At 44.0% G+C, this 72,089-nt stretch overlaps 3 protein-coding genes and 1 long non-coding RNA gene across 4 annotated transcripts; 1 reads left to right on the top strand and 3 right to left on the bottom strand.

The window, feature by feature from the left end:
* Positions 1 to 726: 726 nt before the first annotated feature.
* On the bottom strand, positions 727 to 5,559 carry LOC121546179. Its single transcript, XM_041857249.1, has 6 exons — positions 5,511 to 5,559; positions 4,964 to 5,326; positions 4,450 to 4,809; positions 4,071 to 4,181; positions 1,252 to 1,334; positions 727 to 1,083 (listed from the first exon to the last, which is right to left on the bottom strand). Exons 1-6 carry the CDS (start codon positions 5,551 to 5,553, stop codon positions 1,015 to 1,017), a joined length of 1,029 nt encoding a protein of 342 aa, XP_041713183.1. The 5' UTR covers positions 5,554 to 5,559; the 3' UTR covers positions 727 to 1,014.
* A 14,470-nt stretch (positions 5,560 to 20,029) lies between these two features.
* LOC121546188 lies at positions 20,030 to 24,092 on the top strand. The gene is made up of 6 exons (XM_041857259.1): positions 20,030 to 20,105; positions 20,371 to 20,715; positions 21,233 to 21,574; positions 23,376 to 23,492; positions 23,639 to 23,688; positions 23,826 to 24,092. Exons 1-6 carry the CDS (start codon positions 20,063 to 20,065, stop codon positions 23,955 to 23,957), a joined length of 1,029 nt encoding a protein of 342 aa, XP_041713193.1. The 5' UTR covers positions 20,030 to 20,062; the 3' UTR covers positions 23,958 to 24,092.
* A 22,664-nt stretch (positions 24,093 to 46,756) lies between these two features.
* LOC121546193 lies at positions 46,757 to 48,855 on the bottom strand. The gene is made up of 3 exons (XR_005996342.2): positions 47,256 to 48,855; positions 46,927 to 46,965; positions 46,757 to 46,826 (listed from the first exon to the last, which is right to left on the bottom strand). It is a non-coding gene; the product is annotated as an uncharacterized LOC121546193 (long non-coding RNA).
* A 12,729-nt stretch (positions 48,856 to 61,584) lies between these two features.
* On the bottom strand, positions 61,585 to 63,962 carry LOC121546199 (integrin alpha-6-like). Its single transcript, XM_045206498.1, has 4 exons — positions 63,697 to 63,962; positions 61,963 to 62,084; positions 61,754 to 61,825; positions 61,585 to 61,616 (listed from the first exon to the last, which is right to left on the bottom strand). Exons 1-4 carry the CDS (start codon positions 63,882 to 63,884, stop codon positions 61,585 to 61,587), a joined length of 414 nt encoding a protein of 137 aa, XP_045062433.1. The 5' UTR covers positions 63,885 to 63,962.
* Positions 63,963 to 72,089: the final 8,127 nt, after the last annotated feature.

Genomic DNA, 72,089 nt, shown 5'->3' on the forward strand with positions numbered 1-72,089 from the left:
TTTAGACTTCATTAGTGATTCTGTTTTCCTCTTGTATCGTATCTCAGCCCATTGTTTATAAATACTGATTAACTGTGAGCCAACTCAGTGGCTTTGTGCTTAGTGACCACCCTGAGATTAGAAGGTTGAGGGTTTGATCCCCGGTCGAGTCACACCAATTACTAAAAAAATAGGACCGAATGCCTCTCTGCTTGGCACCCAGCTTAAAGGAGATGGATTTGGTTAAATGTCCTGTCCAGGAGGTGTACTTGAACATCAAGCTGCCTTCTGCTATAGAACCAGGAGATAGGCTTCTGCCCCTATGAGCCGTTCTGACTCAGACAAGGATTGCTTACTTACGTATTGTTCTACTGTAAAGTTTGTTGCAATTTAAATGTTTTTCAACGAAAATTAGAGTTGATCAGCCCCAGTCATTTTTCTCTATTTGCAATAATGTATAATTGTATTATTGTTTTATTTTTCTTGTTTTAATCATTTTTCCTAAATGTATGATTGTTGTGGTATTTACTGTAAGCCATGAAACAAACAATAAGATAGCATAACTTCTTAAACATTCCATATAATGTAGGTTAATTACGTTCTACAGTATTTCTTGAGATTCATCAGCATACTGTATTTATAGCTGTAATGTACCAGCATGTACCAGTAGCGCTGTGTCGAATCATCAAACCAATTTATCATTAAATATTGTCTGATTCATAACATTATTTACAATGGAGCTTTTAATAATGGTACAAAGGGTGATTTACACAACTGTCATCAAAGGACAACTCTTTGAAATTGACTACAAATTAAACATACTGCAAATGTATTCACTCTTGATTTCTGAAATAATCAAGGAAACAAAAAAGCACAAGCCAGACACTGTATATGGGATTGGTTAGGAACTCTGGGAATTATACTCCTTTAAACTGTAGAAAACAAACTGTTATCGCTGTCCATAAAAAAAGATTGCTTGTTTCTGTCAGGTTGCAACTTCCAATGGTGGACCGACTGAATGCTCTCACTGTTCTTTCATTTCTTTCTCCTGGTTCCAGTTGTCTTGTCGGTAAAGGTCACTGCAGTGTATTGTAGCCAGTCACCCTGAGAAGAAACATGGAGAAAAAAACAAAAATTCCTAACATGAGTGAATAATTCCCACAAGGCTTTGTTACAGAACAGTAGAGTGGCATAGCAGGCATCTCAAATTGCTGGTCTCAGTAAAACATATAGCATTGATGTTGATCATTAAGTAAGATAGTAGTCACATACCTTTTTGTAAGCTAGTATTTGCACCTGTTGACCCAACTGGTCAGCATTGTGAATGCCGTCAAAGATTTGTAGAGAAGTGTCATCTGTTTCCATAGCAGAATTAATTGAAATAATTAGAAAATCATTAGAAAAAAATCAACCTTCATAAAATAAAGCAACAACAACATAGTGTGATTTATCCAGATACAGCTGGATTAGTAAAAGTGCATATGAGTGAGAAAAGTACCAAGAATGGTGCCTGCATAACAGTATGGTGCCTGCATAACAGTATGGTGCCTGCATAACAGTATGGTGCCTGCATAACAGTATGGTGCCTGCATAACAGTATGGTGCCTGCATAACAGTATGGTGCCTGCTTAACCGTCACGATCGTTTACGGACGAGACGGACTAAGGCGCAGCGTGATATGCATTCATGTTTATTGACGACTAAACACACGACAAAACAACAACCGAAACGTGACGTCCAAGGTAGACAAATAACATACCTCACACGGAACAAGATCCCACACCCCACTAGTGCCAACAGGCTACCTAAGTATGGTCTCCAATCAGAGACAACAAGCTACAACTGCCTCTGATTGGGAACCACCCTGGCCAACATAGATCTAAACGATCTAGAAACTAACATAGACAAACCCAACACAGAAAAATACACACCCTGACTCAACAAATACCAGTCCCTAGAGTCAGGGCATGACAGTACCCCCCCACCCCCAAAGGTGCGGACTCCGACGCGCCACATAAACCTAACAGGATAGGGGCCGGGTGGGCATTCCGCCTCGGAGGCGGATCCGGCTCCGGGTGTGACCACCACTTACTCTCCACCTCCCCGTTGCGCCCCTGGTCTGGTCTGGACCTTGGCGCGCTGCTTCCTCTCTCCTTCCTCCCACGAAGTACCACGCCCTGTCTGGACCCTGGTGTGGGAGACCCCGAACCTGGAGAGGGGCTGACGTCTGGGTCTGGACTGGAACCGCTGACTGGAGCTGGACCCGATGACGGTGGATCGAACTGCTCTGGCTCCGGAGTGGAGCAGCTGACCGGTGCTGGACCAGGCACCGGTGGAACAGGCACAGGCCGTGCCGGACTGGACACACGCACCACTGGCTTGGTGCAGGGAGCAGGAACGGGTCGGACTGGGCTGACGACGCGCACCACTGGCTTGGTGCGGGGAGCAGGAACGGGCCGTACCGGACTGGCGACGCGCACCACTGGCCTGGAGCGGGGAGCAGGAACGGGCCGGACTGGGCTGACAACGCGCACCACTGGCTTGGTGCGGGGAGCAGGAACGGGCCGTACCGGACTGGCGACGCGCACCACTGGCCTGGTGCGGGGAGCAGGAACAGGCCGGGCCTGGCTGGCGACGCGCACCACTGACTTGGTGCGAGGGACAGGAACAGGCCGGACCGGGCTGGCGATGCGCACCACTGGCTTGATGCGAGGAGCAGGAATGGGCCGAACCATACTGGGAACACCCACCACTGGCTTAGTGTGGGAATCAGGAAAAGGGCGGACCGGAATGGCGACACGCACCACTTGATTGGTGCGAAGAGCGGGACTGGGTTCCTTCATTAACCCCCGCTCCTTCTGCTGCCTATCCAACTCCTCTCGCCGTGCCTCTACACTTTCCTTCTGTTCCCTCTGAACCAATGACCCCCTTAATCTGGCGGCCTCCTCTGCTAAACGGCTGAACCGCTCTATCGCGGCCTCCTACTGCCTCGTCGTCCACGGCGTGAGCCCCCCCCTAAAAAATGTTTTTGCTTGTCTCTCCCCCGTGATCATGGCCTCCATCCCTCTTGCCAGACTCTCGCTCATCTCCTCCCAAGTCCATCCTCTCTCCTCGTCACACTGCTTGATCCAGGATTGGTGGGATGTTCTGTCACGATTGTTTACGGAGGAGACGGACCAAGGCGCAGCGTGATATGCATTCATGTTTATTGATGACTAAACACACGACAAAACAACAAACGAAATGTGACGTCCAAGGTAGACAAATAACATACCTCACACGGAACAAGATCCCACACCCCACTAGTGCCAACAGGCTACCTAAGTATGGTCCCCAATCAGAGACAACGAGCTACAGCTGCCTCTGATTGGGAACCACCCTGGCCAATATAGATCTAAACGATCTAGAAACTAACATAGACAAACCCAACACAGAAAAATACACACCCTGACTCAACAAATACCAGTCCCTAGAGTCAGGGCGTGACAATAACAGCATGGTGCCTGCATAACAGCATGGTGCCTGCATAACATCATTGTCCCTGCATAACAGTATGGTGCCTGCATAACAGTATGGTGCCTGCATAACAGTATGGTGCCTGCATAACAATATGGTGCCTGCATAACAGTATGGTGCCTGCATAACAGCATGTTGGAAATGTGTGAGGAAGTTGACACAATGTCAGAGATATGTAAAGATAAAAGTAACAGGAAATTAGAGCACTTGACTTGTAATCAGCTCACACTCTTTGAATAGCTTCTCTGAGCTTATTTTCTCTAGACAGGTTGCTGAGGACACTAATAAATCAAACAAACATTTATTAGACTACAGGAAAATATTCAAAGAAGTCTTTTTTTTATCGATTTGTGTACATAGGAAATACATTATTTAAAAAATGAAATGGTCGAACTGTGAATAACCTCCTATCATGATGATTTGGATAAATATCATTTAATTAATTAATAGTTTAAAATTCAATGTTTCATGTAGTCAAAAAAAATCAAATTATTGCACCAATTATTCAATTATTGCACCAGTTATTAAATTATAGCACCAGTTATATTAAATTACAGCACCAGTGCAATACTCACCATTTGTTTCCTTTTGACTTGAGTAGATAAAGAACAGTAAAACAGCATTCAATATCAATGCTCCACACAGACCAATACAAACTGGAACCAGGGCATTAGAGTCCATCCCAACTACAAACACATGGGGAAAAATAATAACAATAAACTGAAAACATATTTTTATGATTGGACAAAATAATAATAGTGAACAATGAACAACAGGAACTTCAACCATTTAAAAGGCTGCATTGTAGGTTCCATATAAACCGCTAATATCGTAGTAGGCATTTTAATTGATTGTTGAACTCTATTTATGATAATGCTTCAATGTAAATCAGTTCTAAGGTTACTAGGCTTCTTCCCATCTGATCATTTACATGAATAGTGGTCATAAAAGTACCTTTGACATCCAGTTTTGTTCCGTTGCCAAACAGGATTTCCCCACATGTGGCCACAGCACAGTAGTAAGTCACAGCATCAGAGAGACTGAGGTTGTTGTTGGAGAGGTTGTAGACACAGCTCTTTGTAGGAGAGGGAGTCTCAGGGCTCTTCTCACACTCATCTCTCCTGTTCCCAAGGGTGTAAATGACTCCTGGATGGGATTCTCCTGATCTGGCTCTGAACCAGTACACACTGTGTTCTCCTGTACAGGTCTCAGAGAGCACTGTACACTGCAGAGTCACATTGTCTCCTGGGTGGAATGGGTCAGACATTGGCCGCTGTACCACGGTCTTGTAATCAGACCTCTGGTGATTCTTACCTAAATGGTACATTTATGGTTTCATGTATATCAATCTGAAACAACACTTTCTAAAATGCACATGAATGTATAAAACCACACAGACACATAGAAAACATATGAAGATGTAAGAACACTGAACAAAAAATAAAGGGCATTAATATCTTCTCATTACCTTTTAATACTAAAACAGTCCCATTGATAAAGTTGACTTCATAGTCTATCCTATGGACACAATAGTAAATGGCTTGATCCGTTGGTTCCATCTTTGGGATCGTGAGACGATATATCCCGTCAGCTTGAGCCTTCTCCACACTAAGATGTGAATTGTTAAATTCCTTGTGCAGATCAGGCCTTGACTGATTTTTCTGCATCCTTGCAACAACCTGAGGAATTTCCCCTGTTACGTGCTTGAACCAGAACATGATTCCCTCATTGAATACTTGCTTTGAGAAAACACAGTAGAGAGTCACTGGGTCACCAATTTGAACCCCCTGAATTTGAACATGCTGCTGAACATTGTTGCATTGTGTCACATCTAAAAATGCAAAAAACAATTTAAAAGTTTAGGTTAATGAGAAGAACTAGGACTGAAGGACTGAAGAAAGCTCAACAGTATCAGAAAACCTATAAAGACAATTTCCCCCTCAATTTCTTACATTGTGAACTGAACATAATCACAATATGGATAGATAAGTCAAGGTAGGAATTGCAAAACTTACATATTGTACTGAAAAGTACCACAACAACCCTGATTCTGATCATCGTGGTGTGTAGCTCCAACTTCAGGTTAGTCCTCTGACTGGCGGATAAATGCTTGAAATAAGTATGGACCAATAAGCAGGTCTGATGTCAAAGACCTACCTGATAGGCTGTTGGAAAAAATCTAACACAATACTTCCTGTTACATTTTCCAACTTGCAACAGTGTTTTTGGTTACCCAAACACCTACAGTGTTTCATTTAGGCCACTATTCTGGTATTTGCTAAATTTGCTGCAACTTCTCAATGTATCTATTATATAGAGGCCTGCCACTCTTTCCTGAAGTGCTTTACAAGAGGGTAATGGCAAATAGGCTTCACTGCTATTTGTACAGCTTTCAGATAATGTTATGCCAAAGGTAGTCACTGCCAATAGTTTTGTGAAGGGGAATAGCCAACCAAAAGTTCTCAACTTTGTGAGCTCATTGTCCCTTTATTGTCCAGGTAATATAATAACCATGATGGCACAACAACAACCCTAGTGTTATCTTTTGTCAGAAATTACACCTAGTTAAAGGTAATTGTCTCCCGCCTCATTCTCACAAATGTATCTCACTTTTTACGAAGTTTTTCATTCACCCAGTGACGCTGACCACGGGCGTTGTGCGATTTTTTTCCGAAGTTAGAGATGATTGAGAAAACCTCAAACCCAACTTTTAGAACAACATAATATGCTATAATATTATAACAATTGATTTAAGAGTTTGTAATTTGGGAATATTTTCTTGGGGTGCTCTAAGTTAGTATTATATGCGTTTCTGGCATTGACAAATGAGTGCTACACTCCCTTTAATAAGATGATTCAGGTAAAATATTTTAAAAATATACCTTAAAAAATAAATATATATTTGTATTAAGTCTTTTTTGGGGGTTAAAATAAGCAAAATGATCAGCCCATGACGTTAGATAATTTAGCTTGGTCAGAAAAAACAAGTGAAAAACCAAATTTTAAGGGAATAATCAATATAAGATATTTAGGCTTGCTTAGAGTTCACTTTTTGCAGTGACAACATATGTGTAATTGGCACGTTTCTATGTTTTGCAGTAAAAAAGATAGAGGCGGCGACGATGGAAGTCCCAAATTAGGTTGGGGTCCAGAACGTCCCCAGCCGAAACCCAGCTCCTCTCCTCAGGACCATACCCCTCCCAGTCCACCAGGTAATGGAGCCGTCCCCCACGGAACCTGGAGTCCAGCAGGTGCCTCACAGCATATGCCGGACTCCCGTCAATGTCCAGGGGCGGAGGAGGCGTACACCGGGGGACGGCATCCGCAAGAGGACCAGGAACCACCGGCCTGAGGAGAGACACCTGAAAAGTGGGTGAGACACGGTAGTGAGGGGGAAGGAGCAGCCGGTATGATACCTCATTTATCCGCCGGAGGACCTTAAACGGCCCCACAAACCAGGTGCTCAGTTTCTTGCAGGGCAGGCAGAGAAGGAGTTTTTTTGTGGACAGCCAGACACGATCCCCAGGCTGGAATACAAGGGCCTCACTGCGGTGGCGGTCAGCTTAGTCCTTCTGCCGACGAATGGCCCTCTGGAGATGGACATGGGTGGTGTCCCAGACTTGTCCGGCCCTGTGGAACCACTTGTCGACAGCGGGCGCTTCGGTCTGGCTGGGTGTTCAAGGGGCCAGGGCCGGCTGGTACCCCAGGATACACTGTAAGGGAGTGAGCCCCATGGAGGAGTGAACGATGGAGTTCTGGGCATATTCTGCCCAGGGAAGATACCTCACCCACTCACCCTGCCGGTCCTGACAGTGGCAACTAAGAAACCTCCCCAGATCCTGGTTCATGCGCTCCACCTGCCCATTCGACTGAGCCCTATACCCGAAAGTGAGGCTGGCTGTGGCCCTGATCTTCTCCAGGAAACCTTCCACACTCGGGAGGTGAATTGGGGGCCACAGTCCGAGACGATGTCCTCCGGAAGACCATAATGCCGGAAGACCTGTTGGAGCACGACCTCAGCGACCTGGAGAGCAGAAGGAAGACAGTTAGTGGCAAAAAATTGCATGATTTGGTGAACCGATCTACAACCACCATGACTGTGGTGAAGCCGTCAGAACGTGGAAGGTCGGTGACAAAGTCTATGGACAGGTGTGACCAAGGTCGCTGAGGCACTGGGAAAGGAACTAGTTTGCCTGCCGGGGCGGTCCGAGGTGTCTTCGTTTGGGCACATATGGAACAGGAGTTGAGATAGTGGGAAACATCAGAAGCCAAGGTGGGCCACCAGTATTTTGGGGCTAGAGAATGCAGGGTGCGCGTAATACCAGAGTGCCCTGCCATAAGGGTAGTGTGCGCCCAGATCAGCAGGCGGTCACGGAGACTGGTGGGTACATACACGCACCCCGGAGGGGCGTTGGCAGGCGCTGGGTCCTCCTGAGCCGCCAGGCGGATGTCTTCATCCACATCCCAAATGACAGGTGCAATGATGAGAGACGAGAGCAGGATAGGACCCCCCAGATCCTTCCTTTCTCCGGTATGGAGCATCCTGGAGAGTGCGTCGGCCTTCACATTCTGGGATCCTGGGCGGTAGGATAGAATGAATTGGAAGCGAGTGAGAAATTGGGCCCACCTGGCTTGACGAGAGTTCATCCGTTTCGCTGCCCGTATGTGCTCCAAATTCCGGTGGTCAGTAAGAATCCGGAATGGATGGACTTCGCCCTCCAGCCAGTGTCTCCATTCCTCCAGAGCGAGGACCACCCTCAACAGCTCCCTGTCTCCAACTCCATAGTTCCTCTCTGCGGGGGTAAGCTTTTTAGAGAAAAAGGCACAGGGATACATTTTCTCTGGCTTACCGTGCCGCTGGGAGAGGACCGCACCCACGCCCTCCTCCGATGCGTCCACCTCCAGGATGAAAGGACGAGAAGGATCTGGGTTTTTAGGATGGGCGCTGTGGTGAACCTCTCCTTCAGCCTCTTGAAGGCAGCGTCAGCGTCAGGGTTCCAGGCCAGCTTCTGAGGCCCACGCTTAAGGAGAGAGGTGAGATGGGCGGCTATGGAGCTGAAGGACCTGATGAAACACCAGTAGAAATTAGCAAAGCCCAGGAAGCTCTGTAGGCCCTTGATGGTGGTGAAACTGGCCATGACCTGACGGTGTCCGACTTCACTCCTTCCATGAACACCCCCTGAGAACTGATCCAGTATCCCAGGAAGGAGATGGCCTGTTGGTGGAATTTGCATTTCTCCCCCTTCACCAACAGGCTGTGTTTCCGGAGATGGAGTAGGACAGCTCGGACATCCCTGACGTGCTCCTCGAATGTACCCGAGTAGATCAGGATATCGTCGATGTACACCACCACATGTCTACTTGGCATGTCCCGGAACATATTATTGACAAAGGACTGGAACACAGAAGGTGCATTGGCGAGGCCGTAGGGCATGACGCAGTATTCATAGTGGCCTTAGGTAGTGCTGAATACCGCCTTCCACTCGTCTCCTTCCCGGATTCGGATCAGGTTGTAGGCACTCCTCAGGTCCAACTTGGTAAAGTACCGGGCCCCTCGTAGCTGCTCGATGGCCGACAGAACCAGAGGGAGGGGGTACCGGTACTTGGTGGTGACTGCGTTCAGCCCCCTGTAGTCAATGCATGGTCTCAGTCCTCTGTCTTTTTTGGGCACAAAGAAGAAGCTGGTGGAGGCAGGATAGTTAGAGCATCTCATGAACACCTGTTTCAGGGTCTCCGCCACATACTTCTCCATGGCCTCAGTCTCCACCATGGAAAGGGGGTAAATGCGACTCTTCGGGGGGTGTTGTCCCTCCAGCAGGTCAATGGCGCAGTACCAGGGCCTGTGAGTAGGGAGACACGTAGCCTTTAATGAAGAGAAGACATCGGAGAGATCTGCGTACTCACGTGGAATGTTGGGCTGGAGGGCGGACTCCGGACTCTCCACTGACGTGGAACAACAAACCACCAGCATGCAGGTCTTCCGGGATGAGGTGGACCAGGCTGTGATCCTCTTGGTGCTCCAATTGATGGTGGGGTTGTGTAGTCTGAGCCAGGGCAATCCCAAGACGATCCGGTGAAGGGGTGACGTTACGATGTGGAATGACAGCTCCTCATGGTGCTCCGGTAGTTTGTGAATGGTGATGGTGATGGGGAGAGTGACGTGCGCAATGGTGCCTAATCCTAGGGGTTTACTGTCCGGTGAATTGATGTGTTGCGGAGATAGCAGTGGCACGGTGGGCAACCCCCATTCAGAGACCAGCTCCGTATCTATAAGGTTCCCCGCTGATCCGGAATCTATCATTGCAGTAGAAATGGAAGAGAAGGAATAACCAGTCACCGTTATGGGAACTAAAAACAATGGTTTTGTGATAGGAGCTGACGTAACACTTACGGAGCGGTGAAAGGAGTCATATCGCCTAGATAGGGAGCCACCAGGAGATCTGTTGTCCATGGTGGTGATGGGGGTGCTGCTCACCTCCATGGGTGATGACTCGGATGCAGGGCGGCTTCCATAGCTCAGATAGGGGTGAGCGTCGAGGCTCCGGAAGGTGTTGGGAATGCCGTCTCCCTCTCAACATGTCGTCAAGACGGATGGACGTGGTGATGACGGTATCAAGGTCCATCTCGTCGTCCCGACATGCAAGTTCCATCTTGATGTCCTCCCGTAAGCCTCTCCTGAAGACCGTGCGCAGAGCACGCTCATTCCAGCCGGAAGACGCCGCCACCGTGCGAAAGCTCAGAGCGTACTCGGACGAGGGCCCCTCTCTCTGTGGTAGATGGAGGAGATGCTCACCCCCATCCTTTCCCTCCGTGGGATGATCAAACATCGCCCTAAACCGAGAGAGGAAGATGGGGTAGGGAAGCGCCACTGCCTCCTCTCCTTCCCAGACTGCCGTGGTCCAATCCAGCGCCTTTCCTTTAAGGAGCGAAATCACCAGCGCCATCCTGGCTTGGTCAGATGGATAAGCCCCAGGCTGACGCGCCAGATAAAGTGAAACCTGTAGCAGGAAGCCGCAACATATAGTAGTTTTACCGTCAAAGCGCTCCGGTAGGGCGAGGGTTCCCGCAGAAGTGGGTGATAGCACGGGAACAGGTGGATTGGGGGCACTCACCGCTCCCTGAGGTGGAACCGGAGCGCTGGGCAGATTTTGCAGAGTTTGGAGCACTTCCTGCATGGCGGCGATCAACTGGGAAGCTGCTGCTGGTGCTGGTCGAGGCACAGGGAAACTCCTGCTGCATCCATTTTCGTTTGGTGAGTATACGAAGAGGCAGACGCAGGAATTAACAAGGTCAAGGTTTATTTAACAATGATAAAGAGAAATAACAAAGATAGAGTAAACGACACAAAGCTTAACAATCACACACAACATAATACAGAACAGTCCAGGGCTAAATAGGGGTGGTGATGAGATGATGGTGCAAGTTCGCTGGAGGTGATTAGGGTGCGTTGGGTTTCCATTCCGGTGTTGCAGAGGTGGTGTGCTCTGACCGGTGGCTCAATAGATAGGCGAATCAGAGCGCCGGAGGGGAGCAACGGGAGGAGACGTGACAGTAGGCAATTACAGGCAATTCCTACTCAACCTTGGTTAAAAATCACACAATGCACACTGATGATGTCATTGGAAACACTTATCTTCCTCTGTCTTTTTTACTACAAAACAAGGAAAAGAGCAATTTTCACATATGTTGATGTTGGGGTGGTGCTGGATATGAACCATAGGAAGTTGAACATTTTGAAATGTTCCTTTAATCCTGTTATGCCTTCAGGCACATACAGTAAGGCATCCACAAGAGAGAACCACTGCTTCCAGTCTGAGGGCCTTCTAAGTGAGGGTTCCTCAGGTCAGGCCACACTTTGTTACTGAAGGGTGCATGTATACTGAACAGAAATATAAACACAACATGCAACAATTTCAAATATTTTCAGTAACATAGTTACAGTTCATATAAGGAAATCAGTCAATTGAAATAAATTCATTAGGCCCTAATCCATGGATTTCAAATGACTAGGAATGCAGATTTGCATCTGTTGGTCACAGATAACTTTAAAAAAAGGTAGGGGCATGGATCAGAAACCAGTCAGGATCTGGTGTGACCACCATTTGCCTCATGCAGCCCGACACATATTTTTCGCATAGAGTTGATCAGGCTGTTGATTGTGGCCTGTTGAAGGTTGTCCCATTCCTCTTCAATGGCTGTGCAAAGTTGCTGGATATGGGCGGGAACTGGAACACGCTGTCGTACACGTCAATCTAGAGCATCCCAAACATCCTCAATAGGTGACATGTCTGTTGAGTATGCAGGCCATGGAAGAACTTGATCATTTTCATTATCATGCTGAAACATGAGGTGATGGCGGCAGATGAATGGTACGACAATGGGCCTCAGGATCGTCACAGCATCTCTGTGCATTCAAATTGCCATCGGTAAATGCAATTGTGTTCGTTGTCCGTAGCTTATGCCTGCCCATACCATAACCCCACCTCCACCACGTGTTACTCTTTTCACAACGTTGACATCAGCAAACCGCTCGCCCACACGATGCCATACACTCTGTCTGCCATCTGCCTGGTAGAGTTGAAACCGGGATACATCTGTGAAGAGCACACTTCTACAGCATGCCAGTGGCAATGGAAGGTGAGCATTTCCCCACTGAAGTCGGTTACGATGCCGAACTGCTGTCAGGTCAAAACCCTAGTGAGGACTATGAGCATGCAGATGAGCTTCTTTGAGACGGTTTCTGACAGTTTGTACCAAACTCACAGTTTCATCAGCTGCCCGGGTGGCTGGTCTCAGACGATCCCGCAGGTGAAGAAGCCTGATGTGGAGGTCCTGCGCTTGCGTGGTTACACGTGGTCTGCGGTTGTGAGGCCGGTTGGCCTTAATGCCAAATTCTCAAAAACGACGTTGGAGGTGGCTTATTGTAGAGAAATTATCTGGCAACAGCTCTGGTGGACATTGCTGCAGTGAGCATGCCAATTGCACATTCCCTCAAAACTTGTGTGACAAAACTGCACATTTTAGAGTGGCCATTTATTGTCCCAAGCACAAGGTGCACCTGTGTAACGATCATGCTGTTTAATCAGCTTCTTTATATGCCAGACCTGTCAGGTGGATGGATTATCTTGGCAAAGGAGATATATTGTGACACTCTGGCTCCATGGACTTTGATATTTGAGCCAGGGTGTATTTTGTTTTGTTGGGTATTTTGGGTGTATTTCGATGTTGGTAGTTCTGTTGTGTGTATTTCTAGGTTTGCCTTTCTGTTGGGTTCATTTCTAGGTTTGGTCTATGACTCCCAATCGGAGGTAACGAGTGTCAGCTGTCGGCTCGTTATCTCTGATTGGGAGCCATATTTAATCTGTATGTTTTCTTGTTGGTTTTGTGGGTTTTTGTTCCTTTTGGTCAGTGTACCGTAGGACTTCACATTCGTCATTTGTTTGTTGTTTTCGTGGTTGCTTTTATTTAAATAAAGTCATCATGTTCACTCCACGCGCTGCGTATTGGTCCGTTTCCTCAGACGATCGTGACAGAAAAACCCACCATAAAAGGACCAAGCGGGCGTGTCAAGCGGCAACAGGATCCACCTACACAGGATTTATATCCACCCATAAAGGATTCATGGACATGGGAGGAGATTCTGGATGGTAAGGGGCCTTGGGCACAACCGGGAGAATATCGCCGTCCTCGTGAAGAGCTGGAGGCAGCTAAAGCCGAGAGGCGGCGATATGAGGAGGCAGCACGGAGGCAAGACTGGAAGCCTGTGGGTACTACCCAAGAATTTCTTGGGGGGCTAAGAGGGAGTGTGGCGAAGTCAGGTAGGAGACCTGCGCCTACTCCCTGGACTGACCGTGGAGAGCGAGGAGTACGGGCAGACACCGTGTTACGCAGTTGAGCGCATGGTGTCTCCTGTACGCAGGCATAGCCCGGTTCGGTACAGTCCAGCTCCACGTATCGGCCGGGCTAGATTGAGTGTTGAGCCGGATGTCATGAAGCCGGTCCCACGCAGCTGGTCACCAGTGCGTCTCCTCGGGCCGGCGTACATGGCACCAGCCTTGCGCATGGTGTTCCAGGTTCGCCCACATAGGCCGGGTGCGGGTTATTACACCTCCCCGTACTGGTCGGGCGACGGGAGCATCAACCCAGGGAAGGTTGGGCAGGCTCAGTGCTCAAGGGAGCCAGTACGCCTGCACGGTCCGGTATTTCCGGTACCACCTCCTCGCTCCAGCCCAGTACCACCAGTGCCTACACCACGCACCAAGCCTCCTGTGTGTTCCCCGAGTCCTGTGCGTCCTGTTGCTGCTCTCCGCACTAGGCGTTATGTGAGTCCCCAGGGTCCAGCATGCCCTGTTCCGGCTCTCCGCACTAGGCGTTATGTGAGTCCCCAGGGTCCAGCATGCCCTGTTCCGGCTCTCCGCACTAGGCCTTATGTGCGTCCCCAGGGTCCAGCATGCCCTGTTCCTTCTCCCCGCACTAGGCGTTATGTGAGTCCCCAGGGTCCAGCATGCCCTGTTCCGGCTCTCCGCACTAGGGCGTTATGTGAGTCCCCAGGGTCCAGCATGCCCTGTTCCGGCTCTCCGCACTAGGCGTTATGTGCGTTCCCAGGGTCCAGCATGCCCTGTTGCTTCTCTCCGCACTAGCCCTGAGATGCGTGTCCTCAGCCCGGTACCTCCTGTTCCGGCACCACGCACCAGGCCTACGATGCGCCTCAGACGGCCAGAGTCTGCCGTCTGCCCAACGGGGCCTGAACTGTCCGTCTGCCCAACGCCGTCTGAACTGCCCGTCTGCCCAACGGCGCCTGAACTGCCCGTCTGCCCAACGCCGTCTGAACTGTCCGTCTGCCAAGCGCCGCAGGAACTGCCCGTCTGTACTGAGCCTGCAAAGCCGCCCGTCTGCCATGAGCCTTCAGAGCCGTCCGCCAGACCGGAGCCGCTAGAGCTCTCCGCCAGACAGGAGCAGCCAGAGCCTTCCGCCAGACAGGAGCAGCCAGAGCCTTCCGCCAGACAGGATCAGCCAGAGCCTTCCGCCAGACAGGATCAGCCAGAGCCTTCCGCCAGACAGGATCAGCCAGAGCCTTCCGCCAGACAGGATCAGCCAGAGCCTTCCGCCAGACAGGATCAGCCAGAGCCTTCCGCCAGACAGGATCAGCCAGAGCCTTCCGCCAGACAGGATCAGCCAGAGCCTTCCGCCAGACAGGATCAGCCAGAGCCTTCCGCCAGACAGGATCAGCCAGAGCCTTCCGCCAGACAGGATCAGCCAGAGCCTTCTGCCAGACAGGATCAGCCAGAGCCTTCCGCCAGCCAGGATCCGCCAGAGCCGTCCAGCCAGGATCCGCCAGAGCCGTCCAGCCAGGATCCGCCAGAGCCAGCCAGCCAGGATCCGCCATTCAGTCCCGGTGCTGCCCCTCAGGCCGGTGCTGCCCCTTAGTCAGGTACTGTCCCTTAGTCCGGTGCTGCCCCTTAGTCCGGTGCTGCCCCTTAGTCCGGTGCCGCCCCTTAATCCAGTGGGGTTTAGTTGGGGGTGGTCATGTGGAGGGGGCTACGGAAGCGGATAGTGACTAAGGTGGGGTGGGGACCACGACCTGGGCCAGAGCCGCCACCATGGACAGACGCCCACCCAGACCCTCCTAGACTGTATGCTGGTGCGCCCGGAGTTCGCACCTTTAGGGGTACTGTGACACTCTGGCTCCATGGACTTTGATATTTGAGCCAGGGTGTATTTTGTTTTGTTGGGTATTTTGGGTGTATTTCGATGTTGGTAGTTCTGTTGTGTGTATTTCTAGGTTTGCCTTTCTGTTGGGTTCATTTCTAGGTTTGGTCTATGACTCCCAATCGGAGGTAACGAGTGTCAGCTGTCGGCTCGTTATCTCTGATTGGGAGCCATATTTAATCTGTATGTTTTCTTGTTGGTTTTGTGGGTTTTTGTTCCTTTTGGTCAGTGTACCGTAGGACTTCACATTCGTCATTTGTTTGTTGTTTTCGTGGTTGCTTTTATTTAAATAAAGTCATCATGTTCACTCCACGCGCTGCGTATTGGTCCGTTTCCTCAGACGATCGTGACATATATTTTATTTCAGCTCATGAAACATAGGACCAACATGTTACATTTTGCATTTATATTTTTGTTCATTGTCATTACGTCATCTTAAAAACAAATGTAGTGCCTTCAATAGAGACTTTAGAATAGAATTCAGGTGTAGCAGAGATGATTTGGAATCTTGTCCCGTGATGAGGTAACCCTGCCTGAGACTTGTAAGCCTGACTGTCACACTTGGCCCAATAGAGTGTAATGGTTAAGATGTTGGGTTCCAGAGCAAGACAACTGTGTTACGAGTCAGACCAGTTACATTTTTGCCCAAAAGCAGGACGATCTCTTGTTGAGGAGGAGATCAAAGGGGGGTGAATATATCCAAGGTGATTTGGAATCACACTCTTGTGATGAGGTAGCCCTGCCTGCATCTTTTAAACCCAATGTCACCCTCAGACCAGGAGGGAATTTCCTCTTGGTCAAATGCAGGGTTTCTTAAACTATAGGTCGGGACCAAAAGTGGGCCCCGGGCATGTGAGAGGTGGGTCGCAAGTTATGAGAATACATCTATAATCACACACTATTTCTTCTAGATTTGGGTCGTTGGAGGACAATTTGGGTCACGATAGTACGATCAATTTCTAATTTGGGTCTCGAGCTGAAAAAGTTTAAGAAATGGTCTCGACGTTGGTTTCCTGAGCGGTCCCCTGGTTACTGCCTGTTTAGCCTGGCACTTGTGAGCTTTAAGGAAATCAACCCAGTCTACGTAAATGATCCCAGACCTCGCTTGTATCCTCTATGACCGATGGCATTTGATCTGAACCACGTAACAAAAAAACCCTAAGATCAATGTCCGCGCCCCCGCGGAAATCTAATTAACATAATACAAATATTCCCATAAAAATCTGTCAATTTAAGCTACAGATATCCACCGCATCCGCCTATGTAACACTTCTGCTTCTGCGGTGAAAGGTGACAGAGCTAGAGAAGTGTTTGTCAGACCATGAGACATCCTGAAAATTGGTCTTCTCACAATAACGTCTGTGCCATCCGAACGGTTTGGCCTACATTAACTATTATGACCTCTTTATGGAAAGATGAGAATCTCACAAACACTGTGGTGTTACACGTTTTGCTCTACTACCCCCACAAGCGTCTTGGGACTCGTCTGAAGTCGGTACAGCCGATCTGACAACTTCTGTCTGTAGTTTGCTATGACCCCTCTATGGAAAGATGAGATTCTCACAAACACTATGGTATTCTCCGTTTTGCTCTACTACCCCCACAAGCGTCTTGTGACTCATCTGAAGTCGGTACAGCCGATCTGACAACTTCTGTCTGTAGTTTGGGCTACATACTGCTATGACCCCTCTTTGTAAAGATGAGACTCTCACGTACATTCCGGTTGTTTTTCTCTAGGATGCCCACAGGCCTCACAAGACTTGTCTGAATGTACCCCGGTACCAGTTGGAAAAATGCATTGAAGTATATATGGAGACCGGTGGAGGCTGCTGAAGTCAGGATGGCTCATGTAACTGGCTGAAAATGAGTGAATGGAATGGCATTAAACACATGGACCCATGTGTTTGATATATTTGATACCATTCCACTCATTCCTCTCCTGCCATTACCACGAGTCCGTCCTCCTGTATTGGAGACTGTTTAGTGACAAATACATGTAAAGATCTTTCTGATATCTCTCAGATGTAGGTAAGACACTTAAGAACAAACTTTAGCATTTGGTGGGACTATCTGTTGTACCATTTAGTGAATCTGTTATTCAATGTGTTCATATGGGCTAGTAGCAGTAAGGCCAAAAATAATTTGGTAGTTTCTGAATATTATATTGTGAGTTGTTATATTCAAATAAATAAATAAATAAATAAATAAATAAAATAATGGTGGCTCATGTAGGAGAGTGCTTGTAGTTTACGGAAGTGCATTATGTTAAAGGGACAGTCTGGGATTCAATTCAAGTTAATGATATATAGAAATTGATTCTTAAATAATATACTGTAGCTTATAGATGTCACATGAGCTTGTTTTACTCCATTGTTTGTAAATAATGTTATTGTAAACAAACACTGTATAGCATCAAAACATGGTTAAACTATAATTGTGTTATCATGGAAGGTCAGTCTGTGTTACATTTCGTCAGCACTATCCCTTAGCTGTTTATCAACATAAGTGGTGGGGGGGTTCACTTTGTTTTTTTTTCTCATCTTGGATTCACCCCTTCAAACGATATTATCAATATTGTATTATTTTATTTTCTATTGTATAAAGCATCAATGCCGGCCCGTCCTGTAGTCATTGCACTGGGAGTGACATGTTTGTGTGTCTGTGTGATTGTAGTCATTATCATCTGCAACAGAAATACAAAGCCAGAACGTGAACATTGTAAAGGTGAGCTCTAAAATATTGCCAATTGTTGGGCACCAATTTTCTGATGAATGTGGTGTATAGTGAGACATTTCTAGTCAATCATCTTGCATCTAAGTGAGATCTGCTTCATTTGGACTTTTGTTATTTTAATCCATGGAAACAGTGAGTACCTCTCAGCGAATCAGATGTGACTCCATGTTTCTTATGGTCTGAGAGTCCTTTAGGTGCCTTTTGGCAAACTCCAAGCGGGCTGTCTTGTGCCTTTTACAGAGGAGTGGCTTCTTTCTGGTCACTCTACCATAAATGCCTGATTGGTGGAGTGCTGCAGAGATGGTTTTCCTTCTGGAAGGTTCTCCCATCTCCAGAGAGGAACTCTGGAGCTCTGTCAGAGTGACCATCGGGTTCGTGGTCACCTCCCTGACCAAGGCCCTTCTCCCCCGATTGCTCAGTTTGGCCGTGTGGCCAGTTCTCGGAAGAGTCTTGGTGGTTCCAAAATTCTTCCATTTACGAATAATGGCCACTGTGTTCTTGGGGTCCTTCAATGCTGCAGAAATGTTATGGTACCCTTCCCCAGATCTGTGCCTCGACACAATTCTGTCTCGGAGCTCTACAGACAATTACATCGACCTCAAGGCTTGGTTTTTGCTCTGACATGCACTGTCAACTGTGGGACCTTATATAGACAGGTGTGTATCTTTCCAAATCATGTCCAATCAATTGAATTTACCACAGGTGGACTCCAGTCAAGTTGTAGAAACATCTCAAGGATGATAAATGGAAACAGGATGCACCTGAGCTCAATTTCGAGTCTCATAGCAAAGGGTCTGAATTATTTATTTATTATACATTTGCAACATTTCTCAACCTTTTTTTGCTTTGTCATCATGGGGTATTGTGTGTAGATTGGAGAGGGGAAAACATGATTTAATCCATTTTAGAATAAGGCTGTAAAGTAACAAAATGTGGAAAAAGTGAAGGGGTCTGAATACTTTCCAAATGCACTGTATGTGTCAGTACTGTTAAGAAGAATTTAATGATCTAGTTCAGTCATCTCTTTTTATAATACTTTGTTTATATACCATTTATAACAATGTATATATATATTTCAAATGTCGTTTTTGACGAAAAAATAGAGATTTATAACCCTAATTCATGAAGTTTCATTTGAACTTGTATCATAGAATGAACTCAAACTTCATACATCTGTGAATATGTATATTTGGTAATATATTTGGTATTTCTCTTTGCATCCAATATATATATATATATATATATATATATATATATATATATATATATATATATATATATATATATATATATATATATATTTATTTTTTATTTTTTTATTGAATATGTTAAGAGTCTCACACGTGTCAGTAAATGTAAACAATCTGCATTTGTAGTTGACCCTATAATGTTACAAAATATAAAAATTCATATTAAAACCTTTTTATTTTTTTGAGTCACACTCAGCATTAAAGGGGATTTTCAGGATTTTACAACTTCATGTTAGATGGTTCCTCACCGTGAAAGTAGTCTATGTGTCAATACAAAATGTAATCCATTGGTCGGTTTTCTCTAAACAGGAAATACAGACTTCAGCTAACTTTAGCCACAGCTAGCTAAACATCTATGGGAATGATAGGGGCAATTTTCATGCAATTTTCATGGCCAAATACACTCCATATTTGGTTTGATGCTCTTAAAGGTGATTGTTCCATAAAAGAACACTGCACAATTGCCCTATCACTTCCATTGATTGTTAGCTATCGGTGGCTAAAGTTAGCGTGAATTTGTAGTGGCTGTTTCCCAGACACAGATTAAGCCTAGTCCTGGACTAAATAGCTCTTTCAATGGAAAATATTTTTAGTCGTGATCTAGGTTTAATCTGTGTCTGGGATATATGGCATCACTAGGCACTATCTTGCTGTAAAGTAGGCCAACAAATTAGTGCACACCATAAATCTTTAGATTGTATTCAGTACATGGCTGAAAAAGGGTGGAAACGTTACACAGGAAGTGATGCATGTCTTTCCCCTAACCAATCAAGTCATTCTTAGATTTTAAACAGCCCACAATTATTTTCATTTAGTCAGTCATTCACAGTAACAAAGAAAAACAGTTGTTAAAGCTACAGTCAGTCCATATCAAGATGATCAGAATCTACCTTCTTTGGGGACTTCTCTCTCAAATGTGTAAGTGCATGTCCTAATCTCAACTAGTATTTTACTGAACAGTAAAATAGAAAATCAGTAAAGAATAACACTATCTTACTGGAAAGTCATATCTAAAGGTAATGAAATATATTCCGTTTGGACAGCAATGTGACCGATATAGCATCAGGCAATTTGAATTGCAGTAGTTTGATGACTTAATAAAAAAAATACTATGTTATTCATAGGCTGAAAATTGTCAATTCCCATTTCAAATTGACATCTGATAACATTCACATTTTGGCAGACCTGATTCAGACTGAAGATGCTCCTCAACCAATACCAGTGACTACACGTCTATTTGGAGACACTGTATCTTTGCCATGTCCCAAAGCGGAATCTCAACAATTGCTGTACTGGTACAGACAAACTGTTGGCCAACTGCCCAATCTTGTCGCATCTGTATCCTATGGATCAGAACCTGTACTTAAAGGAGAGTTTAAGAACCCACGTTTCAAAGTGGAGGAATCTGAATATGTGTACAATCTCATTATCAGAAATATCAGCACATTAGATGAGGCAACATACTTTTGTGGAATGGGGACAATATTTGGGATGAACTATGGAAATGCAACATTTTTGGCTGTGAAAGGTAATTTAATTTAAATTGTGTATTTCAATGTTCACCAAGTGTTTTTGTATATTGCTATACATACAGTAGATGCACACTGCCATGTGTTGTAGATGTTCAGAAAAATTATAGACAATCTGGCTGCAGTATGCACAGAAAGTGGATATTCATGGATAAGTGTCATAATGATCAAATGTAAAGACAACACGTCATTTTTGTAGACAGGTTTTTGAAATGACAACGTTACGGTATAGCTAGCAAAAGAGTGTAGAAACGGTAGCTAACTAACTAAACAACTCTTCAGCTGGCTAGCTAAGCATCTTGGCTGACTGTGGGGCAAATAAATTAGAATAATTACTGACAAATAAAGAAAACGTTTACAGTTAATTAGCTACCGCACCACTATTTTCTAGCAAACAAAACCCTGTATCCAAAACCGCCATGTGCCTAAAGGAATGTATACTATTTAAAATTCTATGACGTCTCAACTTTACAAGCTTATGAATAATTATTTTCTCAATACAATTACACAATATAGGACACAATCACCTTTCATTGGTGCAGCGACCAGTTTCTGACCCAGTCCATCCAGGAGACTCTGTGACTCTACAGTGTACAGTACTCTCTGAGACCTGTACAGGAGAACACAGTGTGTACTGGTTCAGAGCCGGATCAGGGGAATCCCATCCAGGAGTCATTTACACCCCTGGGAACAGGAGAGATGTGTGTAAGAAGAGCCCTGAGACTCCCTCTCCTACAAAGAGCTGTGTCTACAGCCTCTCCAAGAACAACCTCAGTCTCTCTGATGCTGGGACTTACTACTGTGCTGTGGCCACATGTGGGGAGATCCTGTTTGGCAACGGAACAAACCTAAGAATTGGTAGGTAATGAAAATTATGAGTTATAGTGTCGAAATGAGAGGATAATGTTTAGCAATATTTAAGTGGTGAATATACACTGAGTGTACAACTCATTAAGAACATCTTCCTAATATTGAGTTGCACCGCCTTTTGACCTCAGAACAGCCTCAATTCATCGGGGCATGGACTCTACAAGGTGTCGAAAGCATTCCAAAGGGATGCTGGCCCATGTGGACTCTGATGCTTTCCACATTTGTGTCAAGTTGGCTGGATGTCATTGGTGTGGTGGATAATTCTTGATACACACGTGAAACTGTTGAGCGTGAAAAACCCAGCAGCGTTGCAGATCTTGACACACTCAAACCGGTGCGCCTACCCCATTCAATGGCAATAATTTTAAAAAATCACCCTCTGAATGGCACACAAACACAATCCATGTCTCAATTGTATCAAGGCTAAACAATCGTTATTAACCTGTCTCCTCCCCTTCATCTACACTGATTTGAAGTTGATTTAACAAGTGACATCAATACGGGATCATAGCTTTCACCTGGATTCACGTGGTCAGTTTGTCATGGAAAGATCAGGTGTTCATAATGTTTTGTACAGTCATTGTATAGCACAGTGGTTGAGGTCTATGTGCCTTTTGCTATAACAGTATTCTCATCATTGACCAGAAATGAATGTTCAGCTGTAAATTCTTAGATGCTGTTAACAAAATACAACTTGCTGATAGTTATGAATAACTAATTTAAAGAAATATAAACTAAATATTTTAACAAATCTCTCCTTCAATCAATGTCTTTTATATGATAATGATAACAATTGTATTTAATGTGTATAGCACTTTTTAATAGAAAAATAATCTCAAAGCGTTAAAAAGCAAAACAAAATGACAAACACAACAAATATAAATTGAGATGATGGAGATGGAGATTGAATGTCCCTAGTCAGATTAGGATGATGTAGATGGAGAATGAATGTCTTAAAACAGATTAGGATGATGGAGATGGAGATTGAATGTCCTTAGTCAGATTAGAATGTGGATATGGAGATTGAATGTCCCTAGATAGATCAGAATGATGGAGATGGAGATTGAATGTCCTTAGACAGATTAGGGAAAGGGAGTTGAGGAAGTTTGGGTTGGAAAGGCAGGATATAGATGAAGAGAGAGCCCCTCATCAGAGCACCACACCTGCTTCTCCTGCATTCACTTCCTCCATAGAAGCCGATCCTTTACGTAGGTACTGGTCCTCCATTACCAAAAAGGTAGCAACCACCTGGGTGATGCCACGGCTGTTGAAAAGCGCTTGAAAAGTCACTGCAAATAAACACTTATTAGGAACAGTCCCTGATCCTCCTCTACCATCTCCAGAAGGGTGATATATATCTCTCTTACTATTTTATTTTAATATAAAGGTGATATATATCACTCATACTATTTTATTTGAATATAAGGATTGTATATATGTCAATTACTATTTTATGTTAATATAAGGGTGATATATATCTCTCTTACTATTTTATTTTAATATAAGGGTGATATATATCACTCATACTATTTTATTTGAATATAAGGGTTGTATATATGTCAATTACTATATTATTTGAATATAAGGGTTGTATAGATCTCTCTTACTATTTTATTTAAATACAAAGGTGGTATATATCTCTCTTACTCTATTAATTTAATTTAAGGTTGTATATCTCTCTTGCTATTTCATTTTAATATTAGGGTGGTATATATCTCTCTTATTATTTTATTTGAATATAAGGGTGGTATATATTGACTCTCATTATTAAATGTTTTCTTCCTTTTAGAAAGATCTCTGGATAATGTAGTCATTGGACTGGGAGTGACATCAGTTTTCTTTGTGATTGTGATCATTATGCTCGTCTTCAGCAGAAATACAAAGCCAATTTGTAAACATTATGAAGGTGAGCTCTTTGGTATTACAAACTGTAGTTGAACACCTAATACATGTTACGATTAATACACAATACTTGTCACCATGTATGTTATCTCTGACTTTTACCTGTCTTGACTTTTGTCATGTTGATGCGTGTTTTATTCATGTTAACAGTGACTGTTGCACAGCATGGACATGACAACTCAACCACCGAACGTGATCAGGTAAATAAATACTATTGTTATAATCTTGGCCTGTTGGTAGATGATTTGTAATATGATACTGAATACTCCAATTACCTGACTACTATTATTATTATGACTACATTTATTTATTTTTAAAAAATGCTGATGATTCACAGGATCAAGATGGAGTTACGTTGAATTATGCTGCATTGAATTTCTCTGAGAGGAAAATTAAAAGAGGAAGAAAGAAGAGAGAGACACCACAGGAGAGTGTGTACTCTGATGTCAGGTACTCAGACTGGGAGTGAACTTTGTTTCAGATAGAGCATGGACAAAATTATCTCAGTCAAGCATCTCTATTTAAACAAAATGTAAGCATTTTGGTTTAAAAAATCTCAGGACATTGCTTTCGTATCAACTTTTACAATTTTACAACACAATATCCGAAAACTATACATTAGACAATGGCTCTGGGGACTCTTGTATGTTGAGCCAGGGTGTTAGTTTCTTTGTGTAGTGTCTATGTTTCGTTTTCTATGTTCTGTTCTAGGTTATGTGGTTCTATGTTGGCCGGGGTGGTTCTCAATCAGAGGCAACGAGAATCAGCTGTTGCTTGTTGTCTCTGATTGGGAACCATACTTAGGCAGCCTGTTGTGCACTTGTGTTTGGTGGGATCTTGTTCCGTGTTGGTTTGTGTTCATGACCGAGGACTTCACGTTTCGTTTTGTTGTTTTGTATTTTGTATCGTGTTGCTAGTACACTATTAAAGAGATGTACGCATATCACGCTGCGCCTTGGTCCAATCATTATGACGAGCATGACAGAAGATCCCACCAATACAGGACCAAGCAGCATGTCCAGGAGCAAACGCCGGAGGTAACGTTAGTGGATGTCCTCCTCGGTTGGGGGCAGATCACGGAGGAGGAGGCCGTCCGTTACCGGAGGGCGATGAAGTGGGAGACCCAGGCAGGAGAGGAGAAGCGGCGCCAACCGGGCCGTCGTCGGACAGGGGCTGCTGGAGGCAGATAAAGGGCGAGTTTGTGGACGAGGAGAGAAGGCCACCAGGTTACGGGGGCCATTGGTCAGTAGAGGGAAGGAGAGTGTAGAGGCACGGCGAGAGGTACTGAGGTGTGTTACCAGTCCGGTCCTGCCCGTTCCTGATCCCCACACAAGGCCAGTGGTGTGTGTTCCCAGTACGGTCCGGCCTGTTCCTGCCCCTCGCACCAAGCCGGTTTTGTATCGTGTTGCTAGTACACTATTAAAGAGATGTACGCATATCACGCTGCGCCTTGGTCCAATCATTATGACGAGCGTGACAGCTACATCCCTGCCGGCCATTCCCTCCCATACACTGGACGACGCTGGGCCAATTGTGCGCCGCCCCATTGGTCTCCCGGTCGCGGCCGGCTACGACAGAGCCTGGATTCGAACCAGGATATCTAGTGGCACAGCTAGCACTGCGATGCAGTGCCTTAGACAACTGCACCACTCGGGAGACCAACTACTTGAATGGCCTACTCCATGAAGTATGCATTTGTGTCTAAAAAATGGTTACCCATAAGTGTGTTTACATTACTGTATTTATATGTGGGATATTGTAAAAAATAAGAAAAGTTAACAAATAGTTGGAGTGTGTCTTTAAGGGACTCAGACTCCTGTCTTTACTCCACCATCTGAGCACACAGTCCTCTTCGTCACAGTCCATGGCTCGTCAGCAGGAAGGCCCAGATAAAGCAAGCTTGGGAGGATGGTAGTGGGGGCGGTCTTGGGTCAGGAAGACAGGTCTGGAGCTGTTGATAAGGAATCACTCCTTGCCAGCCTCTCTGTAGGCTCTGTGGTAAACGACACTCTTAGAAAAAAAAGTGCTATCTAGAACCTAAAAGGTTTCTCTTGAACATGCCATACTAATAAAGGCATTTTAATTAATTATATGAGGAGTGCCTTGGTCCTCCTTTCTTTTTGATGACCAATTCACCCCCTTGACCAAAGAGCACCTTCTGTCTACCAACATTTACTATTGTGTACCTTAGTAGCGCTTCCCTTCCTCCTCTTTCTACTAGGTAAGCATAGCACTTGGGTGGTGCTTAGAGGAAGCTGCTCCACAGTCATTTTTTCTGTGTTTTTGGGGACATTTAACAACTCTAACTATGGATTTTATCCAAGAGGCTACAAGATTTTCCTATTCCCATGAAGAGGGTCAACGGATTATTACCACTACCTCATTGCTAGATGAGATGACAGCCACAGAGAATACTGGATTGGATTTAAACAAGGCTTACAGAGACTTGCAACACCTTATGGAGAAAGACACCAAACTTGACCTCAATTCTATCACCTTGTCTGACTATTGGAGGAAAGGCCTAATCCCTAGAGGACTGCGTATTATGAAGTTTCCAGCTACTGGAGCACAACGTAAAACTGAATTTAGAGATAAATGGGAGGCTATTCTCAACAAGTGTTCTTTTGACCTAATGCTACATCTAATAGAATAATCTAAAAAGGACAGACAAGTAGTCCAAACAGAAATTGAAGAAGTAAAAAGGAAAATCACAGAACACAGTGACAATTCCAACAAAGCACAATGTGATGAGATCTTGAAAGGGAAAGTAGACACATTCACTCTGACATTAAAGCAAGATAAGCTAAGAAAATTTTGAAGAGATGAAGTAGACTATAGAGATGGTAAGGTCTTTGCCTGGAGAAAACCAACGCGCAAGAATTCAGAATGGAGGAGGAAGCCTAGATCTGTTTCTTTCAGCTTTACAAGCAGTGACGATGAGGATCACCCCAGACACTCAGAGGCCAGCTCCTCCCAAGATTTTTAAGATCAGGAAGAGGAGTCACGCAGGTACCTCAACAAGAGAGGGAGAGGACGCAGAAGAGGCCAACACGGAGGGGGAGGAAGAAATCAAGACTATCCAACCACACGGAGCAGGACCAGAACAAGGCTGTGATCAACCTTTCTGGAGAACCCCCTTTCTGATGATTGCGTGAGGGTATTGTCTAAAGGACTGTCCTTTGCCCCCACATACTCAACTAATGAATTTAATACAAAGATTGACCTATTTAGTTTCTACAGGAATCTACATCTGAAGGCCTGGTACAAGCAAAACATCTCTCCAACTACAGACGCCAGTGTCTCAGGTCAGGCAGTTTTTGTCCCTCAAAAACACCTTTTAAGCCCAAGTCCACCTTTTGTCCCATCGTCCAGAATGCCACACTAAATACATTTGCCAAGAAGGTGAATTTTGATGTGGAGAATCTGTTTAAGGGTAAAATTGACTCCAACCAAACACGACATAACCTTTCTAAGACAGAGAGGGATGCAGTTGAATCATTGTCCAAAAATGAACGGATAGTGGTTAAAAAAGCAGACAAAGGTGGCGCTACAGTAGTGTGGGGTAAAGACAAATATGTGACAGAAGCCTACCGTCAATTAGACAATGAAGAATTCTACCAATCTCTTACCTTCAACCCTACAGAGGACCTAAATACTGAATTGAAAGGGATCCTCACAGAAGCTAAGGAGAATGGCTACATTTCAGACAATGAGTTCAAATGTATTTTCAATGGCAGTCCGCGTATGGCTTCTTTTTACATTCTTCCAAAAGTACACAAAAATCTTGAAAATCCCCCAGGCAGGCCAGCCATTAGTGGTAATGAAAGTCTGACAGAACCCATCTCTAAGTACATTGATTACTTTATTAAGCCTTTTCTGACATCACTCCCAGCCTATCTTCAAGATACCACAGATGTGTTGAACAAAATTAAGGAATTGAATAATATAGGTACAGCTTCCTTTTTAGTCACCATGGATGTGGGGTCTCTATACACCACCATTGAACATGAACAAGGTTTGGCAGCTATGCACCATTTCTTGAGTCCCGACCTGAAACTGAGATGCCTCCTACAGAATTCATTGTCTCACTGACTGAATGGACTCTTAATCATAACATTATCTTTCAGGACCGTATTTTTAAACAGGTCAAAGGATGTGCCATGGGAGCTTGCTACAGCCCTTCCTACGCTGGTTTGTACTTGGGTAAATGGGAAAATGACTTCATTTTGGATCCTTCTAATAACCATTTCTTTGACCGGATTATATGGTGGGGACGCTATATTGATGATGTTTGCCTGTTTTGGTCTGGCTCAGAAGATGAACTTATTTCCTTCCACCAATACCTTAACAGCATTAATCCTAACATCAAACTAACTATGGAGTACAGCAAGGATAACATTCATTTTTTGGACCTCGACATTAGTAAAAATGACAAAGGTTGTTTGCACACATCAATCTTTAGGAAGCCCACAGATGGTAATACCATTCTGAGGGCAGACAGCTTTCACCCCAAAAGGCTAAAAGAGAATATTCCATATGGCCAATTCCAAAGAGTCCGCATAATTTGTGATCAGGAAACAGACTACAGTGTCAAATCTGCTGAATTGGAGAATTGCTTCTTGAATTGGGGTTACAGCGTTCAGGTCCTGAAAGATGCAGGTATAAGGGCTGGATTACTTGACAGAGAGAACTTGTTCCAAAGGGGAGTGCCTCGTAATACATCAGAGAGAGTGTATTTTGTTACAAAATACAGCATTGAAGCAGAGAACATTAAAATAATCATTAAAAATAATTGGGGAATCATCCAAAGTGATACGCTACTACGCCAAGTCTTTCCTGAGCCACCAGTCATAAGCTTTAAGAGATGTCCTACCCTAAATGACAACTTAGTCCACAGTTATCTTCCGGGTGACTCTCAAAAAACTTGGCTTGACCACAAACCCAAGGGCTCTTTTAAATGTAACCAGTGCAACCATTGCAGAAATATTGCACAGAAAAAGTATTTTGTTGACACAGCTTCCAAAATGGAGTATTACGTCAAGCATTTAATTAACTGCAAAACCACTCATGTCATCTATAGATTGGAATGTCCACAGTGCAAGGTGTTCTACATTGGAAAGAAGAGAGACGCCTTCAAGACCGCTTAGCGGCACACAAGTACGCCATACGGGTAGGCAATGAAGACTACCCCATGGCAAGGCACTACAAGTCCTTACACCATGGTAACCCTGCCTCCCTACAAGCTATGGGTATTGATCATATTCCGACCTCTATTAGAAAAGGGGACCGTCTGAAACAGTTAAACCAAAGGGAAAGTTTTTTGGATTTACAAACTACAAGCCACTAAATACCCTGGTTTAAATGAAGATATGGATTTCTCACCCTTCCTGTAGGGTTGTGATAGGTCCATTTGCTGTCATCTAGTGGACATTGTGCTCATTTGCCCTCAGCTATGTTTAGACTGTTGTTCATGTTTTGCTGGTTTCTAGTGTACTATGGAATATATTGTTTCTTATTTTTGACACTTTTCCTAGTCATATTTAAGGTTAGAACTACCTTTCTAAGTGTTCTGATACTTCTAACTTGGAGTTGTATTTGTATGATAACATAGTTACAGTATTTCACTTGTTAATGTGTATATTATTGCTTACTAGGTGTGTCCAATCAACTTTGTAACCAATCCCTCTTCAAATTAGGGCTAATTGGAAAAGCTGTTCAAAAGAGGACATTGTATTATTTCTTTGTACTCCCTGACAAAGGCCATGCAGCCGAAACGCGTCGGATAAAAAAAAAAAAATCTTGTTTCTATTGAACATGCCATACTAATAAAGGCATTTTAATTAATTATATGAGGAGTGCCTTGGTCCTCCTTTCTTTTTGATGACCAATTCACCCCCTTTACCAAAGAGCACCTTCTGTCTACCAACATTTACTATTGTGTACCTTAGTAGCGCTTCCCTTCCTCCTCTTTCTACTAGGTTTTTTCGGCTGTCCCCATAGGAGAACCCTTTTAAGATCCCTTTCTGGTTCCAGGTAGACTGTTTTGGTTCCAGGTAGAACTTTTTAGGGTTCCATGTAAAACCCTTTCCACAGAGGGTTCTACATGGAACCCAAATGGGTTCTACCTGGAACCAAGAAGGGTTATCCTATAGGGATAGCCAAAGAACCCTTTTGGAACCCTTTTTTCTAAGAGTGTACTCCGTAAACACATAGTGTAGTGCCCAACTGGGTGATGCCAGGCGCCGCTAGGGTAATTGAGACTTATACAGTTGTAGCTGCAAAGAAAAGAAATGGAACTACAGGTATATTGAACTATCAATGTTGCTATAGTCCTTTCAAATACTTGTATTAGTTCTAACACAGAAATTGATGACCATCCAGAAGAAATTCCCATCATGATGGATAAATTCACTACTCTACTTTTTTAATCTTGCCATTACTACAAATTTGCAGTGACCAGTGGCGATTTTAGCATGTAAATCTTTGTGGGGCAAACTCCATTTTTTTTTCTTTTTCTGAATACCAGCAAAGCCACTACACAACACAACACAACACTAAACAATACAATAATTGCACTATAACGGTGACAAACGGTGCCCACAAACTGTTAGGGCCTACATAAAGCTGTCCCAACAGCAGAGCTTTCTTTTCAGCACCATGGAGTGAATCCTTACCACTGCTACACCTGGCTATCAGCAGAGTCTTGTCTGGCAGCAAAACAGTTCATTCAGCCTCATTTACTGCCTTTTAAAAAACATAGCTGATTTGGCTGACTTGCTTAAACCCAGACTTGGACCACACATCCACTCCACTGAATAGCAGGCTAGTGATTGCTTTGCAACGCTTGCAGTTAGCCACTGATTCCTTCCAAACCACTCATTGTTGAATTTGCGATTTCCAAATAGTTGTGTCATGTTTATGTCCAATGGCCGATGAGTACCGATACGTTTTATCTATCATTTCTCTTCATAGATTGTCCACGTGATTCATGATGACGACTGCTTGTCTAGCTTGCTAGCTAACATTTTGAAAGTATGATGTTGACATGATCAGTCCAATCAATGCTACAGTAGATATAATGTGATTTGACGTCATTTTATCTGTGGCCAATGACCTTGAGCCTTCTTGGATGGGCAGTTCTAATGTAACTCTATGGCAGCACCCAAGGGGCTTTAATTTTCAAGCTCTCCCCATAGATTTTGCGGTGACATAGTGTTCCCATCAGTGACAGAACACTGAGCCAATCACTGCGCAACTAGAGAACATTACCAACCCTTACACTGCATATTATCAGCTGGCTGCCCCACCACCACAGAAAGCACTGAGCTAGGCTCAAACAACTGCATTTTGGAGCTGCCTTACTCAAGAAAGAAAAAAGAGACCATGTTTGTATGCGGCTTTATTAACTCAATTATTATTATTATTTTACATTGTTTGCAAACTGATATGTGTCACGTATTAATGCCAAAATAACATGAGAAATATAGCCCTATTTGGTAAAAGACCAAGTCCATATAATAATATGCCATTTAGCAGACGCTTTTATCCAAAGCGACTTACAGTCATGCGTGCATACAATTTTTTTGTGTATGGGTGGTCCCGGGGATCGAACCCACTACCTTGGCGTTACAAGCGCCGTGCTCTACCAGCTGAGCTACAGAGGACCACATATTATGGCAAGAACAGCTCAAATAAGCAAAGGGAAATGACAGTCCATCATTACTTTAAGACATAAATGTCAGTTAAGAGCTATGATGAAGCTGGCTCTCATGAGGACCGCCACAAGAAAGGAAGACCCAGAGTTACCTCTGCTGCAGAGGATAAGTTCATTAGAGTTACCAGCCTCAGAAATTGCAGCCCAAATAAATGCTTCACAGAGTTCAAGTAATAGACACATCTCAACATCAGCTGTTCAGAGGAGACTGGACACCAATAATAAGAAAAGACTTGCTTGGGCCAAGAAACACAAGCAATGGACATTAGACCTGTGGAAATCTGTCTTTGGTCTGATGAGTCCAAATTTGAGATTTTTGTTTCCAACCGCCTTGTCTTTGTGAGATGCAGAATAGGTGAATGGATGATGTCCGCATGTATAGTTCCCACCGTGAAACATGGAAGAGGAGGTGTGATGGTGTGGGGGTGCTTTGCTGGTGACACTGTCAGTGATTTATTTAGGATTCAAGGTACACTTAACCAGTAAGACTACCTCAGAATTCTGCAGCGATACGCCATCCCATCTAGTTTGCGCTTAGTGGGACTATCATTTGTTTTTCAACAGGACAATGACCCAACACACCTCCAGGCTGTGTAAGGGCTATTTGACCAAGAAGGAGAGTGATGGAGTGCTGTATCAGATGATCTGGTCTCCACAATCACCCGACCTCAACCCAATTGAGATGATTTGGGATGAGTTGGAGAGCAGTGTAAGCAGTGTGAAGAAAAAGCAGCCAACAATTGCTCAGCATATGTGGGAACACCTTCAAGACTGTTGGAAAAGCATTCCAGGTGAAGCTGGTTGAGAGAATGCCAAGAGTGAGCAAAGCTGTCATCAAGGCAAAGGGTGGTTACTTTGAAGAATCTAAAATCTAAAATATATTTTGATTTGTTGAACACGTTTTTGGTTACTACACGATTCCATATGTGTTATTTCATAGTTTTGATTTCTTCAATATTATTCTACAATGTAGAAAATAGTAAAAATAAAGAAAAATCCTTGAATGAGTAGGTGTGTCCAAACCTTTGACTGGTATTTTATATTTTTTAGCTAAACATGTTGGGCTCAACACAGGTGGGGCTCTGCCTTACCTGCCCTGAATGATGGGTCGCCACTGGCGCTGACTGATCAAAAATCCTCAAGTACCCATCCACATGTAAAATGTAGCCAGGGGAGTGCCAGGGGAGTGCCAAGGGAGTGCCAGGGGAGTGCCAAGGGAGTGCCAGGGGAGTGCCAGGGGAGTGCCAAGGGAGTGCCAGGGGAGTGCCAAGGGAGTGCCATGGGAGTGCCATGGGAGTGCCAGGAGAGTGAAAAAAATAACTGAACACTTGAGCGTGCATAACTATTCATCCCCCCCCCAAAGTAAATACTTTGTAGAGCCAGCTTTTGCAGCAATTACAGCTGCAAGTCTCTTGGGGTATGTCTCTATAAGCTTGGCACATCTAGCCACTAGGATTTTTGCCCATTCTTCAAGGCAAAACTGCTCCAGCTCCTTCAAGTTGGATGGGTTCCGCTGGTGTACAGCAATTTTTAAGTCATACCACAGATTCTCAATTGGATTGAGGTCTGGGCTTTGACTAGGCCATTCCAAGATATTGAAATGTTTCCCCTTAAACCACTCAAGTGTTGTTTTAGCAGTATGCTTAGGGTCATTGTCCTGCTGGAAGGTGAACCTCCGTCCCAGTCTCAAATCTCTGGAAGACTGAAACAGGTTTCCCTCAAGACTTTCCCTGTATTTAGCGCCATCCATTATTCCTTCAATTCTGACCAGTTTCCCAGTCCCTGCTGATTAAAAACATCCCCACCGCATGATGCTGCCACCACCATGCTTCACTGTAGGGATGGTGTTCTCGGTGTGATGAGAGGTGTTGGGTTTTCGCCAGACATAGTGTTTTCCTTGATGGCCAAAAAAATCAATTTTAGTCTCGTCTGACCAGAGTACCTTCTTCCATATGTGTGGGGAGTCTCCCACATGCCTTTTGGCGAACACCAAATGTGTTTGCTTATTTTTGTCTTTAAGCAACAGCTTTTTCTGGCCACTCTTCCGTAAAGCCCAGCTCTGTGGAGTGTATGGCTTAAAGTGGTCCTATGGACAGATATTCCAATCTCTGCTGTGGAGATTTGCAGCTCCTTCATGGTTATTTTTGGTCTCTTTGTTGCCTCTCTGATTAATGCCCTCCTTGCCTGGTCTGTGAGTTTTGGTGGGCGGCCCTCTCTTGGCAGGTTTGGTGTGGTGCCATATTCTTTCAATTTTTTAAATAATGGATTTAATGGTGCTCCGTGGGATGTTCAAAATTGTGGATATTATTTTATAACCTAACCCTGATCTGTACTTCTCCACAACTTTGTCCCTGACCTGTTTGGAGAGCTCCTTGGTCTTCATGGTGCCGCTTGCTTGGTGGTGTCCCTTGCTTAGTGGTGTTGCAGACTCTGGGGCCTTTCAGAACAGGTGTATACAGGTAAAAGTCAGTAAATTAGAATATTTTGAAAAACTTGATTTATTTCAGTAATTGCATTCAAAAGGTGTAACTTGTACATTATATTTATTCATTGCACACAGACTGATGCATTCAAATGTTTATTTCATTTAATTTTGATGATTTGAAGTGGCAACAAATGAAAATCCAAAATTCCGTGTGTCACAAAATTAGAATATTGTGTAAGGGTTACATTTTGAAGACACCTGGTGCCACAAACTAATCAGCTGATTAACTCAAAACACCTGCAAAGGGCTTTAAATGGTCTCTCAGTCCAGTTCTGAAGCCTACACAAACATGGGGAAGACTTCAGATTTGACAGCTGTCCAAAAGGCGACCATCGACACATTGCACAAGGAGGGAAAGACACAAAGGTTATTGCAGAAGAGGCTGGCTGTTCTCAGAGCTCTGTGTCCAAACACATTAATAGAGAGGCAAAGGGAAGGAAAAACTGTGGTCAGAAAAAAGTGTACAAGCGATAGGGATCACCGCGCCCTAGTCAAGATTGTGAAAAAAACCCATTCAAAAATGTGGGGGAGATTCACAAGGAGTGGACAGCTGCTGGAGTCAGGGCTTCAAGATCCACCACCAAGAGACGCTTGAAAGACATGGGTTTCAACTGCCGCATACCTCGTGTCAAGCCACTGTTGACCAAGAAACAGCGCGAAAAGCGTCTCACCTGGGCTAAGGAAAAAAAAGAGCTGGACTGCTGCTGAGTGGTCTAAAGTCATGTTTTCTGACGAAAAGCAAATTTTGCATTTCCTTTGGAAATCGAGGTCCCAGAGTCTGGAGGAAGACAGGAGAGGCACAGGATCCACGTTGCCTGAAGTCTAGTGTAAAGTTTCCACCATCAGTGATGGTTTGGGGTGCCATGTCATCTGCTGGTGTCGGTCCACTCTGTTTCCTGAGATCCAGGGTCAACGCAGCCGTCTACCAGCAAGTTTTAGAGCACTTCATGCTTCCTGCTGCTGACCTGCTCTATGGAGATGGAGATTTCAGGTTCCAACAGGACTTGGCGCCTGCACACAGCGCAAAATCTACCCGTGCCTGGTTTACGGACCATGGTATTTCTGTTCTAAATTGGCCAGCCAACTCCCTGACCTTAGCCCCATAGAAAATCTGTGGGGTATTGTGAAAAAGGAAGATGCAGAATGCCAGACCCAACAACGCAGAAGAGTTGAAGGCCACTATCAGAGCAACCTGGGCTCTCATAACACCTGAGCAGTGCCAGAAACTCATCGACTCCATGCCACGCCGCATTAATGCAGTAATTGAGGCAAAAGGAGCTCCAACCAAGTATTGAGTATTGTACATGCTCATATTTTTCATTTTCATACTTTTCAGTTGGCCAACATTTCTAAAAAATCCCTTTTTTGTATTAGCCTTAAGTAATATTCTAATTTTGTGACACACGGAATTTTGGATTTTCATTTGTTGCCACTTCAAATCATCAAAATTAAATGAAATAAACATTTGAATGCATCAGTCTGTGTGCAATGAATAAATATAATGTACAAGTTACACCTTTTGAATGCAATTACTGAAATAAATCAAGTTTTTCAAAATATTCTAATTTACTGACTTTTACCTGTATATACTGAGATCATGTGACAGATCACGTGACACTTAGATTGCACACAGGTGGACTTTATTTAACTAATTATGTGACATCTGAAGGTAATTGGTTGCACCAGATCTTATTTAGGGTCTTCATAGCAAAGGAGGTGAATATATATGCACGCACCACTTTTCCGTTATTGATTTTTTTAGAATTTGTTTTAACAAGTTATTTTTTTCATTTCACTTCACCAATTTGGACTATTTGTCCGTGTATGTCATTACATGAAATCCAAATAAAAATCCATTTAAATTACAGGTTGTAATGCAACAAAATAGGAAAAACGCCAAGCGGATGAATACTTTTGCAAGGCACTGTTAATATTTAACTAAGGCATATCTAAATATTTATATAGTATGTCAATATGTAAATAGAACATTAAACAATTATTTTTGCATCATACCCGTGGTCTGTTATCTGATATACACATGACTGAAATGCTGTTACAGCCAATCAGCATCCAGGACCCAAACTACTGTCACGACCGTCTATGAAATAGGACCAAAGCGCAGCGTTGGGAGTGAACATGATGATTTTAATTAAATGCTCACAACAACAAAAACAATAAACAACGAAAGCGTGACGTCTAGTGTACAACACGCACACACACGAACAAAATCCCACAACCCGAAAGAAAAACAGACAGATTAAATATGGCTCCCAATCAGAGACAACCAGCCGACAGCTGACACTTGTTGCCCCTGATTGGGAGTCACACCGGCAAACATAGACAATAGACAACCTAGAACACCCACCAAAGAAATAGAAAACATAGACTGAACACACCCTGGCTCAACATAAAGAGTCCCCGAACCAGGGTGTGACAGTACCCCCCCCTAAAGGCGCGGACTGCGACCGCGCCTAAATACGAGCAAACAGGGGAGGGCTGGGTGGGCATTCTTCCTCGGCGGCGGCTCCGGCTCCGGGCTTGATCCCCACTCCCTCTCCAACCCCCCAAAGTACTCCTGGTCCTGTCTAGCCCCGCTGGCCGGAGCCGGACTGACGACACGCGCCCCTGGCTTGGTGCGTGGAGCAGGAATGGACCGGAATGGGCTGGCGACGCACACCACTGACTTGGTGCGGAGAGCAGGGACGAGCCGGACAGGGCTGACGAGACGCCCCACAGACTTGGTGCGGGAAGCTTGGATGGGCCGGACTGGGCTGGCGACGCGCACCGTATCCCTGGTGCGAGTGGCCGGAACAGGCCGGGTCGGGCTGGCGACGCGCACCGTATCCTTGGTGCGAGTGGCCGGAACAGGCCGGGTCGGGCTGGCGACGCGCACCGTATCCCTGGTGCGAGTGGCCGGAACAGGCCGAGTCGGGCTGGCGACGCGCACCGTATCCCTGGTGCGAGTGGCCGGAACAGGCCGGTCGGGCTGGCGACGCGCACCGTATCCCTGGTGCGAGTGGCCGGAACAGGCCGGACCGGGCTGGCGACGCGCACCACCGGCACGATGCGAGGAACAGGAACAGGCCGGCCCGTACTGGAGACACACACCACTGGCCCTACGCAGAGATCAGGAACGGGCCGGACCGGACTGGACACACACCCCAGTACCTCTCGCCGTGCCTCCACACTATCCCTCTCCTCTGTGACCAGTGGCCCCCTTAACCTGGCGGCCTCCTCTTCACACCCGCTGGACCGCTCCATCGCGGCCTCCTGCTGCCCCGTCGTCCACGCGTGAGCCCCCTAAAAATTTTCTGGGGGTCTTCCCAGGCCTCCAACATTCTCTCCCATCTCTCGCTCCTCTGTCTCCAACCCTCTTCACTCAGCTCCTCCATGGGCTTGACCCAATCGAAGCTGCCACGGAGACTTATTCGCGATGGCTCTTCGACACGCTGCTTGGTCTGGTCTTGGTGGGATTTTCTGTCCCGACCGTCTATGAAATAGGACCAAAGCGCAGCGTTGGGAGTGAACATGATGATTTTAATTAAATGCTCACAACAACAAAAACAATAAACAACGAAAGCGTGACGTCTAGTGTACAACACGCACACACACGAACAAAATCCCACAACCCGAAAGAAAAACAGACAGATTAAATATGGCTCCCAATCAGAGACAACCAGCCGACAGCTGACACTTGTTGCCCCTGATTGGGAGTCACACCGGCAAACATAGACAATAGACAACCTAGAACACCCACCAAAGAAATAGAAAACATAGACTGAACACACCCTGGCTCAACATAAAGAGTCCCCGAACCAGGGTGTGACAACTACACAGTATATAATGTTGTATAACCATCTTTCAGTTTAAAAAACATGGAAATTAAACACAAAGACTGAATCCGAAAAAGAAAGGAAATTCACATGAGAAACAACATGTAGACAGGTTGCTCAGGATTCAAACCTTTTCAAACAGCCTAAAACAGAGGCATGAGTTTAGCAGTGTGGTTAAGTTTAGGGTTAGGTTTGAAATCAGATTTTAAGAAAATTAATTGTAGAAATAGGCGGGGGTTATGACTTTGTGGCTGTGGTAACTAGTAACGACCCAGAAAAAGGGTTCAAGCATATGAGAAATGATATTGGCCTGCAATCAAAGCAACCTCTTATTTTACCAGGTAAGTTGACTGAGAACACATTCTCATTTACAGCAAAGACCTGGGGAATAGTTACAGGGGAGAGCTTTTGAAGTTAATAAAATAAAACAATTGTGAAACATATTTTTTGGGGAATTCATCCAAGTTTGTTTACTGTCTAGTTGAGCATTACTGTAACAAGAATTCAGCCTGTAAATAATAGCAAAGTCATAGAAGTAGTAGTAGTAGTAGAATTAGTAGTAGTAGTAGTAGTAGTAGTAGTAGTAGTAGAATTAGTAGTAGTAGTAGTAGTAGTAGTAGTAGTAGTAGTAGTAGTAGTAGTAGTAGTAGTAGTAGTAGAAGTAGTAGTAGTATCAGTTGCAGTAGTAGTAGTAGTAGTAGTAGTAGTAGTAGTGGGAGTACTAGTAGTAGCAGTAGTAGTAGTAGTAGTAGTTGCAGTAGTAGTAATAGTAGTAGTAGTAATAGTAGTAGTAGTAGTGGTAGTAGTAGTAGTGGTAGTAGTAGCAGTAGTAGTAGTAGTAGTAGTAGTAGATTATATATATATTGTGATGTCACGAGAGGCTACACAGCTTTCAGCGGGATTGCTCAAGTAGTGCAAGGAGACCAGGTTCAACCAAAACAAGGATTTTATTAAAGGTCTTGGGAAACTAACGAAAGTATAACACAATTCTGTTCTCTGGTGGCTCTTTAAGGGTTAACAGTTCAGGGATGTCTCTTCCACATCCAAAGTCATAATTCTCACTCGCTCAAATAACTTTTCCCCAGTCTTACTGTATTCCACGTTGCAGCTAGTGGCCAACCCAGCAAAACGTCCTTCCAAATGTCTCTCACGTATTTCCACAGGTGCATATATCCAAAGGTGAGTATTTCCCAAAGGTAAGTATCTCCAAATCCTTATATTCCTCATGGAAGTGGACGTGCAGCACTCTTGTCCTCCAGAGAGCCCAGGTTGGAGACTGTCTCTTCACCCCCCACACACTCCCTCAGTGTGTCTCTTCCCTTCCCAAACCTTCAGCTCATCAGCTCCTCATTTGTTTCAGCTGCGTGGGAAGATTGGCCATAGAGGGGTGGAGTTCCCGACCATACCAGCAGATGGAGCCATAGCTGTCTGGGTTTGCAGCCACCTCAGGGGGATGTAACGTCCCTCCAGGACACAGCCTCTCGTGACATCACACATCCCCCTCCTCGGGACCGACGTCCTCGTCGGGTAAAGGCAGCCGAAGAAGGCATCACGCCGGGAGAGGGCGTCCGCATTGCCGTGGTGCTTGCCAGCCTGCTCTCTCTTCAACTCCTCCACCTCTAGGACCAGGGACTCAGCCTCCTGTTGTCTCTCCTTGAGTTTCTTACTGAACGCATCAGCCTTGGTTTTAGCAGAGTTTAGCTTCTGTTGAGCAGCTTTCAGTTCCTTCTCTCTCTCTGCCTCCGCATTCTTCATCTTGTTCTCCAACACCTTGTACTTCTCCTCTGCCTTCTTCTGGACCTCCTTACTACTGCGCAGGGTCTCCTCACACTCCTCGATGGTCCTGCGCAGCCTCTCCAGCTCCTCCTGCTGCTTAGGGAAGGAGCTCTGTTGGAGTTTAGCCTGGAGGATATCTAACTCTTCTGTCTTCATGTCTAACTGTTGCTTTAACAAACGATACCTCTCAGCGGTCCCCTTCAGACCAGACAGTTCTTTGTCCAGATTCTGTAGCTCCGTCTCTGTGTCGGTCTGGGCACCTGCCATCCCTATCAGAGCCCGGGGCGGGAGTGAGTAACTCGGAGGATTGCACCGGAGCCTTCCCAGGATGAGTCTTGCCTCTCCGTTTCGAGGTACTCGGGTTATCCTCTCCTGAGACTCTCTCCAGAGTGGGTAAAAGGCTGGGCAGTCTCGTCCAATTAGGACAGGGACGGGGAGGGGAATCAACCACCCCCGCCGTCGTGTGTATGGTTCCCCGTGTGCTGGTCATTGTAAGTTCAGTAATGGGGTATTCTCTGGTGTCCCCATGGACACAGGAAACTGGGAGGACTTTCCCGGGGTCAGACACGTTGGGCCCACCAAATCCTTACGCACCAGGGTGGCCCGGCTACCAGAATCCAGTAAGGCCTCCACATCATGGTGATTCACAGTTACCGGGCAGGTGGGGGTCGATCTGGGCCGCCATCTACGACTCCCAAGAGCGAGGCAAAACGGTGTGTGGGGGGCTGAGCTGGAGGACTCCGCAGTGGGCATAGGTTCATCGGCTGGTTTCCCACACTGCCAGGAGATATGTCCCATCTCCCCACACCGGTAACACTGTCGAGTTTCCCCCTCCTGGTGTACTCTTCTTGGACCCGCCTGGTTTCTGGCTCCCCCTGGAGCCGGGATAAGTCCTGACGTGGCTGGGTTCGAGACCTTGGGGTCCTTTGGACGGGTTCTTCCCATTTGTGGTGGGGCCGCACTCCTGGGGTCTTTTCGGGAAGCATTCAGCATCTCCGCTGTGGCCTGGTACTTTTCCACAGCTTCCACGGTCAGATCAGCCGTGGTCAAGGCCTGTTGACTGATGAACCGTTTTGCCTCATAAGGCAGGGGCGCGTAGGTAACGATCCACCACAACGGCCTCCACCACCGCCGCTGCTGTATTCCTCTGCGGATCCAGCCATTTCCTTGCGATTTGGACAAGTTCATGCATCTGCGCCCGAGGAGGTTGGTCTGGTTGGAAGGTCCAGCTGTGAAAGCGCTGGGCCATACCAAACTTTGTGAGTCCATATCTGCTGAGGATCTCAGACTTCAGGGCATCATAGTCAGTAACCTGGTCAGGGCCCAGGTCCCGGACAGCATTCAGTGATTCCCCGGTTAGAAAGGGGGCTAACAGACCAACCCACTGTTGCCTGGGCCAGGCTTCCCTAGTGGCCGTGGCCTCAAATGCATGCAGGTATGCCTCAATGTCATCGGTAGCTCCCATCTTAGATATAAAGTCACTTGCCTTTATTGGGCGGGTATTTTGGACAACCCTCTGTCTCTGCAACTGCAATTCCTCTGCCTTCAGAAGGTTGGCTTTCTTTTGCTCCTCCAAGAGAGCCACGTTTGCTTGCATCTGGGCTTGCTGGCCAGCAACAAGGGCTTTCAATATGTCCTCCATTTCAGTCGGGCGGGGAGCCTACGGCCAACTTGGAAAACTGGGTGATCAAACCTTCGGTATCCTCCTCTGACATGCACTATTAACGCTTGAGCGTGCCCGTATTCTCCACCATCTGTGATGTCACGAGAGGCTACACAGCTTTCAGCGGGATTGCTCAAGTAGTGCAAGGAGACCAGGTTCAACCAAAACAAGGATTTTATTAAAGGTCTTGGGAAACTAACGAAAGTATAACACAATTCTGTTCTCTGGTGGCTCTTTAAGGGTTAACAGTTCAGGGATGTCTCTTCCACATCCAAAGTCATAATTCTCACTCGCTCAAATAACTTTTCCCCAGTCTTACTGTATTCCACGTTGCAGCTAGTGGCCAACCCAGCAAAACGTCCTTCCAAATGTCTCTCACGTATTTCCACAGGTGCATATATCCAAAGGTGAGTATTTCCCAAAGGTAAGTATCTCCAAATCCTTATATTCCTCATGGAAGTGGACGTGCAGCACTCTTGTCCTCCAGAGAGCCCAGGTTGGAGACTGTCTCTTCACCCCCCACACACTCCCTCAGTGTGTCTCTTCCCTTCCCAAACCTTCAGCTCATCAGCTCCTCATTTGTTTCAGCTGCGTGGGAAGATTGGCCATAGAGGGGTGGAGTTCCCGACCATACCAGCAGATGGAGCCATAGCTGTCTGGGTTTGCAGCCACCTCAGGGGGATGTAACGTCCCTCCAGGACACAGCCTCTCGTGACATCACAATATATACACTGCTCAAAAAATAAAGGGAACACTTAAACAACACATCCTAGATCTGAATGAATGAAATAATCTTATTAAATACTTTTTTTTTACATAGTTGAATGTGCTGACAACAAAATCACACAAAAATGATCAATGGAAATCAAATTTATCAACCCATGGAGGTCTGGATTTGGAGTGGAAAAGCACACTACAGGCTGATCCAACTTTGATGTAATGTCCTTAAAACAAGTCAAAATTAGGCTCAGTAGTGTGTGTGGCCTCCACGTGCCTGTATGACCTCCCTACAATGCCTGGGCATGCTCCTGATGAGGTGGCGGATGGTCTCCTGAGGATCTCCTCCCAGACCTGGACTAAAGCATCCGCCAACTCCTGGACAGTCTGTGGTGCAACGTGGCGTTGGTGGATGGAGAGCGAGACATGATGTCCCAGATGTGCTCAATTGGATTCAGGTCTGGGAAAGCGGGCGGGCCAGTCCATAGCATCAATGCCTTCCTCTTGCAGGAACTGCTGACACACTCCAGCCACATGAGGTCTAGCATTGTCTTGCATTAGGAGGAACCCAGGGCCAACCGCACCAGCATATGGTCTCACAAGGGGTCTGAGGATCTCATCTCGGTACCTAATGGCAGTCAGGCTACCTCTGGCGAGCACATGGAGGGCTGTGCGGCCCCCCAAAGAAATGCCACCCCACACCATGACTGACCCACCGCCAAACTGGTCATGCTGGAGGATGTTGCAGGCAGCAGAACGTTCTCCACGGCGTCTCCAGAATCTGTAATGTCTGTCACATGTGCTCAGTGTGAACCTGCTTTCATCTGTGAAGAGCACAGGGCGCCAGTGGCGAATTTGCCAATCTTGGTTTTCTCTGGCAAATGCCAAACGTCCTGCACGGTGTTGGGTTGTAAGCACAACCCCCACCTGTGGACGTCGGGCCCTCATACCACCCTCATGGAGTCTGTTTCTGACCTTTTGAGCAGACACATGCACATTTGTGGCATGCTGGAGGTCATTTTGCAGGGCTCTGGCAGTGCTCCTCCTGCTCCTCCTTGCACAAAGGCGGAGGTAGCAGTCCTGCTGCTGGGTTGTTGCCCTCCTACGGCCTCCTCCACGTCTCCTGATATACTGGCCTGTCTCCTGGTAGCGCCTCCATGCTCTGGACACTACGCTGAAAGACACAGCAAACCTTCTTGCCACAACTCGCATTGATGTGCCATCCTGGATGAGCTGCACTACCTGAGCCACTTGTGTGGGTTGTAGACTCCGTCTCATGCTACCACTATAGTGAAAGCACCACCAGCATTCAAAAGTGACCAAAACATCAGCCAGGAAGCATAGGAACTGAGAAGTGGTCTGTGGTCACCACCTGCAGAACCACTTCTTTATTGGGGGTGTCTTGCTAATTGCCTATAATTTCAACCTGTTGTCTATTCCATTTGCACAACAGCATATGAAATGTAATGTCAATCAGTGTTGCTTCCTAAGTGGACAGTTTGATTTCACAGAAGTGTGATTGACTTGGAGTTACATTGTGTTGTTTAAGTGTTCTCATAATTTTTTTGAGCAGTGTATTTTCTGTCATAGGCTGAATTGCACACCAATTTACAATCAAAGAATATAATCCAAAGTAAAATCTTAAACTATCACAATACTTTAAATATAAGACAATGTTAAAATATGTAATATATACAAAAAATAATATTACAACTCTAAGGTGTGGAGCGACAGCCTTAGAAAATACATCATTAGGGTTCTTAGGTACGATAGGCCTTAGGCACCTGGACTGTATGGTGTGTGCATTGATGAGTTTAGTGAAGTATGGAATGGGAGCGTTCTGAAAGCGGCCATACAGATATCATACAATGTCATACAATCATGTTTGCCAATCATGCAGCGGCGGCTTGACCATTAGGGAATTAGGGGCGGCACCCACTTGTGACTTGTCACAAATTAAGTTACAAACTTGTGATTGGTCAAAACTAAAAGTAGAAATATTTTGATTACAAAAAAATATATGATATAAATCATGGATTATGTTTCAAATGCTCATGAAAGTGTGCATGTTCAAGTTTCAAAAATATATTGCTTAAAACAAGCTGTTCAGTTACTTACTACTCTGCCCCTCAGTAACTGCCAGCAGCGGCAGCTCCGCCTCCGTGGGCGCACAGGCCGTGCGAACATTGCTTGGATTGTCTTGTCAGCTACACTGAACAAACATGTAGTGTTGGTCCCATGTTTCATGAGCTGAAATAAAAGATACCAGACATTTTCCATACACACAAAAATATTATTTATCTCAAATTTTGTGCAAAATGTGTTTATATCCATGTTAGTGTGCATATCTCCTTTGCCAAGATGATCCATCCACCTGACAGGTGTGGCATATCAATAAGATGATTAAACAGCATGATCATTACACAGGTGCACCTTGTGCTGGGGACAATATCAGGCCACTTTAAAATGTGCAGTTTTGTCACATAGCACGATGCCACAGATGTCTCATGTTTTGAGGGAGCATGGAATTGGCATGCTGACTGCAGGAATGTCCACCAGAGCTGTTTCCATATAATTTAATGTTAATTTCTCCACCATAACTGCCTCCAACGTTGTTTTAGAGATTTTGGCAGTACGTCCAACCGGCCTCACAACCACAGACCATGTGTATGGCGTTGTGTGGGCAAGCTGTTTACTGATGTCAACATTGTGAACAGAGTGCCCCATGGTGGCAGTGGGGTTATGATATGGGCAAGTATAAGCTACGGACAACAAACACAATTGCATTTTATCAATGGCAATTCGAATGCACAAAAATGATAATGCCCTTTTACTGTTGTTAAAAAAAAGCCTGATATTTCTGCCTGTTTTGGTGGGATGTAGATTTGGCTTTCAATGGTGACATCAACATGTGGTAAATTAGTTAATAGACCAATAAGAAAGACACTTCCTAAACTCTCTGCCAATAACAGCCAGTTTTCAGTTGCCCCCTCCCCACTCAGACCACTCACAGACAGTCCTAGCAAAATTCTTGCTTGAGAATATGTCCTTTGCTAGGAAGCTATTTTTGTTTATTTCTGACCATTTTAATTGAAAACAATCACAGTAAAATACTTAAATGTTACACAGAAATTATTTGATATTGAGATAAAAACGGCTGCATTGGACCTTTAAGCACTGTGAGGGTAGGCTTTTATTTGATGGCAAAGTGTCAGTCAGAGACATTTGTTAATAAGATGGTTATAAATTAATTCACAAATATTTCATGAATTTGATGATATAATCTTGAAGCCCGTTCAAAAACAGTATGGAACTTGATCCATTAAGTATGCAGAACTTTCCTAGCATATATTGTTTCAGAGATGTCCATGGTTGCAGATCAATGCATACTTATCAACTAATCAATATAGGATGATTGGTGCAAAATCACCATACCAAAAACATAAACAGGACACAATTAATTCAAGTGATAAATTAGTTATGTTATTTCAGAAAGCCAATTATTTGAGTTACGCTTGGAAAGTAGATTCACATATGTCAGAAAAGTTTTGGAGACAGTGTTGCAATTGTTAGAAGAGATTTTTTTGCAGTAGCTAATAAATAGTAAATAAGTTAATTATGTTGCACCACTGTTAGCAAAGATGATTAGTTAGCCAGCTAAAATTATTTACAGTTGTTAGCAATCACTCATACACTCATTTGCTAGCTACAGTAGCGCTGCCTTGTTGATAACGTTTCCAGTTTTGTTTACAGTTAGTGATGTGACACAACTTTCATATGTATTCACTGTCCAGCCGTAGGAAAAATATCACCGTCATAGTGCACTGGCCATCCTCGATCACAAGCAATGACAACCTTCTTAGTGGGCTTAGAACCCTTGTATGTACAATTGGGATGGTAATCCCCACCTGTACGTTGACATATGACTACAGGGAAGGGATTGTTGCTTTCAAACAGATTGAGGTTCCTATGCGTGCCACCAAGACCACAGATGGCCTTGACCTGATTTGAATTGGCCTCGATGAAGGTGTTCTTCCATTTGCATTTTCCATCAGGCTCTGTCAAATTCAAGTTGCTCATCACATGCTGACAATTCTGGATCGTCATACCGTCCGTGACGTGCTGTAGGAGAAAGCGTTGATAACGAGGGCTAACATCGGCCGGTTGACCGTGTACCATCACTGTGGCACACAGCAACACCAGGAACAGGAAAGCCCTCTGGAACACCATGACTTCACCTAAATGGAGAGACAGGAGGGGTAAGTTAGACTATTACTAGTATATTTATATTACTATACAGTAGATTACTATATCTTTCACTAAATGGAGAAACAGGAGAGATGAGTCAGACAGAGTAGAAGACTTATACTGAGTGTACAAAAAATTAAGAACACTTTCTAATGTTGAGTTGCACCCTCAATTCGTAGGTACATGGACTCCACAAGATGTTGAAAGTGCTCCACAGGGATGATGGCCCATGTTGACTCCAATACTTCCCACAGTTGTGTCAAGCGGGCTGGATGTCCTTTGGTGGTAGACCATTCTTGATACACACAGGAAACTGGTGTGCATGAAAACCCCAGCAGCGTTACAGTTCTTGACACAAACAGTACTACCATACCCCATTTATAGGCACTTCAATCTTTTGTCTTGCCCATTCACCCTCTGAAAGGCACACATACATAATCTATGTCTCAATTGTCTCAAGGATTAAAAATTATTCTTTAACCTGTCTCCTCCCCTTCCTCTACCCTGCTTGAAGTGGATTTAACAAGTGACATCAATAAGAGATCATAGCTTTCACCTGAATTAATCTGGTCAGTCTATGTCATGGAAAGAGCAGGTGTTCCTAATTGTTATACTGTATGTTCTGGTTCAAAACTGTCAAAAATGTTTTCTCTAAGGGGAAAGGTAACTGTGATTAACAGCAATGCACTGTGTTAGAAGTTATATACTAAGGTAGAGTCATCATACTCTAAAACCATTATATATAGGTTACACAAACATTAACTACATTATATCATTCAAATCATATTTTGGTTATGAAAATGTGGCAATATTGCACTTGAGAGAGAAGGCATTTACCTCTGGCAACTGGTTTCAATGGTCTTTGATGTGACTGGTTAGTTGTTTTCTGTCCTCTCAGATATCTACAGATACAATACAGCATTAACCAAAGACAATAATCTTCAGATACGGAGCTATTCTTTAATGCTCTAGTACTGTAATGCTCAGGCAATTATATCTTACCTGTTTGTGATGAACTTAGATGTTGGTTACCCTGGGCACCTGTGGTGCAACATTGTATGGGGAGAAAGGGTTTTAAATGAGCAATTAGCTTATTAACTATTAACAGTCAAATCTTCCCCAGATATCTGGCACAGTCAATCAAGAGAGATTTCATATTAGGGTGCCTTCAAATCAAAACTCATAAAATGCATGTCTGACAGCGGTGGGGTGGGGAGAAATGATTCGGTAGAAATGCTTTTCCACGTTTTCAATTGGTTGACCGATACCTCTTTTAGACTTTTCTGACGGACAACGCAACACAACTCTAGAAACAATCAAGTCAATCTTACCTGTCTGGAGTGAGCCTTCTTGTGTGGTCTTATCTTGATGGTTATGGCCTCTGTCTCCCAGAGTATGGTAGAAGGTACCAAACCTGCTTGATTTTATAACATATGCTGAAGAGGGAAGTTCTCATTTCAAATAGTAAAATTCAAATTAGAGCTAATAAATAGTTTCCAGAGAATTGGCATCATCACAAAGTAAATACAGCACACAATGTTCCCAGTGGCGATTTGAACATGTAGATGTTGGTGAGACAAACTCTATCAAAAAGTTGATTTGCATTGAAACCACTACATTACACTACATATTGAATGCAGAATAATAACCAACGGCAGAAATGAGTTTTGAGCTACACACACAAACATTTTAACTTTGGGTGATGATGAAGTTTATAGGCTTCTTCCCATGTCCTTACCTGTTATTGCACCACTGTGGAACACGGGAGTCGAGCATATACTTTTACAGAGTAAAGTTGATTTGACTTTAGATAATAAAATCCAGCGTAGCCTATCACGCGCAACCAGGGAAGATGGAGGGTAGCCCCTGTCTAGCCCTGCCGCTACAGAGAGCACTAAGTGAGGCTGAAACAGTTGCATTACGGCAGCTACAGAGAGCACTAAGTGAGGCTGAAACAGTTGCATTAGGGCAGCTACAGAGAGCACTAAGTGAGGCTGAAACAGTTGCATTAGGGCAGCTACAGAGAGCACTAAGTGAGGCTGAAACAGTTGCATTAGGGCCGCTACAGAGAGCACTACGTGAGGCTGAAACAGTTGCCTTAGGGCAGCTACAGAGAGCACTAAGTGAGGCTGAAACAGTTGCATTAGCGCAGCTACAGAGAGCACTAAGTGAGGCTGAAACAGTTGCATTAGGGCAGCTACAGAGAGTTGCATTAGGGCAGCTACAGAGAGCACTAAGTGAGGCTGAAACAGTTGCATTAGGGCAGCTACAGAGAGCACTAAGTGAGGCTGAAACAGTTGCATTAGGGCCGCTACAGAGAGCACTATGTGAGGCTGAAACAGTTGCATTAGGAAAGCTGCCTTCCTCTAAGAAAATTAAAACAACAATACAACAGGAATTGACCACGTAATGTTAATTACCAACTTAAAATCCTTCCGTTTATAATTCTCTACTGGTCCTGTAGGACTTTTTTCCCTTCAAAAAACACACACATCCCACTGTAAATAAGCCAGCTAGATACTGCTCACAGAGACGGCTCGGGGGCAGAAGGACAGGGAGGGGGAATCTTCCAAGACAAGAGCTTATGAGAAATGGCCTAGTTTGATGGGCAATTCTGATGGGTAACAAGAGATCGGTAACAAAAAGAGAGAACTAAAGTAAAATAAATATGTATTGATTAAAAAATGTGTGGAATCTGAAAGGGCATGTTACTCATAGGAGGGCAAAGGTGTAGGTACTCAGGCACCCCTAGACCCATATGTGTCCATGTGCCCATGCAGATACACTTCCAGAGAATTGGCATCATGTCAAAGAAAATATAGCAGTCAAAGTTCTATGGAATCAAAGAAGTGACATCATCGCAAACAACATTAATGAGGACAGAGTTCCAGAGAATTAGCATCATCGTACATAAAATATAGCAGAACCAGTTTCAGAGAATTTGGATCATCGCAAACAACATACAGCAGATACACTTAAAAAAAATTGGAATTACATTTACATTTACGTCATTTAGCAGACGCTCTTATCCAGAGCGACTTACAAATTGGTGCATTCACCTTATAGCCAGTGGGATAACCACTTTACAATATGTTTTTCTTTCTTTGGGGTGGGGTAATGGGGGGTAGAAGGATTACTTTATCCTATCCCAGGTATTCCTTAAAGAGGTGGGGTTTCAAGTGTCTCCGGAAGGTGGTGAGTGACTCCGCTGTCCTGGCGTCGTGAGGGAGCTTGTTCCACCATTGGGGTGCCAGAGCAGCGAACTGTTTTGACTGGGCTGAGCGGGAACTGTGCTTCTGCAGAGGTAGTGGGGCCAGCAGGCCAGAGGTGGATGAACGCAATGCCCTCGTTTGGGTGTAGGGACTGATCAGAGCCTGAAGGTACGGAGGTGCCGTTCCCCTCACAGCTCCGTAGGCAAGCACCATGGTCTTGTAGCAGATGCGAGCTTCAACTGGAAGCCAGTGGAGTGTGTGGAGGAGCGGGGTGACGTGAGAGAACTTGGGAAGGTTGAACACCAGACGGGCTGGTGTTCAACATTATACTGTAATATGGTTATGATGTGCTAAGAGAATACGCTGGGACAGCGTGACATAATTTGAATACCCAGAATCCACTTTTTTATCATCCAATTCACCAAACGCAGTTAAATTTAGGTAATATGAAATATAACTGTTTTTTACATTTATTTTATTTTTTACAAATTGGCAATTTAAAAAAATACATATTCACAGCACCCCACAAATAATACCAAACATAAACAAAACGGCCACTATACAACACATTACCCACGGTGATCAACATATGGTTTCCAAAGTTAGTCAAACACTTCTGTTTTTTGTTGAATTTTATAATACACAAAATCAGGGTCATTCATGCTCATTATGACAAATGTTTTAAAGGTCGACTTTGGGATGAATAAGATATTTGGCTACAGTAGTACAATTTCTTACCGATCTCTACAGCTTCAATCCAAAAACAGATCCGTCAACACATACTGGAGGAGTTACTGGCTAACTAAAGTGGCTAGCATAGCTAACCAACAAGCTACGTCGGTCGAGGTAAGCATGACCAGAATGACACATCAACGAACCACCAAAGGCACACCCCATTCTGTTTGAAAATTTAGAAAGGGGCGGAGTTCGACCGTTTTTCGTGCCCAATATATATATTTTTTTAATCGTTTTTTAAATTAATTTTTTATTATTATTATTATTTTATTTTTTAGTCATTTAGCAGATGCTCTTATCCAGAGCGACTTACAGGAGCAATTAGGGTTAAGTGCCTTGCTCAAGGGCACATGGACAGATTTTTCACCTAGTCGGCTAGAGGATTAGAACGAGCGACCTTTCGGTTACTGGCACAACGCTCTTAATCACTAAGCTACCTGCTGAAGTTGACCTTCAAAACATTTTGAAATGGAAAACAAAAGTATTTCTTATTGAATAACTCCAGCTAATCGTATTGAACATGACCCAGCTGAGGTTTGTTGTTGTGGTTGGGTTGAGGAGAGATTTAGTGTTCCTATTTGATCATCAGCACAATGACAGTGAATGTGTTTGGTTATTCTAGAGGAGAAAGAGAGACATGTAATCTTAAATGTGGTTGAAATCAGCACAAAATACTCTAAATGATCTTGTTGTCGAAAATGTATTCAAGCATAAGGGAAGTCACATTTTCTATGATTGGCTATCCCATATAAAGGTCCTTGCATATTGTCCAATCACAATCAACCCAGCAGGTTCACCAACACCTCAGATCCCAAAAATCATGCCCACAAGTCTTTAACTTTTGTTTTATATAACATCATAAACATAATTGACTCTCAATTTCATTGAAAATATATTTCATATCAGTGCCAGTATTTTTTTAAACTTTAATGTTCAATGTTAAAACTTCACATATTTTAGTCAGATGTGGATGGTATAACAGAAGTTGTGAATGAAAAGGTCAACAGTAAGGCCAGGGTCTTATTAGGAATGTATTTGGAGCAGGCAACCATTTTGTGGAGCCTGCCTTGACATGTGATTGCTCATAAAAGGATGCCTTCAATTTATTTGTATTTTTTTGCATTATTTGATTGTATTTATTGATGTAAAGTGTTGTTTTATGTCGATGCAGGAAGTGATTGGAAGTGTTAGGGGCAGTGTTTCCTCCAAAACCTAGTCCTGGAGGTCCCCTATGTCTGCTGGTTTCTATGGAATGTGCATCTCAGAGGACAACCTCCTTGTAACATTGGTGTGTTGTAAAGTTAATGTCCATTTCATTATTCATCAGTTGCCAGTCCATTGTTGAGTCATTTGCTTATCACCAACTTCGGGCTCCTTCAAACCAGACAAACTGATTTGTAAAAAACACTGAAAGAAACTGAATGTTTTTTTTTTTATGGGAGCAGTGATTTAGGGAGAGGATTGTGTTGAGCGGTCTGTCAGAAAGCTAACAATGACGTGTCCTTGAAACAATTGAAAAAGTAGAATAGCATTTTTACTGAATAATTTCTCCTCACCACATCGCTGCCTTTGACATGCATTTCATGCGTCTTGGTTTGAATGTGCGGATATTAACCAGGGATGTTTGAGGACCACTGGACCAGCCTTCATACAAAGTTTCCCCTGAGATCTCCCGTGGAGAGATTGTTCCTGGGACTCATGATAGGTTGGGAGCAGCGTGTGTGTGTGTGTGTGTGGTTTTGTATCCTTTGAGTAAGGCTTAGTAAAAAAAAGGAATGGGGTGTTGATAGGGGAGGTTACAAAATGGTGCTCAAAACAGTATTTAAACTTTTGTATTTACTTTTCTGAAAAGCAACAAAATCCCAATGGCAGCTTGGTTGAATGAGCTCTGAATAGAGGAGATTGAGTGTTAAAGAAATGTGAAAGAGTGAAAATAGAGGTGTGGTGAGTGTTGTCTTAACCCTACAGTAAAGCCACGTTAAATGTGGCTTTACACAGCCACAATACAAATACTCACTAAAACAATACAAAATACAAATACATTACATCCAATAATATATCATTCTAACAACAACAACAAAACTATCACCAACTGTCGTCTTACATATGAGGAACCACAGATAACTCATGTGTACAGGTTTGGAAAGATTTGAGGCATGTTTTCAATTGAAATTTAAAAGTGCAATAATCAGTGCAGCTTCTCAAGTCCATTCCAGTATATTGTAGCTCTAACAGAGAAGGCCGATTGACTGAATTTACTGTGACGAAAAGGGACAACGCAATCCCCTCTAGTTACTGCCCTTGTTATCCTGGAGGTGCTTTCCTTGAGCATGATATGCCGGCATAGGGGTGGAGGGGCAAGACCATGCAGGATCTTAAAGACAAGGCTTACATCTACATTCTGCTTAAAGCTATCCAGACTGAACAAATTATGTTTGTGAATGATGTGACAATGGTGGTAACTGTTTGGTTTGTTATCAAAAATCTTAAGTGTTTGTTTGTAGAGTGATTCAATTGGTTTCAGAATAGTAGCTCCTGCTTGTGACCAGCATGTGAGGCAATATCTCAGACGTGAGAAGATCATAGCATGCATATATAGTATGGCGGCCTCCACAGGAAAGTAAGGTCTTATAAACCTAAAGTTGGATAATCCAAACTTGACCGTGTTAGCCACCTTCTTCACATGTTTCTTAAATGTCAAGTTGGAGTCCAAAATGATGCCGAGATACCTGAAGTTAGACACAGCTTTCAGATTCTCCCTATTAATAAGAACAGCTCGTTGAGAATAATCAATGGATTTCTTAGAGAAGTACATACAAATTGTCTTGTCGATATTTAAATGCAGGCAAGGATCAGTCATCCATTTAGAAACGTGTACCATGGCTTCAGTTAACCTGTTAACAACTTGTTGTCTATTTTTTGAGTGTACATACAGGACTGTATCGTCTGCATACATCTGCATGTGAACTTGTGGGTAAGCAAGTGGGAGATCATTTATATAGATGGTAAACAGAAGGGGGCCTAATATTGACCCTTGTGGGACCCCAATGTTATAGCAAAGAGCGTCTGACTGAGTGTCCCCCAAATGAACCCTTTGACTTCTGTTTGTCAGATAGGAATACATCCAATTTATGGCTTCAGTGGACACATTAAGGGAGAATAGTTATGATAGGAGGACCTCATGATTCACTGTATCATAGGCCTTTTTAAGATCCAAAAAGATTGCGCCGAAAAAATAGCAATTGGCTGTTTCGGTAGAATGGTTAGTTCTGAATCCAATTTGCATTTGATGAATGGAGTTGCCCTGATTGAGGTGATCAGTCAGATGATCAGCCACCCATCGTTCAGCTACTTTTGATAGCACTAGAAGAATGCTTATAGGTCGGTAATTTTACACCAGTGTTGGGTGACCAGATTTTAAACAGGTATACAGTTGAAGTCGGAGGTTTATATAGACCTTAGCCAAATACCTTTAAACTGAATTTTGGCCCATTCCTCCTGACAGAGCTGGTGTAACTGAGTCAGGTTTGTAGGCCTTTTTGCTCGCACACACTTTTCAGTTCTGCCCACAAATTTTCTATAGGATTGAGGTCAGGGCTTTGTGATGGCCACTCCAATAAGTTGACTTTGTTGTCCTTAAGCCATTGTGCCACAACTTTGGAAGTATGCTTGGGGTCATTGTCCATTTGGAAGGGAACAAGACAGCGCCGGAGAAGATGGCTGCCGTTTTACAGCCCTCTAACCAATTGTACTATTATAATGTTTCTGCCATCGTCTCTTATAACCAAAAAGAGCTTCTGGATATCAGGACAGCGATTACTCACCTCGTATTGGACGAAGATTTTTTCTTCAACGAGGCGGCCGCGAAGGATATCATACAGACACCCGACAAGGCCCAAATCCCCGTCATTCGCGTGAGGAAGAGACGGAGATATCGTGGACGTAGATCGGGGTGCCTTGTAAGGATCCGACGGCGAGCGAGTAAACTGCCACTTCCATCAATCCTATTAGCCAACGTTCAATCTTTTGAAAATAAAGTGGACGACTTAAGATTACGGTTATCCTACCAACGGGACATTAAAAACGGTAATATCTTATGTTTCACCGAGTCGTGGCTGAACGACGACAATGATAACATTCAGCTAGCAGGCTATACGCTACATCGGCAGGACAGAACGGCTGACTCCGGTAAGACAAGGGGTGGCGGTCTGTGTATATTTGTAAACAACAGCTGGTGCACAAAATCAAATACTAAGGAAGTCTCGAGGTTTTGCTCGCCTGAGGTAGAGTATCTTATGATAAGCTGTAGACCATACTATTTACCAAGAGAGTTTTCATCTATATTTTTCATAGCTGTCTATTTACCACCACAAACCAATGCTGGCATTAAGATTGCACTGAATGAGTTGTACAAGGCCATTAATCAACAGGAAAACGCTCATCCAGATGCAGCGCTCCTAGTGGCCGGGGACTTTAATGCAGGGAAACTTAAATCCGTTCTACCTAATTTCTACCAGCATGTTAAATGTGCAACCAGAGGGAAAAAAAAACTCTAGACCACCTTTACTCCACACACAGAGACGCATACAAAGCTCTCCCTCGCCCTCCATTTGGCAAGTCTGACCATAACTCTATACTCCTGATTCCTGCTTATAAGCAAAAACTAAAGCAGGAAGCACCAGTGACTCGGTTAATAAAAAAGTGGTCAGATGACGCAGATGCTAAGCTACAGGACTGTTTTGCTAGCACAGACTGGAACATGTTCCGGGATTCTTCAGACAGCATTGAGGAGTACACCACATCAGTCACTGGCTTCATCAATAAGTGCATCGATGATGTCGTCCCCACAGTGACCGTACGTACATACCCCAACCAGAAGCCATGGATTACAGGAAACATCCGCACTGAGCTAAAGGGTAGAGCTGCCGCTTTCAAGGAACGGGACTCTAACCCGGACGCTTATAAGAAATCCCGCTATGGCCTCCGACGAACCATCAAACAGGCAAAGAGTCAATACAGGACTAAGATTGAATCGTACTACACTGGCTCTGACGCTCGTCGGATGTGGCAGGGCTTGAAAACTATTACAGACTACAAAGGGAAGCACAGCCGCGAGCTGCCCAGTGACACAAGCCTACCAGACGAGCTAAACCACTTCTATGCTCGCTTCGAGGCAAGCAACACTGAAGCATGCATGAGAGCACCAGCTGTTCCGGATGACTATGTGATCACGCTCTCCGTAGCCGATGTGAGTAAGACTTTTAAGCAGGTCAACATTCACAAGGCCGCAGGGCCAGACGGATTACCAGGACGTGTACTCCGAGCATGTGCTGACCAACTGGCAAGTGTCTTCACTGACATTTTCAACATGTCCCTGACTGAGTCTGTAATACCAACATGTTTCAAGCAGACCACCATAGTCCCCGTGCCCAAGGACTCTAAGATAACCTGCCTAAATGACTACCGACCCGTAGCACTGACGTCTGTAGCCATGAAGTGCTTTGAAAGGCTGGTCATGGCTCACATCAACAGCATTATCCCAGAAACCCTAGACCCACTCCAATTTGCATACCGCCCCAACAGATCCACAGATGATGCAATCTCTATTGCACTCCACACTGCCCTTTCCCACCTGGACAAGAGGAACACCTACGTGAGAATGCTATTCATTGACTACAGCTCAGTATTCAACACCATAGTGCCCTCTAAGCTCATCACTAAGCTAAGGATCCTGGGACTAAACACCTCCCTCTGCAACTGGATCCTGGACTTCCTGACGGGCCGCCCCCAGGTGGTAAGGGTAGGTAACAACACATCTGCCACACTGATCCTCAACACGGGGGGCCCCTCAGGGGTGCGTGCTCAGTCCCCCTCCTGTCCTCTCTGTTCACCCATGACTGCATGGCCAGGCACGACTCCAACACCATCATTAAGTTTGCCGACGACACAACAGTGGTAGGCCTGATCACCGACAACGATGAGACAGCCTATAGGGAGGAGGTCAGAGATCTGGCCGTGTGGTGCCAGGACAACAACCTCTCCCTCAACGTGACCAAGACAAAGGAGATGATTGTGGACTACAGGAAAAAAAAGAGGACTGAGCACGCCCCCATTCTCATCGACGGGGCTGTAGTGGAACAGGTTGAGAGCTTCAAGTTCCTTGGTGTCCACATCACCAACGAACTATCATGGTCCAAACACACCAAGACAGTCGTGATGAGGGCATGACAAAGCCTATTCCCCCTCAGGAGACTAAAAAGATTTGGCATGTGTCCTCAGATCCTCAAAAAATTCTACAGCTGCACCATCGAGAGCATCCTGACTGGTTGCATCACCGCCTGGTATGGCAACTGCTTGGCCTCCGACCGCAAGGCACTACAGAGGGTAGTGCGTACGGCCCAGTACATCACTGGGGCAAAGCTTCCTGCCATCCAGGACCTCTTTACCAGGCGGTGTCAGAGGAAGGTCCTCAAAATTGTCAAAGACTCCAGCCACCCTAGTCATAGACTGTTCTCTCTGCTACCGCACGGCAAGCGGTACCGGAGTGCCAAGTCTAGGTCCAAAAGACTTATCAACAGCTTCTACCCCCAAGCCATAAGACTCCTGAACAGCTAATCATGGCTACCCGGACTATTTGCACTGCCCCCCCACCCCATCCTTTTTACGCTGCTGCTACTCTGTTAAGTATTTATGCATAGTCACTTTAACTCTACCCACATGTACATATTACCTCAACTACCTCAACTAGCCGGTGCCCCCGCACATTGACTCTGCAACGGTACCCCCCTGTATATATAGCCTCCCTACTGTCACTTTATTTTACTTCTGCTCTTTTTTTCTCAACACTTTTTTTGTTGTTGTTTTATTTTACTTTTTTTGTTTAAAATAAATGCACTGTTGGTTAAGGGCTGTAAGTAAGCATTTCACTGTAATGTCTGCACCTGTTGTATTCGGCGCAAGTGACCAATAAAATTTGATTTGATTTGATTTGATTTGCGACCAAGCTTTATCTTCCTGACTGATGTCTTGAGAGGAGGATGAGTGTTAAAGAAATGTGAAAGAGTGAAAATAGAGGTGTGGTGAGTGTTGTCTTAACCCTACAGTAAAGCCACGTTAAATGTACCTCTCAGACAGGGTTGGGTAGGTTACTTTCTAAATGTAATCCGTAAGAGTTGCTAGTTACCTGTCCAAAAGTGTATTCAGTAATGTAACTTTTGGATTACCCAAACTCAGTAACATAATCTGATCACTTTCCCATTAAGAGGTGCAGGTTAACGTTTTTTGTCATGAATCTTGTTCTGGAGGCAGCTCTACAGAGTGGTCACTATAGCTGGCACAGCCACAAAGTCATAAATTCATATTTTAAACCTAACCCTAAGCTTAGCCTTAACCCCACTGCTAACCATAATGCCTAATCCTAACCTTAAATTGAGACCAAAAAGTAAATTTTAGTTTTCATTCATTTTTAAAGTATAGCCAATTTTGATTTTGCAGCTGTACCATCTATGGAAATCCCTCAGTTCTGCCTCAAGGACAAGACTCATCCCAATAAACGTGAACGTGTTTAACCCTCCCGTTGTCCTAGGGTCAAAATGACCCGCCACTGTGTTGAACCAACTTTATTTAAGCAATCCACCCTCTCTGCCCTTTCCCCTGTCCCTCCTGAATATGGAATATCCAGGGACATTAAAGGCAGAAACAGGAGAAGATTTATTCAGCCATGTCTCAGAGAAACAGAAAAAATCTAGATTAATCATTCAATAAATGTTCTATCTGTTCACTCTTAGAAATAATGCTACAAATATTCAGATGACCTCCTAATATTCCTCTAGGCTTGGAACGAGGGTCCCAGAGCATTTTAGCCTGATTAACGGCTTGAAAAGGTTTAATGGTACAATGTTTTCTAATAGCTGGGTTTAGGGAACTGAGTTTCTGTCTCGAAGGCAGGTTTAGTTTGGGACCTTTATCAAGAGTTTGCACTAAAATGAGATTATCTGCAGAGTGCTCATTCTCATGAAAAGCCATGTTAGTGACAGAGGTTATGCTCACATACACAGAATGTCCTCTGAATCAGATAATATAGGCTACTCAAATATAGATTATTTCAATCATTCATATTCCACCGTTCATCAATGATTTCGGTCTGGATGGCTAATTAGGGGGACTTTTCTCCACTTCTCCCAGAATGACATCCTCCAAATATCAGCCTTTGTTTCTGTAGGTGACCTGTCTCCAGACTCTGATGGGGAGCTTGGTATCCTTGGCTGCTTAGGTGTTTTGTTGATTCCAGATTGTTTGAATGAAGGCCAACATTGATGTTTGGCTGCCTTCTTTTATATTCCCCAGAGAGTTGCACTGCCTTCATGGTCCCTGATTATCCTCAGAGTTTCTATTAGCTTTTGATTGTCACTGGTCTCAGTAGCTACTTTCCCAGCTTCATTTTTAGCATTTTTCCTTCAATTCTTATTTTTCTTGGAATGAGAGGTCATTGTTGTAGACTCTGGCTTATCAAATACCAACTCCAATGTTTCATTCATTCGGTCTTTGTCCTTGGGAGCCGAGAAATTATGCTCTTCAACCTTAATCTCACTTTCTGTCTTTTCAGCTGAGATATGTGATTCGTCTGCCCTACTCATGGGGACAGGATTGTTGTCCTGCACATAGTGTGAAAAGGTTTCCTCTATGCATCTTATGTTGTCCAGTGTAGTAGGACTGTCGTCTACCATCTCCTGACCCCCTCTAGCGTGGGATTGTGTCTGCCAGTCCTGTCTACGCGCAGGGCCCTGTCCATCATAAAATACTTTGATCCAGTGAGGGCCCATCTTTACAGGGCCTTGTCCATCATAAAATACTGTGATCCAGTGAGGGCCCATCTTTACAGGGCCTTGTCCATCATAAAATACTTTGATCCAGTGAGGGCCCAATCTTTACAGGGCCTTGTCCATCATAAAATACTTTGATCCAGTGAGGGCCCATCTTTACAGAGCCTTGTCCATCATAAAATACTTTGATCCAGTGAGGGCCAATCTTTACAGAGCCTTGTCCATCATAAAATACTTTGATCCAGTGAGGGCCCATCTTTACAGAGCCTTGTCCATCAGAAAATACTTTGATCCAGTGAGGGCCCATCTTTACAGGGCCTTGTCCATCATAAAATACTTTGATCCAGTGAGGGCCCATCTTTACATGGCCTTGTCCATCATAAAATACTTTGATCCAGTGAGGGCCCATCTTTACAGGGCCTTGTCCATCATAAAATACTTTGATCCAGTGAGGTGCCATCTTTACAGGGCCTTGTCCATCATAAAATACTTTGATCCAGTGAGGGGTCATCTTTAGAGACCGTGTTATGGGAGTGATGGATGCTGCTTCAACATATACAAAACAATCTCCATTGGAGTAGTTGTAAGTTGACCCTTGTATCTTATCATGCGCCTCAACACTCTCCTCACCACCTTACATCCAGCTTTAGCCAGAAACTCATTAATCTGCTGATTCAGGTAGTTATTTAATTGTAACTTTAATTGATTTCTGGTCAGCTATGCAAATGATTATTCTCTTTGAACACAACATGTTTTCCTCTGACTGTTATTCCTCTGATCAGAAACTTTCCCCTTGCTTCCTCACTGAGAAGATATATACGCCAGAGTGCAACTTACTCTCTGTAGTAATGAAACATACAGTGCCTTCGGAAAGTATTCAGACCCCTTGACTTTTTCCTCATTTTGTTAGGTTACAGCCTTATTCTAAAATGTAGTAAATAAAAACACACAATACCCATAATGACAAAGCGAAAACAGGATTTTAGAAATTTTAGCAAATGTATACAAAATAAAAAAAGATACCTTATTTACATAAGTATTCAGACCCTTTGCTATGAGACTTGAAATTGAGCTCAAGTGCATCTTGTTTCCATTGATCATCATTGAGATGTTTCTACAACTTGATTGGAGTCCACCTGTGGTAAATTCAATTGATTGGACATGATTTGGAAAGGCACACACCTGTCTATATAAATGTCCGTAGAGCTCCAAGACAGGATTGTGTCGAGGTACAGATCTGGGGAAGGGTACCAAAAAATGTCTGCAGCATTGAAGGTCCCCAAGAACACATTGGCCTCCATCATTCTTAAACGGAAGAAGTTTGGAACCACCAAGACTCTTCCTAGAGCTGGCCTCCCGTCAAACTGAGCGATCGGGGGAGAAGTGACTTGGTCAATGGGAGGTGACCAAGAACCCGATGGTCACTCTGACAGAGCACTAGAGTTCCTTTGTGGAGATGGGAGAACCTTCCAGAAGGACAACCATCTCTGCAGCACTCCACCAATCAGGCCTTTATGGTAGAGTGGTCTGACAGAAGCCACTCCTCAGTAAAAGGCACATGACAGCCCTTTTGGAATTTGCCAAAAGTCACCTAAAGACTCTCAGACCATGAGAAACAAGATTCTCTGGTCTGATGAAACCAAGATTGAACTCTTTGGCCTGAATGCCAAGCGGCACGTCTGGAGGAAACCTGGCACCATCACTACGGTGCAGCATGGTGGTGGCAGCATCATGCCATCGGGATGTTTTTCTGTGGCAGGGACTGGGAGACTAGTAAGAATCGAGGCAAAGATGAATGGAGCAAAGTATAGAGAGATCCTTGATGAAAACCTGCTCCAGAGCGTTCAGGACCTCAGACTGGGGCGAAGGTTCACCTTCCAACAGGACAATGACCCTAAGCACACAGCCAAGACAACGCAGGAGTGGCTTCGGGACAAGGCTCTGAATGTCCTTGAGCGGCCAAGCCAGAGCCCGGACTTGAACGCGATCGAACATCTCTGGAGAAACCTGAAAACAGCTGTGCAGCGATGCTCCCCATCCAACCTGACAAAGATTGAGAGGATCTGCAGAGAAGAATTGGAGAATCTCCCCAAATACAGGTGTGCCAAGCTTGTAACGTCATACCCAAGAAGACTCGAGGCTGTAATCGCTTCCAAAGGTGCTTCAACTAAGTACTGAGTAAAGGGTCTGAATACTTATGTAAATGTGACATTTGCAAACATTTCAAAAACCTGTTTTTGCTTTGTCATCATGGGATGTTGTGTGTAGATTTGTTGAGGAGGAAAAAAACAATTTAATCAATTTTAGAATAAGGCTGTAACATAACAAAATGTGGGAAAAGTCAAGGGGTCTGAATACTTTCTGAATGCACTGTATAACAGTGTTGTAGTAGAGAAACATATAACGGTGTTGTAGTAGAGAAACGTATAACGGTGTTGTAGTAGAGAAACATATATCAGTGTTGTAGTAGTGAAACATATGACAGTGTTGTAGTAGTGAAACATATAACAGTGTTATAGTAGTGAAATATATGACAGTGTTGTAGTATTGAAATAAAACAACTGTCTGACAGATTTCCAGTCATCCCAATTAATTTAATACCCCTTGATCTTCAAGGATAGGACTTGGAAATATGGAATTATAGATTAACCAAATTGTTTAACCTGAGCATAACCCCAAAAACTAAAGACTAATTAGCCTTCTCTGTTGTTTATGAATTTGTTGTCATCAGGGCCGGCCTTAGGGGGCCTGGCCCGACCTGCTGTACCTTCTTTCCCATACAAATCACATATTGAAATATTGATAATTTACTTGACCGAGACGCACGCCGAGAGAAAGATGCGTCAATCTCAGATAAAGCATCCGAACTAGGTAAACAGCGCCCCTCTTTCTCAGTATGTGCAGACCATGTATCTGATGCTGTCTGGACCAAAAGAGTATGGCAATGAGCTCTTTTGCTAACTCAACTGAAACCCTGAAATGATAAATTCCTTGAATTAAGAAGAATGCGAAAAACTGTTTAATATAATGTCAGATTGAAGTACACAATATTTACCATACCATAACGCTTTGACCAGGGCCTTGGCTTGTCACTCGTACACCCATCCACTGGTCTTTGACTTTTAAGAAACTCTGGGGAACATTCATTTTCAAACACAAAAGTTAGCATTCATGCACATTAATGTTAAAATACACATTAACAAAATCACACATATTTTCATAACACACGAACACAAAAATCTATTACACCTGACTGGAAACAAACAAACCATTGTTGTCGAGCTTGACACGCTCACAGCTCTTAGAATCAGTGGTGAGCTCACACTGGTAGATGCCTCCAGTAACATCAGCTTTGGTCAATGACTTGGCACGTGGCGCTCCAACCAGCAATCTAGGAAAAATAAACCAGAATGTTGTACATTGATGTAAAATTCACATGCAGCCGTACACTAAAATATTCAAACGAAAAACTACTTTGTCACTGCTGGTCCGAGCTGTATCAATCAATCAATCAACCAATCAATCAATATTATTTTAAAACCCTTTTTACGTCAGCAGTTGTCACAAAGTGCTTTACAGTTATCCGGCCTTGACCCCAAAGAGCAAGCAAAGCAGACGTGAAAACAAAGAGGCCAGGAAAAACTCCCTAGAAGGAAGCAACGGAGGAATACACCTAGAGGAACCAGACTCAGGAACCGATCCTTGACTTCGGCGATGTCATTTACAAAATAGCCTCCAACACTATACTCAGCAAATTGGATGTAGTCTATCACAGTGCCATCCGTTTTGTCACCAAAGCCCCATATACTACTCATCATTGTGACCTGTACGTTCTCGTTGGCTGGCCCTCACTACATATTAGTCACCAAACCCACTGGCTCCAGGTCATCTATAAATCACTGATAGGCAAATCCTTGTCTTATCTTAGCTCACTGGTCACCATAGCAACACCCACCCATAGTATGCGCTCCAGCAGGTATATCTCACTGGTCATCCCCAAAGCCAACACCTCTTTTGGCCGTCATTCCTTCCAGTTCTCTGCTGCTAATGACTGGAACGAACTGCAAAAATCTCTGAAGCTGGAGACTCTTATCTCCCTCACTAACTTTAAGCATCAGTTGTCAGAGCAGCTTACCGATCACTGCACCTGTACACTGCCCATCTGTAATTAGCCCACTCAACTACCTCATCCCCATATTGTTATTTATTTTGCTCGCCCAGTATCTCTATTTGCACATCATCTTCTGGACATCTATCATTCCAGTGTTAATACTAAATTGTAATTATTTTGCACTATGGCCTATTTATTGCCTTACCTCCATAACTTACAACATTTGCACACACTGTATATAGATTTTCTATTGTGTTATTGATTGTATGTTTTGTTTATCCCATGTGTAACTCTGTGTTGTTGTTGTTTTTATTGCACTGCTTTGCTTTATCTTGGCCAGGTCACAGTTGTAAATGAGAACTTGTTCTCTACTGGTTTACCTGGTTAAATAATAAAAACATAATGTGATGCTCTCAACAATATATAAATCCAGCAAAGGATATACAATGGCACATAATTGTTGTTTGTTAGCTGGACTCAAACTCATGTGAGAATGTAATGGTCTCTTTGATATTTTCCACCCACAATGCACTTGGTGTGAGAGCGAGTTTGTTACAGCAAGAGTAGCCTCTGTAGAATTCACACCTCTAACACCAAAACCACACTGATGCTCAAGTTTCCAGGCGTCATTGTTTGCCTCTGGACATGTGTTTTGTGTTTTTTGGTTTCATTGCAGATGTCTAAAATACCGCAGGTGGCCCATCCTCTTCTGGCTGTACCGGGTAGAGACTAAGAGTAGCCATTAAGGCCAGCTTGTTTCTCAGTTCATAGTGTGTGTAATCAGACAGGATAGAGGACACAAAAATAAGTTAATATATGACCAGGTCCAGCAGGGTCAGATAATAGTATTTATGGGACACTGTTAATAGTTTCTTATAAGAGGTCAACTCACAGTTTCTTATTGACAGGATTCAATTGTTGGTGCAGTGCCAGGGAGAATCCAAACAGGCTTCCTGGTTCACCATTTTTCCTCAGAACATGCTTTGTGTCCGTGTCCAGGTTGAAAGCTGAGATGTGAAATGGTAGGCAGGCCAAAAGAAACCACAGGTCAAGTAGAAGGCCCCACCATTGAATTGTCATGTTGGTGTTGTTTGTACAACTCTCTGTTCTAGCTAACCCAATAGCTTCTTCTCTGGTGTCCTCGTGTTGTGAAGCAGAATGGGAGGGCAACACTACAGAAATGGGATGTAACTCGGCACTGGCTGCGGTATACAGTGTTTGCTGCAGGAGTTGACAGACAGGGTGTGGTGAAAGGGGAATTTATTTCAAAGAACTCAAGCACTTCACATGTTTATGGTTTGATTGCTTTTGTTAATATTTACCTTGTTCCATTTTACGGACACGAGGAACTTCACACCCTTGCATCAAAAGTCTGGTGGGTGTGTTCACAGTTCATACTGCACTGTATAGTGATCATTTGATAATACTAAAGGGAAAAGTGTCCATGAGAAATGGCCTAAAGGAGAATGTGTACAATATGTAGCAGCTACCGGAGGTTGGTGGAACATTAACTGGGGAGAACCTGCTCATCTTAATGGCTGGAAACGCAATTAATGGAATGGTATCGAACTCATCAAACACATGGTTTCCATTTGTTTGATGCCATTCCATTGACTCCATTCCAGCCATCATTATGAGCCGTCCTCCCCTCAGCAGCCTCCACTGGTCTACAATATGTAGCTGCTCACTGTCATTATAACAGCTGTTATTTGTCTAAAGTAGTGAAACTTGATCTTGACAGTAGATGTGTTTTTGTAGTTATTCAAGGAGTAAGGAACGATACAAAGCACATGTTACAATGTAAGACATAACAGAGTGGTGTAACATGACCATGGTCTCATTTCTGTCACTGACATTACAATTGATATAGCATCAGTGAGGAACATTTTACATGATGGTGCTCCGGTAGTCCTTCACCAGATGGCGGTGTTTCACTAGTTCAGGACATAATTATCTTACCAGTCTCACAGTCTGACCTTAGGTCAATGTGGTGATACTTACGTCGATGTTCCCTCTCAGTTGTAATCTATTCATACTGCTAAAACACTGTAGTCTATTGGTCATGGTTTATGCAACCAATTTAATTGATCTTGTTAGCCTTCACTGTTGTATCTCATAAAACAATTAAATCATCAAATATGCCTTTACTAACATGAGCTAATGTTTCATTCCGTTTTAGCAAGCAGCTGGAAAAGTAGTGAGACTTGACCCCTCAAAATTCAAATAAATTGAAACTTGAAAAGAAAGGTACAAGTGAATCCAGCTAACCATATTTTTCATGAATATTGCACTTTGTGCATGCAACTCTAATGACTATTTTGGCTAATTCTGTACTCATTATTGTCAAAACTAGCAGTAGAGTGGACTAGTGGAGAGAATTGATCAATGAGTAAAAACACATACTGGATTCTAAGGGCACTTTCACATATCCCTGAAACTCACACTTTAGCCAATACCTTGTAGTCAAACATATCCTATTGTTTGAGAATAACAGCAAGCTTATAGAGTTATAGTGAAGTTCTTATTCATAATGGGGAGAAGTAGCTACATCAGTGGATATCGCAAACATGGTGAGGGGGTCACATTCAGGGGAATAAGACCAAGAGGTTTCATCTGTGTTTGGGTTGAATAAGGAGGGTGTGCTTCCAGAACGAGAGGGCTGTGACATTTTCCACTGCGGTATTTTAGCCTTCTGCAATGAAACCAAAAAACACGAAACACGTCCAGAGACAATCAACGGTGCCTGGAAACTTGAGCATGAGTGTGGTTTTGGTGTTAGAGGTGTGAATTCTACAGAGGCTACTCTTGCTGTAACAGACTCGCTCTCACACCAAGTGCATTGTGGGTTGAAAAATATCAAAGAGACCATCACATTCTCACATGAGTTTGAGTCCAGCTAACAAACAACAATTATGTGCCATTGTATATCCTTTACTGGATTTATATATTGTTGAGAGCGTCACATGATGTTTTTTATTTTATTTATTTCACCTTTATTTAACCAGGTAAGCCAGTTGAGAACAATGTATTTTATAGTTCTCATTTACAACTGCGACCTGGCCAAGATAAAGCAAAGCAGTGCGATAAAAACAACAACAACACAGAGTTACACATGGGATAAACAAAACATAGTCAATAACACAATAGAAAATCTACATACAGTGTGTGCAAATGTATTAAGTTATGGAGGTAAGGCAATAAATAGGCCATAGTGCAAAATAATTACAATTTAGTATTAACACTGGAGTGATAGATGTGCAAATAGAGATATGGGGTGCAAATGAGCAAAATAAATAACAATATGAGGATGAGGTAGTTGGGTGGGCTAATTACAGATGGGCTGTGTACAGGTGCAGTGATCGGTAAGCTGCTCTGACAACTGATGCTTAAAGTTAGTGAGGGAGATAAGAGTCTCCAGCTTCAGAGATTTTTGCAGTTCGTTCCAGTCATTAGCAGTAGAGAACTGGAAGGAATGGCGGCTAAAGGAGGTGTTGGCTTTGGGGATGACCAGTGAGATATACCTGCTGGAGCGCATGCTATGGGTGGGTGTTGCTATGGTGACCAATGAGCTAAAATATGGCAGGGATTTGCTTAGCAGAGATTTATAGATGACCTGGAGCTAGTGGGATTGGCGACGAATATGTAGTGAGGGCCAGCCAACGAGAGCGTGCAGGTCACAATGGTGGGTAGTATATGGGGCTTTGGTGACAAAACGGATGGCACTGTGATAGACTACATCCAATTTGCTGAGTAGAGTGTTGGAGGCTATTTTGTAAATGACTTCTCGATTATCGTAGATGTATCGGTGGTGACAGTGTTTCCTAGCCTCAGTGCAGTGGGCAGCTGGGAGGAGGTGCTCTTATTCTCCATGGACTTTGCAGTGTCCCAACACTTTTTGGAGTTAGTGCTACAGGATGCAGATTTCTGTTTGAGAAAGCTAGCCTTTGCTTTCCTAACTGATTGTGTATATTTGTTCCTGACTTCCCTGAAAAGTTGCATATCGCGGGGGCTGTTCGACGCTAATGCAGTACGCCACAATATGTTTTTGTGCTGGTCAAGGGCAGTCAAGTCTGGGGTGAACCAGGGGCTATATCTGTTCTTAGTTCAGAATTTTTTTAATGGGGCATGCTTATTTAACATGGAGAGAAAAGCACTTTTAATGAACAACCAGGCATCCTCTACTGACGGAATGAGGTCAATATCCATACAGGATACCCGGGCCAGGTCAATTAGAAAGGCCTGCTCGCTGAAGTGTTTTAGGGAGCGTTTGACAGTGATGAGGGGTGGTTGTTTGACCGCAGACGCATTAAGGATGCAAGCAATGAAGCAGTGATCGCTGAGATCCTGGTTGAAGACAGCGGAGGTGTATTTAGAGGGTAAATTAGTCAGGATGATATCTATGAGGGTGCCCATGTTTACGGATTTAGGGTTGTACCTGGTAGGTTCCTTGATAATTTGTGCGAGATTGAGGGCATCTAGTTTAGATTGTAGGACGGCCGGGGTGTTAAGCATATCCCAGTTTAGGTCACCAAGCAGTACGAACTCTGAGGATAGATGGGGGGCAATCAATTCACATATGGTGTCCAGGGCACAGCTGGGGGCTGAGGGGGGTCGGTAGCAAGCAGCAACAGTGAGAGACTTATTTCTAGAAAGATGGATTATTAGAAGTAGAAGCTCAAACTGTTTGGGCACAGACCTGGATAGTATGATAGAGCTCTGCATACTATCTCTACAGTAGATTGCAACTCCGCCCCCTTTGGCAGTTCTATCTAGAAGGAAAATGTTGTAGTTGGGGATGGAAATTTCAGAGTTTTTGGTGGCCTTCCTAAGCCAGGATTCAGACACTGCTAGAACATCAGGGTTGGCGGAGTGTGCTAACGCAGTGAATAACTCAAACTTAGGGAGGAGGCTTCTGATGTTAACATGCAAGAAACCAAGGCTATTACGGTAACAGAAGTCAACAAATGATAGCGCCTGGGGAGTAGGAGTGATACTGGGGGCTACAGGGCCTGGGTTAACCTCTACATCACCAGAGGAACAGAGGAGGAGTAGAATAAGGATACGGATAAAGGCTTTAAGAACTGGTCTTCTAGTGCATTGGGTACAGAGAATAAAAGGGGCAGACTTCCGGGCGTTATAGAATAGATTCAGGGCATTATGTACAGACAAGGATATGGAAGGATATGAGTACAGTGGAGGTAAACCTAAGCGTTGGGTAACGATGAAAGAGATAGCATCACTGGAGGCACCGATTGAGCCGGTCTCCGCGTGTGTGGGGGGTGGGACAAAGGAGCTATCTGAGGCAGGTTGAGCGGGACTGGGGGCTCTACAGTGAAATTGTATAATAAGAACTAACCGAAACGGCAATAGTAGGTAGTGCAGGCCACGGACAATGGTGAAAACCGCTAACGGTGGCTAATAGCAAGTAGCTAGCAAGTAGCTAGTTAGCTGGCTAGCTAGCTAGTTTCAGCCGGTTCAAGATAAAAAGTATAAAAAATAATAGAATCCGTTCCACATTGGGTGAGGCGGGTTGCAGGAAAGTATATTTAGTTGAAGGATGAAAAGAGATTAGAGAAATATATATATATATACGAAAAAGACAAAAACAAACAAAAAAAAACAGGCTATTTACACGAGCACACTACACAATACACGACCGCACTGCTACACCATCTTGGATCAAGATTGTTGACTGTACTTGTGTGTTTGCATGAGGCATAACACAACTGCATATGATTTACATATTCTTTAGAGTAGCAGCAAGACTTGTTGGGAGATTTATTTGGGCTAAACAAAGACGTGTCCACCCACTGGGTCAGTTCACCGAGTAGTTTTGATTTACATTTGGTTGAGTCGTCAACTAACCGTGAACTCAACGTGAAATCAACAACAAATGTCACCATGTCATTGGATGTAGGTTAGGTTTATTAGCATTAACTCTGAGTGTCTTTAACAGTGTTTGCAATAATGACTTGATTTCAGAAAATTTTGTTCTCTTTCACAGCATATTCTATGTCAGTTCATCATCATCATCATCATCATCATCATCATCATTGTCATCATCCTTATCATCATCATCAACATTATGATAATCATGAATATCATCATCATCAATATCAGCTATATAATCATCACCATCATCACCATCATCATCATCATCATCACCATCATCAATATCATCATCATCATCATCATCATCATCAATATCATCAATATCATCATGATCCTCATCCTCATCAATATCATCATGATCATCTAAAAAGCCTCTGCTCTCTGTGCTTCAATATTTTCAACGTGAAGATGAACCATAATCCAGAAATAATTGAAGACATCAAAAATCCCATATGTTATAAGACTATCCAATAATAATTGAAGAGATCAAATCAAATCAAATCAAATCAAATTTTATTGGTCACATGCGCCGAATACAACAGGTGCAGACATTACAGTGAAATACTTACTTATGTAGGCTATGCTCAAGACACTCCTTTTGTAAACAGACTATGGAGTCATTTGAATGTGTCTAACTATTCCCTATATAGTGCTCTACTTTTGACCTGAGCCCTATGGCACTTGTGGTGTTAATAATGTAGGCTATGCTCAAGACACTCCTTTTGTAAACAGACTATGGGGTCATTTGAATGTGTCTAACCAGTTACTTCCTCTGCCAGTGTGCTTTTAGCCCATTTAAAAACAAACATCTCAAATGGCACCCTATTCCCTATATAGTGCTCTACTTTTGACCTGAGCCCTATGGCCCTTGTCAAAAGTAGTGCACACTATACAGTATGGAATAGGGTGCCATTTTGGACACACAAAGGACTGGCACTTTGGAACAGAGTGTTGTTGAACAGGAAGCCTGTCTCTACATCCGGTAAGTCATAGAAACAGCTCTGTCTGAAAATAGGTCTCAATAAGGTGGTGAGTCTCAGAGAGTTAATCATTAACCCAATCACACTGCCTCAGCAGACATGTCATCCTGGCCAAGCAGCTGAAGCTAAGTGGGGCTGGGCTTTTCAGTGTTCAGCGCTCCTGTAGCAGCCTCCCTGTATAAATGTTTCCACACGTAGGCCAAGCACGCTGCAGATATCAGTTGAAAAGCATATCTTGAATGTAAGACATGAACAGGTAGGTATAGGTACCTCATGACCAGTTTTTCATATGTTTGCATTGAACACTACATTAACAACAGGTTTTAGATGTGCTCCTAGAGAACTTTGACTAACTGTCTGTAAAAGTATGTATTCAAGAAAAAACATTAGACTTACATTAGATCAGGACTTGTTGAGGGTAAAAGTTAGAGATTTACTAAGTGAGAGCAAGGCTCACTCCAAGCTTTATTCTATGTCCGTGAAGCTGGCCATACAACTCTCAAGTTAACAGGTTTGCTAAAATTAGCTTGTTTGTCAAAGTCTCTCACAGCGATAACATAGCTGTGCATCTTGTGGCTACCCACACAGGCAGGGAAGACAGGCCTGTAGCTCAGAGGTCTGTCCAAAGTGCAGAGATGGCCCACCACAGCCTACGCCTACGAGTTAAACCGCTGTCGACCTGCTCACCACTTGTCAAGCGTGGGCATGCAAAACATGCCAGCAACACTGCTGCAAAACAAAAGAGAAAAAGTACATTGTTATGGCCAGCAAGGTTTGACTCATATTGATTGGTCCATATGACTGTTGATGCACACATGCATGCAGAGACATGCACGCATGCAAGTACCATTCACACATTCACACAAATGTATACATTCTTTGATTTAGGTAAATAACAAAGGAAATGTTACAAAGCCATACAGATCATTACAGATGCTTGGTCATACAGTCCACATGAGTCATGTTCATGTTCTCTTCTGTACAGGGTTGGGGAGTAACTGATTACATGTAATCTGATTTCAAAAACGGGTAACTGTAATCCGTTACATTACCACCAAAAATATTGTAATCAGATTACAGATACTTTAAAAAAAATAAGATGATTACTTCTTGGATTACTTTAAACATCAGAAAGGATGTTTGCGAAAAAATTACTTACACCTTTCTGTTTTTTCAATGACATTCAATTCAGCATTGAAAAAAGTAAAAATGTGTTCCACCTGAGTCGGACCACAAGTCAGAGACCACTATGATGACACACTAAATGAGTTTGATGGATCCTTTTAGTCTTCTAATGCCTATTAAGGGGAAAGTAATCCAAAAGTAACGGAACGTAATCCGATTAAATTACTGAGATTGGAAATGTAATTAATAAAATATTTAATCAGTCGTCTTCCTCAAATGAAGGGGATGATGATGCAATCTTTGCAAGAGGGAGGGAATCTGATTTCATTGGTCCTCAACTCGCAGCTCAGTCGTTTCATTCAGGGTAAGTGGAGTTCGCCGTGAGCTAGCCTAACCACGAGCAAGTTAGTTCTGAAGGATTCGTTGCATAAGGAATTTTCCTTGGATAAAGGGTGAGCAATTTCGTATGACTGGCTATCCCGAGTTCAACTCAGAGTTGACCAAAGTTACCTCGCTAACTCCTCAAACCTGCTTCGTAGTATACCACTCAGTGGTAGGGTGACCACTTTGTTATTGTTTGCACTGCAGATGTACACTTTAAACATGCTTGACACGCACACAGGCCTACACACCAACACACAGGCCTACACACCAACACACAGGCCTACACACCAACACACAGGCCTACACTCCAACACACAGGCCTACACACCAACAGCAAACATACACAAACACGTACATGCATGATCAGTCTCACTCACATCAATGTGTACCTAGTTACACAAATGTAGCAGCATATGGGTACACACACAGAGATACACTTATTTCAATCCTGGACACTCCATCACCTACTCCCATACACAGTCTCACAAACAGCCTGACACATGATAGTGACATGATTGTGAGGTCTGCTGCTCTCTAGTGGGGAGGTCAAACAGGCCTGGTTAATAGATCTGATGGTCTCTAGTCAGGAGGTCAAACAGACCTGTAGAATAGATCTGCTGGACTCTAGTGGGGAGGTCAAACAGGCCTGGTTAATAGATCTGCCGGACTCTAGTGGGGAGGTCAAACAGGCCTGGGTAATAGATCTGCTGGACTCTAGTGAGGAGATCAAACAGGCCTGGTTAATAGATCCGCTGCTCTTCAACATTATATCAAATAGCAGTGTTTTTTATGCAAAGTTGACTTACTTAGTTCAGGGTTATGGTGGCATATTACCTAAAGAACGTAAATAACTTTAATTAAAGGAGTTCTGTAAACTTTTGAATAACTAGTCACACTTTCACAT

This window comes from Coregonus clupeaformis, chromosome 3, assembly GCF_020615455.1.
Source record: "Coregonus clupeaformis isolate EN_2021a chromosome 3, ASM2061545v1, whole genome shotgun sequence".
NCBI lineage: Eukaryota > Metazoa > Chordata > Actinopteri > Salmoniformes > Salmonidae > Coregonus > Coregonus clupeaformis.

Excerpts from the sequence above, each read along its gene's own strand:
- LOC121546188 (XM_041857259.1), top strand. The coding sequence starts at position 20,063 with ATGATCAGAATCTACCTTCTTTGGGGACTTCTCTCTCAAATGT. Across the intron at positions 23,493-23,638 it reads AATTTGTAAACATTATGAAG|TGACTGTTGCACAGCATGGA; the intron begins GTGAGCTCTTTG and ends TCATGTTAACAG. Across the intron at positions 23,689-23,825 it reads CAACCACCGAACGTGATCAG|GATCAAGATGGAGTTACGTT; the intron begins GTAAATAAATAC and ends GATGATTCACAG.
- LOC121546179 (XM_041857249.1), bottom strand. The coding sequence starts at position 5,553 with ATGATCAGAATCAGGGTTGTTGTGGTACTTTTCAGTACAATAT. Across the intron at positions 4,182-4,449 it reads AACAAAACTGGATGTCAAAG|TTGGGATGGACTCTAATGCC; the intron begins GTACTTTTATGA and ends ATGTGTTTGTAG. Across the intron at positions 1,084-1,251 it reads AAATACTAGCTTACAAAAAG|GGTGACTGGCTACAATACAC; the intron begins GTATGTGACTAC and ends GTTTCTTCTCAG.
- LOC121546199 (XM_045206498.1), bottom strand. The coding sequence starts at position 63,884 with ATGACAATTCAATGGTGGGGCCTTCTACTTGACCTGTGGTTTCTTTTG. Across the intron at positions 62,085-63,696 it reads AATCCTGTCAATAAGAAACT|ATTGCTGGTTGGAGCGCCAC; the intron begins GTGAGTTGACCT and ends TATTTTTCCTAG. Across the intron at positions 61,617-61,753 it reads GCCCTGGTCAAAGCGTTATG|ACAGCATCAGATACATGGTC; the intron begins GTATGGTAAATA and ends CTTTTGGTCCAG.